Source organism: Astatotilapia calliptera, chromosome 18 (genome assembly GCF_900246225.1).
Source record: "Astatotilapia calliptera chromosome 18, fAstCal1.2, whole genome shotgun sequence".
NCBI classification, from domain to species: Eukaryota; Metazoa; Chordata; class Actinopteri; order Cichliformes; family Cichlidae; genus Astatotilapia; species Astatotilapia calliptera.
The window spans coordinates 28,242,700-28,314,788 of record NC_039319.1 but is presented as its reverse complement, the minus strand read 5'-3'; the positions used below and the strand labels follow the sequence as shown (position 1 = coordinate 28,314,788).

General features: G+C 42.0%; 1 protein-coding gene across 2 annotated transcripts; it reads right to left on the bottom strand.

Annotated features, from left to right (window-relative positions):
* Nucleotides 1-20,700: 20,700 nt before the first annotated feature.
* Nucleotides 20,701-55,895, bottom strand: rem2 (RAS (RAD and GEM)-like GTP binding 2). 2 transcript variants are annotated; one of them, XM_026149589.1, is made up of 6 exons: nucleotides 55,392-55,895; nucleotides 52,789-52,853; nucleotides 52,339-52,675; nucleotides 49,692-49,765; nucleotides 35,726-35,903; nucleotides 20,701-22,369 (listed from the first exon to the last, which is right to left on the bottom strand). In XM_026149589.1, exons 3-6 carry the CDS (start codon nucleotides 52,667-52,669, stop codon nucleotides 22,041-22,043), a joined length of 912 nt encoding a protein of 303 aa, XP_026005374.1. In that variant the 5' UTR covers nucleotides 52,670-52,675; nucleotides 52,789-52,853; nucleotides 55,392-55,895; the 3' UTR covers nucleotides 20,701-22,040. The 2 variants fall into 2 exon arrangements, with proteins under 2 accessions (XP_026005374.1, XP_026005373.1); XM_026149588.1 differs by lacking the exon at nucleotides 52,789-52,853.
* Nucleotides 55,896-72,089: the final 16,194 nt, after the last annotated feature.

The window sequence follows — 72,089 nt, the reverse complement described above, 5'->3', positions numbered from 1 at the left end:
GATACTGTAGCAAAATGCTTTTTCAAAAATAAAACTATAAGAAAACTATTTTGCTTACTTAGCAAAAAAATACACAAAAATAACTAACTAAGGTAATAGAGAAAACACTAGGAACCACAAATGCTAATAGTAGTGCTGCATTCATAGAGAGTATAAAACCATAAATAGTTTAAGAAAAAAGATGCTAGTACTGAAGAAAAATTAAGCTAGCACTAGCATTAAGTATTAGCATAATTAGCATTAAGCGCCTCAAACCTGCATTTTATTTGGCCACCAGATGGCGATAGCTGTGGTTGTAAAAAGACTTCTGGTCCTATAGAAGTATATGAGAAAACTTGAGGTTACTCTATTCCGTAACCCCTGTTCTCTGATAATATGAGTGAGTTGTCTCACTATGGGGAACGCTCTCTCAGCGTTGTCCTCAGAAGCCTCCATATCATTACTCCAGCCAGTGTTGGCTGGCAGTTGTGACGCTTGCGTCAGGGAGGGGCCACCCTCCTCCTTATAAAAGGGTGTGACGCAGCGTCACCCGTCATTGACCCGTGCTGGAATAAGCCAATTGGATCGCCTCAACAATCCAGTGGGAAATGCGTTGTTTGCTAACGGGCTTGCCAAGATGTGGTTTAGCCCACACGATTCCTCAAATACCCTCCACTTGTTCTCATACAATGATCTTGTGGAGGGGGCTCTAGCACTCTGAATAGTGGCTATAACCCCCTGGGGGAGTCCTGCCGTACTCAGATTCAACCTCTCATGGGCCAAGCCCACAGGGCGAGGCGCTCGGGGTGAGGGTGAAAAATCTCCCCCCTGGCTTGGGAGACTAGGTCTCGTCGGAGAGGGAGAGGCCAAGGTTCGCTCCACAAGAGGGGCATAATCTCCGCTAACCAATGGGACCTCATCCACCTTGGGGCAATCAGTATCATTGTTAGCCCTCTCTCTCTCACTCTGGATAGAGTGGGAGAAATTAAGGCCAATGGAGGGAACGCGCATAAGCAGAGCATGTGGCCAGTTGTGAGCTAATGCGTCTACCCCTAGCGGAGCCTCCTGGTCCCTCAGGGAGAAATACAGTGGACACTGAGCGTTCTCCCTCGAGGCAAACAGATTAACCTGTGGCTGGCCAAAGCGGGTCCAGATTTGGGTCACCACATGTGGGTGCAGGGTCCAGTCCCCCTACTGTGGGTTTCCCCTGGACATTAAGTCTGCTCCCAAGTTCAGAGCTCCTGGAATGTGAGTAGCTCTCAGTGACAACAGATTGATGCTGCTCCACATTATCAGTCTGCGAGCCAGCATGTGCAAAGGACGGGAACGTAACCCGCCCTGTCTGTTCATTTACGCCACAACAGTGGTGTTGTCTGTTCTGATCAGAACATGGTGGTTTCTCAACAGGGGAAGGAAGTGTCTCAGTGCTGGAAATGCTGCTAGCAATTCTAGCCAATTTATGTGAGCATCCCTCTGTTGTGAGTCCCAGCTGCCGCTCACTGCTCTGCCCTCGTGAGTGGCACCCCAGCCCGTGAGACTCGCGTCCACGGTCACCACCTTTCTGGCTGTGACAGCCCCCAGTGACACCCCCTGAGTGAGAAATGTGGGATTTCTCCAACAGTGGAGTGCTGCAGCGCAGTCTGCTGTCACTCTGATATGGCGGTGGGTATGGCGCTTTCGATTCAGTCTCAGTGATGCAACCCATCGCTGAAATTCCCTCATATGCAGTCTGCCTAGTGGAATGACCGCCAGTGAAGACGCCATTAATCCCAGCATCTGCCGACATTTTCTGAATGGGAGATATCTTCCCAACTGAAAAATGCCGGCATGTGATAGCATTTTTTTTACTTTGTCCACAGAGAGACACGCTCTGTACGAGGCGGAGTTTAGAGCTATTCCTATGAAAGAGATGGCCTGAGCTGGCTGCAGGACACTCTTTTGGTAGTTTATGGTGAAACCCAGAGCCATCAGATGATCCACTGTCAACCTGGTGTGCTCTCTTCCCATTATTTCTGACTCTGATAGCAGCAGCCAATCATCTATGTATGTTGCTATGCGATGCCCCGCCTCTTCAGTGGGGCTATGGCTGCCTCTGTGCATTTCACAAATACCCGAGGGCTCAGTGAGAGACCAAACGGCAGGACCTGGTACTCATACATTCTGCCCTGAAACGCAAAGCGCAGGAATTTTCTGTGAGGCGGGTAAATAGGGATGTGAAAATATATGTCCTTCAGGTCTATTGATGTAAACCAATCGCCTGGGCGCACTGCATGCAGCAGGGTGGTGGTCGTCAACATCCTGAATTTGTATGACCTCAGATGCTGATTCAGAGCCCGTAGGTCCAATATCGGACACAGTCCCCTGCCCTTCTTGGGCACGAGAAAATACTTTGAGTAAAAGCCGCATTGGCTCTGCTCCTGGGGTATTTCTCGTACTCCTCCCTTTGATAGCAAGGTAGTTATTTCTTCTTGCAGGATCCTGGCTGATTCGCCTTTTGCAAGAGAGAAAATCACTCTGTGAAATCTGGGAGGGGTGGTTGCGAATTGCAAACGATAACCTCGCTCTAATGTCCTCACAACCCATTCTGGCGCAGCGAGAGCTCACCATTTCTCTATTCTTGCTGACAGCGGCCCCAAAGACAGGCGCTCCACAGTAGACGGAGCTCTGGCTCCCTCTTGTGGCGGAAACTGGTCCTTTGGGCCAGACCCGACTGCACATGCACGGGCTTGCTTGACTAGCGCTTATGGGGCCGGACACCACTGAGGGAATCAACCCCGGTGGTGTCTGGGTGCATGGGGGCATTATGTTTTTCAACATACTTTCTGTGTTTTTCACACATTTTTCCCGTGACCTTGGCAACATGCCTGGATGCAACGGGTGAGTTTTTAATAAACAGTGTGTTTTGTGAGACTGACATGCTTGATTCAGCTGAACAATGTTTCGTCGTCTCTTTGTTGAAATGCGCTCTGTGGGATCCAACTCGAGTCCCAGGAGTTGAAAGGTGGAGGCAGAACACACTTCTCCGAACGGGCTCCGGAACTGAGCCCTGGAGTGAACTTGGAGCCCGGGCTGGTCCGGCTCCAGTCTCCCCGTGGGGGATGTCCACTTCTTCTTGCGGTCTGACTGCTTGGCTGGTGATGGGGCACCCTGAGCGGCAGCAGGCGGGACATGTTTCCTGGGCCAGTGGGTCTTAGGGTTCTGCAATCCTAGGGGACCCTGGACCGCGAACTGCGGGGCTGGGCGGCCAGGGATTTTAAACGTCGGCATGCCGGCTGGAGACCTGAGCGAATGTGCGGCGACCTGGTGGAGGCGGGGGCGCAGCCTGGGTCTTCCTAGGGAGACACAGCTGCAGGGCCTCTCCCTCTTTCTTTTCTCTCGCAACATCTTTGCATGGTGGCAACGGCGGTCCCGAAAAGGCCAGCGGGGTCGATGCTTTCGTCCAGAATGTCACGTTTTTCTCTGTCCGAAAGCCCCGACAAGTTCAGCCATCTTGCCCTCTCCTGTAGGACGATGATGCTGAGGGCTCTGCCCGCCGCTTGTACTGCTGCTCTAGTGAGGTGGAGACACTGGTCCGTAAGTTCGCCCAGCTCTTCCCACAGCTCGCTAGCATCCGGGTTTGCAGCAGCCTGGTCCTGGAGCTTCGCCGAGTAGGCTAGCAGGAGCGATGAGGCGTTCAATGCCCTCGCGGTGGTGGCAACCGATTTATACGCCTTGTCAGCGTTCGGCCTTGGAGGGCAGGGACAGACCAGATGACATGGAAAGTTTCTGGTTTGGGTGGAGATGAGAAGCCACCAGATTCTCCACTGTGGGAATTTGGTAGATGCCCTTCTCCTTCATTCCAGCGCAGTCAAACACCGCCGCTCCCTGCACGGGGTTGGGTGATAAAAATGGCTTTGCCCAGCAGCGTGTGACCTCGTCCACGCATTCGGGGAAAAGCGGCAGTACCTGCTTAGTAGTGCACTTTGCTTTGGGGAGCATTTTACCCCTCGTACCGTGAGGTCGAGGTCTCCATTGTCACCGCGGGCCATGGGATTGTCAGCTTTTCAGCTGCCCGTTTTGCAACGTCAAATAGCTCCATGCCGCGGGACTGTGTGCCGGGGTTATCACAATCGGCTCCTTGTGTCACAGAATGCCGACCAGAGGGGGCAAAGAAAACGTCGTCATCCTCGTCCGAGACAAGATGTTCCGACGCTCCCTCAGAGGATTCGCTGAGTAGCTCGTCATTAGCCTCGAGGGAATCAGACAACATAGCTTCGCAGCTGACCTCGGCATCATCCACCAGCGGGAGGACGATATCCATCTCGTCGACCCAGCTGGTGCCTGGTATGGCGGACTCAGTGTGCTCCATTGGTGGGCCGATTGGAGAAGACATTGGGTCCTTCTTCGACAGGCTAGCCTGGCGGGCTAGCCTTCGGCGAATGCTTTTAGGGTGAAGCGAGCGCAGTGTTCGCATATACCCGGTGTCGAAATAGCCGGGCGTGTTGCAGCCCAAGGCACATCACACACGCGTCATGTGTATCTGAACCTGAGATTTTGCAACCGCAGGGGCAAATTCTGGGCAGCGGTTTGCAGTCTGCCATATTAAGGAAGCTTGGTGTAGCTAGCTTGGAATGGCTGGACGGCTAACGCTGATTTTTTTTTTTCTTCTCTCGGTCGGGTAGCTATGGTGAGTTAGTATGACCTAGCTAGTGTGGTGGCTAGCGCTTGTGCTACTTGGCTTGGTGACCGTGTGTAGCAAAGACAGTTAGCTTGGTCAGCTAACTGTTGTGCTAGGTGCGTGGTGGCAGCTGACACACTCTCCGACCTGCTCTGTGGTGAAGAGTAGGTGACTCAAAACGCAAGCCGTGCTAGCGCCCAGTGACCAAGGCGTTAGCTTGCTCATGTGGACAGTTAAGCTAGCACTCGCGTTCACAGTCAGGAGAGATGAGGTTTCTAAGAAGCGAGAAGAGGAAATTGAATGATGGGTGACGCTGCGTCACACCCTTTTATAGGGATGAGGGTGGCCCCTCCCTGATGCAAGCATCACGACTGCCAGCCAATACTGGCTGGAGTAATGATATAGAGGCTTCTGAGGACAACGCTGAGAGAGCTTTCCCCATAGTGAGACACCGAAACGAATGTTTGAAAGAGAACAGGTTTCTGTAAACAGTTTCCTTTTGATTTTACCCTGTCACTCATTTTGGGTCATATGAAATAAAAAGTTGATTTTATTTAATCAACGATGGCCATACTGTGGTATGAAACCGCATGCTCATTGGCTAATGACCTGTCAATCCCAAGCCGTTAGCCAATGAACACGTGGTTTCACAGTCAGAGCAGCCCTTTTCATCACATCCATTTGTTTTGCAACCAAAATGGAGATGGTGGAAACCCTCACGTTCACATCGGGACTCCAGAAATCAAAATCAAATCAAATCAAATCAAATCACTTTTATTGTCACATCACATGTGCAGGTACATTGGTACAGTACATGTGAGTGAAATTCTTGTGTGCGAGCTTCACAAGCAACAGAGTTGTGCAAAATACAATAATGTAAACAAGCAAAATACAAGAATGGCTACATCTGAAACTAATAAATATATGTACAATATATAATAGTATATGCATTTCTGGATGTGTATACTAAATATTTTCCTACGTGTGTGTGTGTGTGTGTACCCATATTTTACAAATTAAATAGAGTAAACAATAAATAAAATATATAAAAATATACAGAGTTGAGACATGTGCAAAACAGTGGCATTACTGTACAGCATAGGTGTCAAACTCTGGCCCGCGGGCCAAATTTGGCCCGCAGCCTAATTACATTTGGCCCGCGAAGCCATACCAAATTACTATTAGAGCTGGCCTACTGGTATTATACAGCTAATATATATATTGTTTAGTATTAAGCTTTGCTTGTTCCATATTCAGTTTTCCAGCAAAACTTATTTGAGTCCATAAGAAAAGATTCATTCTTATATCTGGAGGAAGATTTTTTTTTCAATAAATATTAATGTTAGCCCGGGACTTTGTTCCAGTTTTGAATTTTGGCCCACTGTGCATTTGAGTTTGACACCCCTGCTGTACAGTATGGAGTGCATAATGTTGAAGTTCCAGTAGTGAAGGTGAGGTGTCTATGACGTGTTCAGCAGTCTGATGGCCTGGTGGAAGAAGCTGTCTCTCAGTCTGCTGGTACGGGACCGGATGCTGCAGAACCTCCTTCCTGATGGAAGCAGTCTGAACAGTTTATGGCTGGGGTGACTGGAGTCCTTGATGATCCTCCCCGCTTTCCTCAGGCACCGCTTCCTGTAGATGTCTTGGAGGGAGGGAAGCTCACCTCCAATTATCCGTTCAGAGCACCGCACTACTCGCTGGAGAGCTTTGCAGTTGTAGGCGGTGCTGTTGCCATACCAGGTGGTGATGCATCCAGTGAGGATGCTCTCAATGGCACAGTGATAGAAGGTCCTGAGGATGCGGGGGCTCATGCCGAATCTTTTCAGTCTCCTGAGAAAGAAGAGGCGCTGCTGCGCCTTCTTCACTGTTTTGTTTGTGTGTACTGACCACGTAAGATCCTCAGCCAGATGTACACCAAGGAACCGGAAGCTGCTCACTCTCTCCAGAGCAGCGCCGTTGATGGTGATGGGGGTGTGTACTTCTCTGCACCTCCGGAAGTCCACTATCAACTCCTTTGTTTTTGCGACGTTGAGGGTGAGATGGTTGTCTTGACACCAGTGGGTCAGGGCGCTGACCTCCTCCCTGTAAGCCGTCTCATCACCATTGGTGATAAGACCCATCACTGTAGTGCCGTCCGCAAACTTCACAATGATGTTGGAGTTGTTAGTGGCTGTGCAGTCGTAGGTGTAGAGTGAGTATAGGAGAGGGCTCAGTACACACCCCTGTGGAGCACCAGTGTTCAATGTGATGGGGGATGAGGTGATGCTGCCCAGTCTGACCACTTGGCGTCTGTCAGACAGGAAGCTAAGGATCCAGCTACAGAGGGAGCTGCTCAGTCCTAGATCCTGCAGTTTCCTGTCCAGCTTCGAGGGAACGATGGTATTGAATGCTGAGCTGTAATCTACAAACAGCATTCTCACATACGTGTCTCTCTTCTCCAGGTGTGACAGGGCAGTATGTAGTGTCAGGGCTATGGCATCATCAGTGGACCTGTTGTGGCGGTATGCGAACTGTAGAGGGTCCAGTGAGTCGGGTAGTGCAGAGCGGATGAAGTCCCTGACCAGCTTCTCGAAGCATTTGCTCACGATGGGGGTCAGGGCTACAGGTCGCCAGTCGTTCAATGAGGAGATGGTGGAGGATTTGGGTACAGGGACGATGGTGGCCATTTTGAAGCAGGCTGGGACTACAGACAGAGAGAGGGAAAGGTTGAAGATGTGTGTGAACACTCCAGCCAGCTGAGCCGCGCATGACTTGAGGACGCGGCCGGGAATCCCGTCCGGACCAGTAGCTTTGCGTGCGTTCACCTTCCTGAAGCACTTCCGCACATCCTCCTCAGACACAGTGTGCGCACTGACGTCATCCGCGGTGCGCACACTGTCCGGTCTCATGGTGTTCGCTGTGTCGAATCTAGCGTAGAATACGTTTAGATCCTCACACAGAGAGGCCGTGGTCTGCGGTGTGCTGGGTTTCCCTCTAAAGTCTGCGATCGTGTTTAGTCCCTGCCACATACTCCGAGGGTTGTCAAACTGTTGCTCCACCCTGTCCCTGTACTCACGTGAGAGGAGATCACAGTAGCTATATCAGTCTTTTATGTCCACATGAATCCAAGTTCTATAGAGTTTGCTGTTATTTGTAGAGAAATAGTCCTGTGGATTTCAGTTAGCTAAAATGAAACCTAATCTTAGCACAATAATGCTAAGCTAAGCTAAGTTCCAAATAGTGATGGGTCGGTCGCGAACGAAATGGCTCTTAGAGCCGGATCTTTGACGTGAACGACGCGAGCCGGCTCCTTATCGCAAGCCATGGGGTTTTTTTTCTTTCTCTCACCCTCTCTCGCACTTTTTTCCGCTTTACTCAGCATGCGAGGAAGAGGGGGGAGGGGCAGTAGTTGCACTCAGTAGCACAGGAACAGAGCAGGAGGGAGAGACAGAGAAAGAGCCAGGGACAACAACCTCACATTAGAAAGGTATAGTAATCATCCACAACTATTTTCAGTTGCAGATGATAAAGGATTCAGAAAGTTTATTCATGCAGGTCCATATGACAGAGAATATGCATGTTCTTTTTGTTTTCATATTATAATTTATATTTAACTGTGTTTTGGTTTGCAGTGTTTTGTGTTGTTTCACTTTAAATTTGTAAAAGGAAAAAGCTGAAAATTTAAATAGTTAAAAGTTGAAATGTGAATAGTTGATTTTTGTATTATATGATTTATTTATTACATTTTATGTGGAGTGAATAAATAAAAGTATATTTACGGTGGCCCCTACAGACAAAGCACATACAAAATTCAAATCACGTACAAACTCTGAAACGCGTACAAACTCCAAAACACGTTAAAACATGTAAAAACTCCAAAACACATACAAACTCCAAAACACGTACAAACTCCAAACCGCGTAAAAACTCAGAAGCACATAAAAGCTCAAAACACGTACAAAAGACAACAGAAGTGCTCCAGGATGCTAGGGGCAGTGTTGAGCTTTTGTTACCTAGTGGCTACACAAGCCAGCAAGTACCAACGACCGGATTTGGTGTGTGGTAATAACAGGTAAATGAACTTTTTTTTTTTTTTTTTAATATTTGACTATATATGAATGCTTGTGTATAAATACATAAACAATACACATATACTTTCATGCTTTCAATTGTGTAATTTAAGTGATCTAGGTAGCTCTGTTTTGGAAGTTCAGTTCATGCTAGAAATGTGTTTTGGAGTTTGTACGTTTTTTGTCTCTAGGGGCCACCGCATATATTTATATATAAACATATATAAATAAAACCACTTTTTTTGTACATTAGTAATTCCTTTTGTGCATAATTTTATATTATTGTTAATAATAAGTTAATTAAAGCAACAAAACAACCTGAAGAGCCGGTTCGGAGCCGAAAGAGCCGGAAATCCCATCAAAGTTCCAAATGCCCATGAAAGTAAAGACAACATTGAGAACAGATCTACTCAGCTCCTTTAACCTCCTAAGACCCGAACTCTTCCACTGCATGCATTTTTATTTCTCTTTGATATTTGGGCATATTGGGACCCGATAAATATAAAAACAAAGGATTACCAGATTTTTTGAGAGCCACATATGAGGATATTCATTTAAAATTTCGATAGAACAGTAGCAGTATAATGTCCTCAAAAGTGGATATCAGGCCCTTGTAGAGCAAAATTGAGTATTCTGGTCTAAACAACCCAAAATGTGATGTCCACATATGTGGACGCCAGGTCCTAGCAGGTTAAAGTGATTGATTTATAGCAGTGATTAATAAATAAATAAACTTTCTCTAGTTCTACAGAGTGAATCTTTTTTAGGGTTGCCATATTTTGCAACACACAGCTTTGCTTACACGTTTTGACCTGCTATTAATCCACATTACTGAAAATGTGGGGAGCACTGTGTGGGGAATTCAGCGCATAATGAGTTTGTTATTACAATCCCCTGGCCTTATTGTTCACCGCAGCTTTGACCAAAACAATTTTTATTACATCAGCGGGAGATAGTCAGGCTATCGTCTGGCTCATCCTCACTCCTTTTGTTGCGTTTTGGTTATCATAGCTCTGCGAATGTATAATCGGCTCTATGCACTCATGAGACAAAGCAGAAAAACAATGACCTTTGAGCTACAATGAGCCGTTGCTCCTTGAAAATAAATCACATGAATTCCCCAGAGCTTCCCTCCAATGCCACTTAGTGCCCTGCCATACCAGTGTTGCGGGCATCTCTGCAGCCTCCACATGTCCCGGTCCCAGTTACCATCATTACCCCCTTGCTTACATGCCCATACCAACATATCCTTGGGCAAGACACTTCACCCGTTGCCTACTGGTGGTGGTCAGAGGGCCCGGTGGCGCCAGTGTCCGGCAGCCTCGCCTCTGTCAGTGCGCCCCAGGGTGGCTGTGGCTACAATGTAGCTTGCCATCACCAGTGTGTGAATGTGTGTGTGAATGGGTGGATGACTGGATATGTAAAGCGCTTTGGGGTCCTTAGGGACTAGTAAAGCGCTATATAAATACAGGCCATTTACCATATCAGGGAAATATGCTCCTTATTAGTTATGCACAGCACTTACTGAAAATAGTCTATCTATGGTGCAAAATGAGGAGTAAGTTTGACAGCCTTTCTCTGGCACACAGTAGGTGGTGTTTCGTCTTTTAAGCTCCCTGTCTTCCCTGCTCCCGAGAAGTATTCTTTTTCCCGAAAATCACAGTAAATGCCCACAGAATGAGTCAGCGACAGAAATACAGAGAGAGGGAGGATATCTGTCACGATTTAAGAGACTGATATACTGTCAGTGAAACAAATTCTATCATATTTTCCTTTTCTTTTTCGTTGAGAGATTCTGTATGGCTGTCAAATATCTGACAGCTATCTGACCTGTTTAAAATGCCATAAAATCCGTTCTGCGTCTTCTCTTCTGAGAGACACGTTGCACAGTTATTTTGAAGGGCCATCCAGCGTGTGCGCGTGCTTATCACCATCTATTTGCTTATTCAAAAAAAAAAAAAGAAACAGAAAAGTAAAAGCGAACATGCACAAAAAAATCTCCCCTGTTTCTGAAAATCAACATAAATATAGGACATTTGAGATGCCAAAGGACTCTAGGACTCATCGTCTCCCTGACAACGGTCTCCAAGCAACCATTACTCCTCAAAGCCTTTCTCCAATCCCGTCTCTGCCTCTGAGTCTCTCTCTCCTCAACCCCTCTCTGTGTCTTTGCCAGTTTGCCTTCCTCTCAAGTGTCCTCCCATGTATCCACTCCAGATAGTTAATGTACCAGTGTAAGAAAACACATCAGCCGTCCGATGTGATCGTGCGTGATTGGGTGTAGGCTGTGGCGCTCTTGCATTTTGGCATGAGGCTTTTCTCTACACCTGCTAAATCTAGGGTGGAGCAGAAAACGGGTAATGTTCAGATTCTTCATGGCATCTTTTTTTTTTTTTTTGGTTGTTCTGTCAAAAAAGCTTCTAGTACTGGTGAAGCAACTTAGTCCTAAAGGGGCACTATATGATCTGTAGTGATATCCATGCTGATTTTATTTTTGGAACTACATTACTTCAGTAAAACAGGCAGGGCATAGTTATTTTTAGCTGTGTTTTTGTTTTGAGGGAGAAACTAATACCCCGAAGATCACAACACTGTTTTTGTTTTCATCCCAGACTGTATGAAAAATTTGTGCATGACGTAAAAGGCTCTGAAACTTTTCCTGACACAAAACTGGTTAAACCAGTAATAAAATAAGACTTATGCTGTTTTTTATTTTGTTGTTTTTTTCCGCCTTTCTTCATACTTTATGTGGCATATTGCTCGCTAAATAAATCTTCCTCAGGGCACTCGTGGTTCTTTTATTGTTGTACAAGAAAAAGTCCCAGGCAGAACTGGAAACATTAACAATGCTTCAGTTCCAGCAATCATTTCATTGCAATGCGGCAATTACCAGCCATTTTTTATAAACTGGCGTTAGAGAAGATGAAATGTCTGCTGTGAAAACGGTCTATTTAACTTCATTTTCCCATCGTCATACGCTGCCCTCTGGAATTACGCTCTGTGAAATTAAATGTTCTTAGCAGTGCGAGTGGTACAGATGAAATTCCATTTACTTCCGTTTTACTGGGCTTAAAGCAGACATCTGAAAATCTGGCCAAATAAATCCAAACTTTCTGCATGGTGAGATACTATTAGGTGTTCAGTCAGTGAGGAGAAAAATCATGCAAGTTGGATGAACCACAGAGCTGCAGTTCCCAACCAAGAACTAAAATTACAAAGTCAAAAAAATAAATATAACTGAATAGGTTGGAGCTGAGTGTGAGATTGAGTTAGCAAGTGAGCAAAGTTGAAGTTAAAAAGTCCAAAAGGTATGGAGCTACTGAAGCCTATAAGGTTCAAATAGTATTTACAAGTTCTTTGCAGAACATCTTCATACGCTCCTCGGCCGCTTTGCTCTGGACACCTGTTCAGCTGCTTATTAACACACATATGTAAACAGCCATTCTTAAAGCAGCAACTCAGTGCATTCAGGCATGTAGACATTGTTAAGATGACCTGATGGAGCATGAGAATGTGAAAGAAATGTGTTTTACGTTACTTTGAACAGGCTGGTCTCAGTATTTCAGAAACTGCTGAACTGAACACACAACCATCTTCTAGGTTTACAGAGAACGGTTTGGAAAAGGGAAAATATCCAATAAGCGTCAGTTCTGTTTGTGAAAATGTCTTGTTGATGTTAAAGCAGAAGGTATTGCTGCTTCAAGTTGATAGGAACGCAACAGTTAATCAAATAACCTCTCGTTATAGCCAAGGTATACAGATCTCTGAGTACACAACATACCCAACCTTGAAACACCTGGGCAACAGCAGCAGCAGAAGACCACACAGGGTGCCATTCTTGTTAGCTACAAAGGCAACAATTCACACATTCTTAACACGACTAGATATAGAACACTGGGAAATGAGGATTCTGAATTTATGTTGCGATGATTTGGGAGGGTAAGATATTGGTAAATAACATGAAGTCATGGATCCATCTTGCATTGTATTAACAGTTCAAGCTAATAATGCAATGCAACATTACACCAAAACGGTTCAGGCTGATGGTGATGTAACATTGTGTGAATATTTTCTTGGCACACTTGGGTCTCTTAATAGCAATGGATCAATGTTTCTGCTTCCAGCAGTCTAAAGGAGCACCTTTGGAATATTGTGGAATGGGAGATTCACTCCGTGATTCAATATGAATATATATTGAAAAAAACAAAAAAAACACCCAGCACGCCCCTGCGGGCGGTTTATCCTTCAAGCTCGGGTCCTCTACCAGAGGCCTGGGAGCTTGGGGTCCTGCGCAGTATCTTATGCTGGGCTTACACTGTGCGATTTTTGGCCCATTTTGAGCCAATTTTTGAGTCGTGCGACCGTTTTGGCAATCGGCCCGATTTTGGCCTTCATCGTGCGTTGTGCATCGTGTAGTATACGTGGGGTAACGAGAAGCGATTAACACCTCACGACCAGCTCCCGATCATCAATCGCTTGGTCGTGAGGATTTCAAACCTGTTTGAAATCCTCGCGACCGTCGTGAGGGTGTCACCGTAGTTTCTCACACTGCGCACGCGCAAACACAAATGTCAGCGAAAAAGACGGCGCAGCACAGCAGTGTAGCGTGTGATGTGGACACAAGCGATGGAGGCACAATTTGTAGAACTTTGGAAAGCTCATCCGAGCCTTTTCGATGTGGCATCACAAAATTATCACGACCACAACAACCGTGAAAATAGTTGGATCTACATTACTGCTCAATCACAGCTGCCTGATCAATGTTTTTCATTAGCAATTTAGCAAAGTTGATGGTGGTGGTGTGTCTGTGTGAGTGAAAGACAGAGAGGGAGAGCGAGCGACAGAATTTCTGTTATAACCTTTATTTTATGGACGCACAGTGTGAGCACTCGGGTCGCATCAGAGCATCGGGTCGTATAGTGTGAGACCCTGCATCGTGACCTATGAACTTCTAACCCCTGCGAGTCAATCGTACAGTTTGAGCAGGAGCTGAATCGCGCGACTGAAAAAATCGCACAGTGTAAGCCCAGCATTAGCTGTTCCCAGGACTGCACTCTTCTGGACAGAGATCTCCGATGTTGTTCCCGGGACCTGCTGGAGCCACTCGCCTAGCTTGGAAGTCACCGCACCTAGTGCTCCGATTACCACAGGGACCAGCTCGAGAGTGGAGGGTGACTCCACATCCTCTCGAGCTCTTCTCTGAGCCCTTGATATTTCTCCAGCTTCTCGTGTTCCTTCTTTCTGATGTTGCTGTCATTCGGGACTGCTACATCGATCACTACGGCCGTCTTCTTCTGTTTGTCTACCACCACTATGTCCGGTTGGTTAGCCACCACCATTTTGTCCGTCTGTATCTGGAAATCCCGCAGGATCTTAGCTCGGTCATTCTCCACCACCCTTGGGGGCATCTCCCATTTTGACCTCGGAACTTCCAGGCCATATTCGGCACAGATGTTTCTGTATACTATGCCGGCCACTTGGTTATGGCGTTCCATGTATGCCCTGCCTGCTAGCATCTTGCACCCTGCTGGTATGTGCTGGATTGTCTCAGGGGCATCTTTACACAACCTGCACCTGTGTTCTTGCCTGGTGTGATAGACCCCAGCCTCTATGGATCTTGTACTCAGAGCTTGTTCTTGTGCTGCCATGATTAGTGCCTCTGTGCTGTCTTTCAGTCCAGCTTTGTCCAGCCACTGGTAGGATTTCTGGATATCAGCCACCTCCTCTATCTGCTGGTGGTACATACCATGATGGTTCCTCGTCTCCCTCCTCTTTCTTGGGTTTCTGCTGCCTGAGGTATTCACTGAGCACTCGGTCAGTTGGGGCCATCTTCCGATACCCAACATCCACAATGACGGCGAAACAACTAGTAGCTCAGTGTTCCAACATTCAAAAGAAGGGACTGCTCTCACAGCTAGAGATTGACGAGGTACAACATAAATGCTACGGCAAGGGGGAGCCAGGACGCCAGGTCAGGGGGGAGATATCATCACCCCCACCCAAGATTGGGTACCAAGCCCCAAGTGCGATAGGAGAAGGATCGTTGAGTGCGAGAGGAACTGACCTGAAAGATAGGACCATGGCCAAGATTGAAACCTGGACCCCCCATAGCCGGTTACCAAAGGTGGAAAGTAACGAATTACATTTACTTGCGTTACTGTAATTGAGTAGTTTTTTTTGTGTATTTGTACTTTTTAAAGTCATTTTCCAAGTCGGTAATTTTTCTTTTACTTAAGTATATTTTTTAAAAAGTATTGTACTTCGCTACATTTTCAATCACACCCGTTACTGAGTAAATTAAAAGAACAAACAAAGAAAACAACAACATTGCGCTTCGGAAATACTGCAGGGAATGATGGGTAGTAGAACAAATTAGCGTTGGGTCACGATAAAAATGGAGTCTGACATCGGTGGTACGGATCCAGCAAAAAAAGAAACCCCATCGAATTCTGCTGATCCTGAACTCGAAGAAACCGATGTGAACCCCTGGCCGTATTTAAGGGACCATTTCGGCTTCAAGTGCAAGAAAGGCAACAGCTTTATTATGCAGTGTAAGCTGTGTTTGCACAGAGAGACCGAGTTAGCAGCTTTTAAAAATTCCACATCAAACCTGCGCAAGCATGTAGAGGTAAGTTAAATGAAACTTGTACATTTATTTTAGCAAAAAAGGCTGTGCTCAAGTTAATCACATTAAGTTAAGACATAAGCTGTTATTGGGCACGTTGTTGTCCATGCAACTTAAAATATTTTTACTTGATTGGTAAATTGCCAAAAGAAAATGTGTTCACTTTTCCTGTTTGTTAATAATAATAATTAAAAAAAAAAGAAAAAAAAAAAAGACAGAAGACAGAAGCGGCTACTTTCTTACTTAACCCACATATGTTCACACTGCAGGCAAAAGAATAACATGTGCTATGTGCAGAGGTGTTTTTTTCTGTTCTCAAACTGATCTCCCTGTTGGAGCTCAGTCTAGGGCATAGGTGTCAAACTCTGGCCCGCGGGCCAAATTTGGCCCGCAGCCTAATTACATTTGGCCCGCGAAGCCATACCAAATTACTATTAGAGCTGGCCTACTGGTATTATACAGCTAATGTATATATTGTTTAGTATTAAGCTTTGCTGTTCCATATTCAGTTTTTCAGCAAAACCTGTTTGAGTCCATAAGAAAAGATTCATTCTTATATCTGAAGTTTTTTTTTCATATAAATGTTAGCCCGCGACTTTGTTCCAGTTTTGAATTTTGGCCCACTGTGTATTTGAGTTTGACACCCCTGGTCTAGGGGGACTTATTTTTTTCTTCTTATCTTTCCTCACGTGGTGCATTTTCCATCGTTATACCTCTCTGACCTGTCTTCCCCATGTGATGTTTGTGTAATGTATGTATGGTAGGAGGGTAAGATGACGCTGGCAAAGGTCGGCAACCTTAACCCAATTTCCTTCGGGGTCAACCTTCAGGATCAATAAAGTTTTATTGAATTGAATTGAATTGCTCCTCAAAATTAACAGAGCAGGGCCAAGTTTAAAAAATTAAAACACATTTTTATAGCAGCTGCCGTACAGCTCAATTCAGTACTTGTTCTCTTATTTGACAGTTTAAAACACATTCACATGTAAAAGAATTATATGGTTTTGACAGTTTGGTTGGTTGGTTTGGTGACCATTATCCATTTTGATGTATAGACTTGCAGTTTAACTGCCACTGAGCTTTAATTTGTAAAGTTTTTCTTTTAATTAAAAAACAACTACTTTGAGATTTATCCCATTGTCTTTTTTGCACTACTCAGAAGAGGTTGTCCTCCTGCTGACAAAAAAGTAACTATGTAACTTTTACTCTGAGTAAATTTTAAATGAGCTACTTTTTACTTTTACTTGAGTAAATTTTTAGACAGGTAATTTTACTTGTACTTGAGTAAAATTTCAGCAAAGTAATAGTACTTTTACTTGAGTAAAATATTTTAGTACTCTTTCCACCTCTGCCGGTTACCAAGATTACGTGAAGTACCCTCAGAAGGTCTGCTAGATGATGTTAATGCAGCACTACGGACGATACCTACAGCCACGATTACCGACACTAACAAGCTGATGTACAATACAGCAGCAGTGATCAGTGAGATGCTTGGCTACAAGTTGAACAGCCACAAGGGGCAGTACCCTCCATGGAGAAGGAGGCTAGAGGCTAAGATCAAGGTAGCACGGAGGGAGGTTAGCCAACTATCGGAGTTGCAGAAAGGTGCGATGAGGTAGGTACCTAAGAAGTACAGGAAGCTGTCTACACCTGAGGCCTTGGAAACTGCCATATATATATATATATATATATATTAGGGGTGCAACGATATTCGTATCGATATTGAACCGTTCGATACAGTGCTTTCGGTTCGGTACGCATATGTATCGAACAATACAAAATTTGTCATTTATTTTATCAACTTTCCTTCTAACGATGCTGTCTGTGTTGAGCGCTCAGTGAATCTGCGTTCGACTACTCCGCCTAGGCTGCACTGTCGAGCGCAGATCCACTGAGCGTTCAACACAGACAGGATCATCAGAAGGAAGAGCGCAGGGCAAGCTAGCGAGACAGAAGTTAAGCTCTCCTTGCAACATGGCAAATTGAACCTCCCCCACCCTCATTCAGATCTGGCGTTTGGAATTATTTTGGTTTTCATGTGACGTATGACCCTGAAGGTAAGCGCGTCATGGACTAAAGTAAAACAGTATGTTGGATGTGCCACGCAATGCTCAATTACATGGGTGGGAACTAGTGTGTTAGCACAGTTAGCTCGTTAACGTGTTAGCCGTCTAGCCCCACGCAGGGGTAGCTCGTTAACGGAGATTTGCCGTGTTGTGGCGTTAACATCATTTCAACGAGATTAACGCTGACAGCACTAGTGGGAACACAACGAATATGACTGCACATTTACGCCGACATCATCCTAGTACAAAGACAAGTGGAAGCAGACATGCATGCTACAAACTTTATCCGAGTCATTTAGACAGCCGTTAGCACATGATTCTCCTTATGGGGACCTGCTATGTTTAATATTGTGGCGAGCTCAGACAAGGAGGAGACGGAGGTATCGTTTGGTCTTGCTTCCCGTGAGCTAGCCAGGAAGCACAGCCGTTTATTGACATCTGCAGAAGAACACTGCCGCTAGCTAACTGCTCAGCGCGGAAACCGCACAGCAACAACAACAACAACAACACACAGGGCGCCCTCTGACCCCGGAAGGACACACCGTCGCAGCGAGAAGGCGTCACCCGTCACTATGGCAACATAAACAAAACATAACTGTACAAACAGAACCCCGAACAGCCCTGACCCGCTACAATATGCTGCTGAGAATATAGCCCAGAAGAAGCGGATAGTATAGCTTTTATTTTGGAAAGAGCCATTTCTCTGTAATAAACTCTTTTCCAAAGATGAGTGATTCCTCAATCAGATACAGGGCTCACGAAATCGCTAGCCCGACGTCCCGGGGCTAGCGATTTTTCCAGTCGGGCTACCAAAATCTATCTCTGCCCTGCCCGTCGGGCTATTGTAGGAAGGAAAAATATATGTCAATGCTTTTGCATTCTTTCAGAAATGTAGCTGGGTAATTATGTCATTGGCATCGGTGAGCCACTGTCAATATGTGACATATTGAAATCGCGTTTGAATTTGCGCTTGTTTTTTGCTTTCACTTTGCAATCGCGCGAACTGTGTATAGAGAGCGACAGCACTGATCTGTGAGTGATGATAATTTGCGCACCAATTCCTCTGACATCGTCTTATCAATCGTTAGCTTACTATGCAAACATGACAAGTGAAATCTCCCGCAGCAAGCTTAAACATATGAGAGGTTGATCGCGCAGAGAATCGCTGACCGTGTGTGTGTAAAAGTAGCAGGATATATATTTCAGTTCTGCTGAGCCAAATAAGACAGGTCAGGGTGAAGAAGTGACAGCCAAAGAAAAGCTTACCACAAAACGGAAAAGTTATGACAAATGAGACTATAAGGCAAAAAGAAAGTGCAGCTTTATATTTCTCTGTAATAAACTCTCTTTTCCAAAGATGCATGATTCCTCAATCAGATACAGGGCTTGCAATATCGCTAGCCTGACGTCCTGGGGCTAGCGATTTTTTCAGTCGGGCTACCAAAATCTATCTCTTCCCTGCCCGTCGGGCTATTGTAGGAAGGAAAAATATATGTCAATGCTTTTGCATTCTTTCAGAAATGTAGCTGGGTAATTATGTCATTGGCATCGGTGAGCCACTGTCAATATGTGACATATTGAAATCGCGTTTGAATTTGCGCTTGTTTTTTTGCTTTCACTTTGCAATCGTGCGAACTGTGTATAGAGAGCGACAGCACTGATCTGTGAGTGATGATAATTTACGCACCAATTCCTCTGACATCGTCTTATCAATCGTTAGCTTACTATGCAAACATGACAAGTGAAATCTCCCGCAGCAAGCTTAAACATGTGAGAGGTTGATCGCGCAGAGAATCGCTGAGCTTATGTGAGTGCGTGTGTAAAAGCAGCAGGATTTATATTTGACTACGATGACCTGGATGACTGAGAACCTTCACAGACAAATATATATTTTAGTTCTGCTGAGCCAAATAAGACAGGTCAGGGTGAAGAAGTGACAGCCAAAGAAAAGCTTACCACAAAACGGAGAAGTTATGACAAATGAGACTATAAGGCAAAAAGAAAGTGCAGCTTTATGGTTTCATGGACAAAATAATTTCTGTGGCTGCAATATGACGAGCTAAATAACCAGGGCTGCACATAAGTGGTCCGCAGGTGCGCATTCGCTGTCAAAATAAAAAACACGCACAAGGGTTAGGGTTAAATTTAAAAACTGTATTTTTGAGTTAAAATATATATTTATAATTTTAATAAATGACAAATTAAAAAGGCATGAACATTTTTTTTGTATCGAAAAAATATCGAACCGTGACACCAAAGTATCGAACCGAACCGAACCGTAAATTTTGTGTATTGTTGCACCCCTAATATATATATATATATATATATATATATATATATATATATATATATATATATATATATATATATATATATATATATATGGCAGTTTGGACATAGCTGTATTAGCCAAACCTGTTTAAAATCCTTAGTTACAGAGACACAGTTAAAAATAAGGAATAGATATGTAGCTTGGAATAATGGTTAAAATGTCCAAATATCTGCACACTTGAAGAAAAGTTCCACAAAACAACAAAACGTAACTCCTTTGTATTAGCAGTAAGCTAATGTATTTATTGAGTCACACATCTGGCTTCAGCTGACTTGATTGAGGTCTTTGACCTTAAGCGCTGATGTTTTATCCACAGTTAGCGACACAGTTTGCACGAGTTACATTTAGCAAGACTTAAAGTAATTAGCTCAAAGCTACAGATAGCCTATATAGTGCTAAAAACAATGGTTAAACTAAAGGCAAATGGTGTGCTTTTGTTTATCTACTAACTCAACTACAAAACTACAAAAATTGTAACGATATTCACTTTCATATTAATAAAATCAATATAACATCACTTTAAATGAGCATATTCAGAGCAGAGGGCTGTGGGAACAAAGGGGTACTTCAGTTGATCTGCAAGATACTGCACAGGTTTGTAAGACTGAAAAGGCTAGGAGTGAGTGCTATAGAAGGATTTGTTTTTTGCACTCTCATCATTAAGCAGGTAATTTATCACTTCACACAAATTACAAGTGTTCTGTATATATGGTGGAGTTCAGGCAGTTCATATTGCTAAGCCATGGTTCATATTCCTTCCTCCGATCTATTTTTAACCTAAGATTTTGTTACAGGCGCACAATGATGAGGCAGCATCTTTTTTGCTGCTAGCCCTAAATGGAGCCAGTGTCCTGAGAATCCATCTCCCAGTCTGTCCAGAATACCTGCGAGTCATCTGATGGTTTATTACACCATCCCTCAGTGTGACTGACAGCTGTAATGAGGCGCTCGTTTTCTAGTGGCGTCTTAAAAAACTGACGAGACACTCGGACTGGATGTCAAAGAAATCTTTATTTATTCTCAGTGGTAAAGACGAGAGTGCTCAGTTGACGATGACAAACAAGTGAGGAAGTGTCAGTGACGCCCCCACGCTTGATGAGATATCAGAACAACGTTTCCAGAACGTTCTTTTCTGGGTCACCTGTGTGGCCAGCCCCCACAGAATTCAGTCGAAACACACATAATAATAATAATAACAACATTAATAATAATGATTATAAGAATCATCATCATTCATCATAATAATGATGCCGGTGGGTAAAAAAGGGAAGAGAAGGAATACATCAAACAGCCACAGGTAGATTAGGTTTTCTTGTTTTGTCCCCCTGCGCTTCGAGAGTATCTCAGTGTTCTGTGACTCAGCTTCGATTGAAGAAGAGTTCAGTCTGGTTATCCCTGCCAACGGCTTAGTCCTTACAGCCGTCTTGACCTTTTCTCCTTTGCTTCACATCCTCCAGTAAAGGGTTCTTTGTGCTGATCACTCGTGGTGCGTTCAGCAAAGTTATGGCTTGGGTGCTGACGTTTTAAACCGTGTATAAAAGTCTCAAATGAACATGTGCCACAGGCAGTATCATCAAACACTACTTTAAATCAATATGGGGACAGAACAGTGGATGCAGTGTGGAAAGTGGCCAAAGATGCGTGGAGATGGAGCACTTTTATAAATAGTCTTGCCTTTGAGATGGTGTTGCTAGAGACACTAGCTAGATTGTGCATTAGCTATTGGCCACTGAGGTACAGAATCGTGTAACTGTAAAACCTACAGGATCATGTCTTAAATCGTCTACTCTGCATGCTATAAAACAGGGTCTATAACAGGTATACGTTAGATTGCTATCAGTCTCTACATTATCAGTGCGTGCTACTTGGGTGTGTGTTTATTTGTGACCCCAGTCTGTTTCTCATTTCGTGACATTAAGCGTCAAATCGCCAGTTTGATCCAACTCTCATGCTAATCTTCCCTCGCCGGCTCTCATCAGGTAGCGAGTGCTCACTGACTCACCCAAGCCAGAGCAACAAATGGAGCTCACCTCCTTATCGTTGATTTTTTGTTCTCCCGAAATGAGTTTCGGGCTATCTGTTCATTGTTTTCTCCCACTTTCTCCTCCCCTGACCTTCCTCTTCGGCGGCTAAATTTCTCTCCTTACACCTCTCTAATTTTCCCATTCCCGTGAGCCTGCTCCAGTCCTTTTCATGTTGTCCCTCCAACTCGATCTCCTTTTACTCCTCAGTCTTTTAGCCCCCCACCCACCTCCATGTCTTTCAATTTGGTGTATGTCTGTGTTCATGTTGAGTGTGTCTATTTGCCTGCATTTATGTGTGTGGGTGTGTGTCACAGTGCACTGAGGTCATGACAGGAGCGGGACTTCTGCCGAAGGATTTTGCTGCCCCTGTGGCGGCTCATCTCCCTGTAGCGGCCTCGATCCCGGTCCCTGTCTCGGCCGTACGATCGGGGCACGAGACCAGCCAGGAAGCGCTTGGCCCGGCTCGTCAGGCTCTCCCTGCGGCCAGCACCGGGGTCACCGTCCGTCCATCCGGGGCCCACGCAGTCTCCCCTCGCGGTCCGCACTGCCGCCTCCAGCAGCTCACTGGTGCCGTGTTCTAAGGAGGCAGAGAGCTCCAAGTAGAGGCAGTCAAACATCATGGCGCTGGACTGGGCCTCTGGTTGGAAACAGAGACATTTGGGAAGCATTTTATAACTAAGGATCTACATAATGTCAGCTGTAGATGGCATTTAGAGGCAGCAGTTTGAAATTTACGGACACTGGATTGTGAAAACAGCCCAGCTGCCGTGTGATGTGTATCACCACGAGGTAGTACTTGAGAGCTCACTCACTGCAGTTTTGAAATCTCTATTAGCTTTCTAAGTGTTTGGAAGTCCTTTCACAGAAAATCGTGACCGGCTGTGTGAGATGGGAGGATTGGACTCTCCCCCGTGTAATGTGCTTCTGAAACTGTGCCTGAAAGCTACGGCAGTAACAGAGAAATAAAAGAGGAAGGGGAATTGTGGTGGGTTTTAGACTGCGCTATTTTATGCGTTTAAAAACAACATTATATTTCTCATTCATGAACATTGAGACTAGAAATCAAATTATTTCCTGTCACGTGTCCTGATGTGGCTTACCAGGGTGGCCCACAGAGTTCAAAAGCACTGCAACTTAAGAAAACACAAAGAAGAAATGTTTCAAAAGCATAGAAAACACTATGGAAATAGAAAAAAACAAAGTTGAAGCTTCTTTGAGGCAACAATAATGTGACAAAATGGCTACTAGAAAGCATGGCTCTGCAGTGTTATAAGAATAATGCATTTAAAACACACATTACCTGCATATTTTCCCCCCTCACACAGACACATCGTTGGCTTCTTTTAAACGTGTCTCAGTGATATCATTCGCATGTTTCCCTTTCTGTCACTTCCAAAAGCTGTTCTGTTGTTACTCACTCCCCAAAAACACTTCCACTGTATTTTGTGAGTTTTTGCCATTCTACTACTTGCTGATTTTTCTAAAGTTGCAGTGCGTTTGAACTCTCAGGGCCACCATAGTTTACTTCTGCGTGAGCAGCCTCCAACCACCTATGGAGGTTGTGTGTTACTGTTAAAAGACTCGGAAGAAAAGTAAGCCAACCTGGGGTTAGGGTTATGTTGCTTTTCCCAAATTCTACAAAAATACTATGAAGTATGAAGTCATCATATACGAACAGATGCAACTTCATGACAATGGATGAAACACTGTGATGCAGCTGAAATAAATTAGTACAATAAGAAACTTGCAGTACAAACACCTCTCTATCATTTACAAATGTTGTTTTTTATCAAGAAATGCGCATTTCTTATTTGTAATTTTATCTGCCTCTTACAGCACCACAAAACTAAGGAATCTTAATTCTACCACAAGGCCCTGATTATTGTGCATTTGTAAAATCAGCATTCACAGGTGAGTCCACAAGGACACAGTGAGACAGTTGAGCCAAGATGGGGTTAAATGTGGCCTGGGCTGTATAAGCTCAAATCTCTTGGCAGCAGGGAAATGCTTTCTATCTCAGTGTGACTCTCGTGAATAAGGACAGGTGACTAAGCATGTTGTTGACAAGGCTCAGGATATCAGCTAAAAGCGCCCGTCTGTCCCTGGCCAAACAAGCCACAGTGATAAGGAAAGCTGACAGATACAGATCATTCTACAACAAATGGCTTTCTTTGTTAACTCAAATGGCACAACCACTGCTCTCCCTCAACTGTGCTTTAGCTTTTACTCCTGCTCTGCACAGAGCTAAAATCTGAGAGCTCACAAGCAGCCACGTGCTGGAAAGGTCTTTTAAGTGTATTATTGGCACTCACAATAACTGTTTTTAGAAATACACCGCAGGAACTTAAAATGACGGCAGCGGGAAGAGGTCACAGCTGTAGAACAATTATGTTTGGGTTTTGTGAGGACATTTTAGAGTATTAGTTTAGAAAAAATGATGTCAAGAGCACAATAATACTCAGATGAAGTGCTGATAAAAACTCAATTGTCTACTCACAATGGATGGAAAACAGCACAAAAAGTAAAGCAAATTCAGATAAGCTGAACCTTTCAATTATGTAATTTTATATTAAATGTGCCAGAGTGACTGAGGCTCTCCTGAGTAGTTCTGATTCTTCTATTAAATGCACGTTACAATGAACTCTAATTGGAATATTTCTGAACAATAAAAGATTTATAGCTTTTTTTTTAGACCAATAATTGCATAATTACATAAATGTGCATTCCATTTTTTTCACTTATCCTTAGCTTATGTTTAATGCACGATGTGTGTTCCATCTTTAGGTAATATCCCCAGGTATTTCTTAAATCTCAGACTCTATTACAATGGCTCTGTTTGGTTCACAGTTCAAAATAGTTCTCTTTTGTTTTATTGTAAACTGCTTCTCTCCTCTTCGCCTGTAACGTGCTGGTTTAACGAGGTGCAGACAAAGACAGGCCATATCTAAAGGTCACCTCTTTACGTTCTGACTGGGTTCCACTCACAAACTGATGCTCTGAGTAGTACACTGTATTGCCAAAAGTATTCACTCAGCCATCCAAATAATTGAATTCAGGTGTTTCGATCACTTCTATGGCCACAGGTATATAAAATCAGAAACATTTGGGAAAGAATGGGTTGTTCTCAGGAGTTCTGTGAATTCCAGCATAGTACCATGACAGGATGTGACCTGTGTAACAAGTCCAGTCATGAAATTTCCTCACTATTCCATAGCCAGCTGTTAGTGGTGTAACGCAGTGAAAGAGATTGGGAACAACAGCAGCTCAGCCACAAAGTCATAGGCCACGTAAAATTGCAGAGCAGATGCTACAGACCTGCAAACTTCATGCTGCTTTCACATTAGCTCAACAACAGTGCATAGAGAGCTTGATAGAATGGGTTTCAGTGGCCACATCCAAGCCTTACATCACCAAGCACCACTGCGTGTAAAGCATGCGGCCACTGGACCAGTGGAGGCGTGTTCTCTCGAGTGACGAATTACGCTTCTCTGTCTGCATGGCCCATGAATGAGTCTGGGTTTGGCGGTTGCCAGAAGAACAGTACTTGTCTGACTGATTGTGCCGAGTGTAAAGCTTGAAGCACAGGGAGATTATGGCAAGGGGTTGTTTTTCTGGAGTTGTGCTCAGCCTCTTAGTTTCAGTGAAAGGAACTCTTAGTGTGACATTTCATGCTCCCAACTTTGTAAGTGGCTCCTTTCTGTTCCAACATGAGTGCAAATCAGTTCATAAATAAAGCAAGGGTCATAAAAACATGAGCAGGTTTGGTATGAAGAACTTGACTGGCCTGCAGGTTGAGTCTTGACCTCAACCTCATAGAACACCTTTAGGATGAATTAGAGCGGAGTCTGCAAACCAGGCCTTCTCGTCTGACTTTAGAAATGTGCTTCTGGAAGAATGGTCAAAAATGTCCATAAACATGACATCATACATCATAGGGTGACATCATATTAAACCCTATGCATTAAGCATAGCATCTCCCTCAAGCTGATATGCATATGAAAGCAGACAAGCAAATATGTTTGGCATTATAGTGTAGGTTTATGGGACCTTTTCCTAAAATAGCTGTGTACTTGAGATGACTAGATATGCTCTCTTTTTTACTTAAAAATATGCTAATGTCATTATTTGAAACTTTGGCAATGATTAAAATGAGCCACCATTCTAGCAGTACAGTGGGGGAGCTAATTATTTTATCCCCTGCTGAATTTTTACATTTGCTCTCATACAAAGAAATGAGCAGTGTCTAATTTTTATGGTAATTTTATTTTAAAGGGGGAGGGAGACAGAATATCAACCAAAAATCCAGAAAAAAACTTACATAAAAGGTATAAACTGAGTTTCATATCATTTAGTAAAATAAATATTTGGGTCTTCATCATACTAGAAGATCGATCCACGACCCGTCATCAGTGTTCCAGCTGAGGGAACATTTTATGGACACTGCCCTGTCCCTTGGCCCCTCAATGCGGTGAAGTCATCCTGTACCGTTAGCAGGAAAAACACACCCAAAGCATAATGTTTCCACCTCCATGCTTGACTGTGGGGGTACTTGTGCTGTAGGGCAGGGGGTGGTGTTCTTTAAGTCCTCCTCAGCATTTCTCTTCCTCCAAACATAGCAGGCTGCATCAGTGCCAAAGGGCTTGATTTTACTTTCATCTGCAACGTAGCACTTTATCTGAATCACTTACATGTTCACTAGAAAACTTAAGACAGTCCTGTACATGTGCTTTCTTGAACAGGAGGACCTTGCAGGCGCTGCAAAATTACAATCCAATAATGGTGTAGTGTGTTGCCAGTGGTGTTTTTTGTGACTGTGGTCCCATCTGCCTTCAGATCATCAACAAGTTCCTCCTGTGTATTTTCTGGCTGATCAACTACCTTTCTTATGACCATCCTGACCCCACGTCAGGGGCGGAGCGTGGAGGTGGCTTACTGGGCTTAAGCCCGGGTTGTTTTGTCAGAAGTCCAGGGTCTTTTGGAGTGTAATTTTTTCATAGTTAGATGCCTGGCTGACAACTGTATAAAACAAAAAGTACACACAATATTCGAAGCACATAGTGCACACTGTGGGAATTTACGACTGTGCGTGAATTCCCCCGATATTGGTATGATCCAAGCTCAGGCACTAAGCGACTGAGCGAGGGGGCGGGGCAGCTGCTGCCTGTGAGTGCGCTGTTGGAGAAACGGAGCCAGCCATACTAAGGAGAGCTTAAGTTTGAGCAGGTACCAAAGCAAATCATTCGTACCGTACAAATAATGTAAATATGACGGTGAATCACGAAAGATTGATATCAAACTGATCACTTGACCAATATTACGTTACTCGCTCTTCAAGTGAATCAACAAATGGCGAAATGAAAAGCCGAACAAATGCTATTTTTTTTTATAGAGTCTTATCTTACGTGTGTTTATTTCATATTTTCAGTTCTTACCCTCCCCGACTAAATCGGTTTCAGTTATGTACTGAAATATAAGAATGGACATTAGAGGCTTCTTTCAAAGAAAAAACTCAGGTAAATGTTATTTTATATATTATGCTTTGTATGTTGTTCAGTATATTTCTATGCAAAACAAGAGGGATTTCAGTACACAGCAGGATATTCACATTTGTAACCAGATATTTATATACACTTTAGGGAGAAAACAGAAAACATTTTTACTGTACAACATCAATTTAGAGTAAACTTTTGTTTTAGATAAATATTGAAATATCTTTTGAATTAGTTAAATGTCAGAATAAAGAGAGACAGAGCTTCTATTTTTATCACTTTGATCAAATTTAGGAGTACATGTACACTAAGTTTGTTAATTAATAAGAAACTCCAGACGATTCCATTCTGAGCTGAAGAAGCTTCTGATAGGTTCGTAGAGTCCATGTGAGTAAACTGGTGGCACAGCTGTGGATGCATATAAAGGCAAAACACAGAGCCTGTTTCTGTGACATGGGAAAATCAAGAGATGTCAACCAAAACACCAGGAAAAGAACTGTGGAGCTCCATAAGTGTGGCTCAGTTTGAATACAATTTGGTGCCATTTGCAATTAAGAAATACAGACAGTTTCTCTCTTTACTCTTAAAGTTAACAAATATGTTTTTTATATTTATCAATCTAAAAAAATAAACATTTAGTCTGATTTGATGTTACAATTAAAAAAGTGTTTGTGTTTTGAGCTGAAGAGTACATAAATATGTGGTTTCAACTGTATATTTGATGATTGTCAGCACAAAGAGGGAGAGAGAGGAACAGAGAGGGAGATGGAGAACGAGGACAGAACAGAGATGAACAAGAGCAGGTGAGACACACATGTTAGTCAAATGGTTGTTTACCAAAAGTATCACCGTATCATAGGTACTCATGTATCTCGTACCTAGTGTTTCTTTTTAGGTTTGCTATTTTTCAAATTCTATATTTAGCCTTGTTATGCAGGCTTGTTTGCACAACAAGGCTAAATAATTATATAAACTTTTCTCAATCTAAATAGTGTACTTTGATAGAATTAAAAAAACAAGTGTAGTGCAGGTCTATGATGATTTTTAGTGCTACTATCATCTAGTTCTGATTGTGGTTCTGTCTTGGTTAAGTCCTCAGTAGTCCTGATTTTGAACTGTTGTAGTCCTGTTTTAATTCTGGATCAGTTTTGGGTCTGGTTGAATCGGGGTTTAGTCCTCATGTTGTGATATAGCCCCGATTTTGTTCTGCCTTGGTGCTTAATTAAAAAACTAGTTTAAGGTGTCCTGCACATGTGATATATATTTTTCCCTATATGAAGTCATTCTTTTTTGAACAAAACTCAAAACAGAGCCTATTAATCTTTCAGTCATTTCTAACCCCTCCTCCCCCCCCAAAAAAAAGCAAAGAAGGTGAAGCAAAGAAGTAGGTGACAAAAGATTTAATAAAGTTTCCAAGACGAAGAACAAAAACCAGACTGTAAAATAACAGAATTCTTCTATGTGGTCACATATGATCATCTCATGGTGACTTAAAGTTTTCTTCCAAAAGTTTCAGGGCTTTCAGTTGGATGATGAGTTTGGTCTGATTTCTTTGATATGGACTTGTACCTGAAAATGAGTTCAAAACACTGATCCTATAATGCTTACATTATATTATGATATTATATTTTAAATTAAGGCCATTCCAATGCAACTTGTCAGTCTGGTTTTGGTGTGGCTGCCTTTGCAGAGCATGAACATATGCACACCAGTGTTACACGGGTATTGCACTAGGGAAAAACAGCTCCAGATTTGATCTGGGTCTAATAATCCAAGCACACAGCAGCTGTTGAACGTCTGCAGTGTCACCTAATAGTGGGTGAGGTAAGAGAGAGAGGAAATACAGCAAATCCCAGACCAGATTACCAGGACTTTTACTAATACCTACAACAGCTGATTGAATAACCTGTTAAAAGGGAGCTTGCAAAATTGAATTGAAGGGGGAGAGGGCTGAGAGGGGTACAACATGAGAGGATGAAGCAAAAGGAGAAGAGAGAATTGAAAGATGAGGTAAGAGCATTAAACGAGATAACAGAAGCAAAGGAGCAGATCGAAAGCAGGAGGAGATCAGACAAAAGTAAAAGTGAAGAGGTGACAGGAAAATAAGCAACAAAACAAAGGAAACGAGTGGAGGAGAAAAGCAGAAGAAGAGAAAAGGAAAGGAAATGAGGGAATTAAGAGGAGATGAGTAGAAAAGCAAGAAAGATGATGAGAATAAATGAAGACAGAAGGTAAGAAGGAGAGAGGTGGGAGGAAGAATATGGAGAGGAGCTGAGACAACGAGATGAGACAAGGACAAGAAAGATATCAAGAGCAGAGGAGGTAGGAGGGAACAAATAGGAAATAAAATGATGAAAGGAGAACAGAAAGGAGATGAAAGAGGGGAAAAAAGAAGGGAGAGCAAAGAGGAAAGCAACCAAGATGAGAAAACATGGTGAGGAGATGAGACAAGGGATGGGGCTCTCTACCTATATCCTGACCATTAGAAAAGACTGATGAAGAAAGACAACAGTGATGAAAAGGAGGAAATGTGACTTATAAAGCAAGAAGGCGATCCCGACAGGGAACGACATGCGAGACGGCAGATGATGTGAACATGCAGGAGAAGGGGAAGGAGACAGACTGAGACAGGAGGGGAAAGACAGAAAGAACGCCGACTAAGCAAACGGAGCCAGAGTGCATATTAATCAAAGGCCTGAGGAGCAAGGCCACACCAACACCATATTGAGCAAATGATAAATATGTTCCCAGAGTGACAGTGTGTGTATCACTGGGTGGTGAGGATAGAGAGGCAGGGAGAGATGTAGCAAGAGGGGGTAGGTGAGACATAGCAGCATAAAAGTGTCACTGTACATGCCATAAATAGACTTTATGACTTTAGCTCTCTCAGAAAGGCCTCAGGTACTTTTAGAAGGATGTTGGCTAGGCAAGCAGGTCGGAGAGCTGCCTCTGTCAAGTTCACATGTCAGAAAAAAAACAAAAAAATGTACACGTGGCCTGTCCAGAGACAACATGAGAACATTGTTGTCATGCGCCCCGGGAACATGGATGCAGCATTTGCATATCGCTGACCACAATCCCCCCTTTTTTTTGTTGTTGTTGTTTTTCTATGACAAAAGAATCTGCTGAGTATAGGCATCTCTCATTATTCATTCCTACCCTCTCTACCGCCTCTTTCTACTCACATCATCAAGTGTACGCTGAAGCCGAGAGCCAACACGAGTTGACAGCAACGAGCATGCGCCAGCGTGCACATTTTGCACTTGCTGCCTTGATTTAAGTTGCACAGCAAAAAAAGCAAAACCCCCCCAAAACAAACAAGAATTTCCCCTAAACCGTGTTTCCACTAATTTTGATTGACTATACAAAGCTTGAGGAAAACAAGAAATGCACAGCCTACTGTGTCTTGAAACTTAAACCATGCCAAAAACAATATCCTTTATAGAAATTTATGATAATCCTAAATCCATAAATTAATCTAATGTATAACTATGTACAGTACTGTGCAAACGTTTTAGGCAGGTGAGAAAAATGCTTTAAACAAAGAATGCTTTCAGAAAAATTAATGATTGTTTATTGACCCCAAATGTTTTCTGCAGCAGGACAACGACCCCAAACATACAGCCACTAGGTCATTAAGAAATATCTTCAGCGTAAAGAAGTACTGGAAGTACTGGAAGTGATGGTATGGCCCCGAACATCATCGAGTGTGTCTGGGATTATATGAAGAGACAGAAGGATGTGAGGAAGCCTACATCTACAGAAGATCTGTGGTTAGTTCTCCCAGATGTTTGGAAGAACCTGCAAGCTAAGTTCCTTCAAACACTGTGTGCAAGTGTACCTAGAAGAAGGCAAAGTGTGGTCACACCAAATATTGATTTGATTTAGATTCCTCTTTTGTTCATTCACTGCATTTTATTGATGTATACAGAGACATCTATAACCAAGGATAAGTGTAGTTATTTCAAATATATCACAATGCAAATACACCAAATGCATGTTTCTGACCAAATTTCATTAAAAGCACACAGTAGTTGACATATTATTGTCTGACATTACTGCAGATAAAAATCTAACATTGATTTATCAAATTCAGTTTTCCAACTAACAATCCTCAAAGCTTTGTTATTATTGCCTGCCCAAACCCTTTCTTTATGGTTTTTTTAATATTAAAGCAGCAAATATCATATTTTGGCCACTAGGGGTCAGAAATGCTCCAAAACAAACCCATCAATAAAACCTTATAGCAACAGGTAGGTACATTCTTGTTGCTTCTCACACCAAAGCACAAACACAACACAGTGCTGATATAGTGCCGATCGTTAGGTTCTTTATGTGAGCAAGTACAGTCCAATATGTGTACACAATACTCAGTCTATTAATCTTGATTAATAATACTTATATCATTGTGCAATATGGCACATATATATGCTCTGGACTAGTAACTCAACAGCTTTGTCTTTACTTTTATCTGACCCTGACACATAAACAAACTCCAAGATCATCACTTTTTGCAGCAACTACTTCTCAACATAAAATGGGCACTCTGTCTTTTTCCAGCTGTAAACCATGACCATGACATGACCATGTATTTTGCTCAACTCTGTGATGTTGACTGTTAACCTTTTGGCTATAATAGATAGGTTAGTGTATGAATTCTTGAGTTTTAGGCATCGAAGAAATAAGTAACCATACATTTAGTGTGGATACTACAACAAACTGTAATCTCAAGAGAATTTGTGCCGAACTTGAAGATTCCCTCATGAAGATGAGAGAGTTGGATTGCTCTAAGTCTTTAATTGTACATTGCCATATTTAATCAAAAATATTCCTTTCATCTTATTTTACCAGTGTCAACATCCCTTAAACAAACCTAGTAAACATGCCTGTGTGCAGATGTTGGTGAACTGTGAGCCTGCATAAGCACAAGCAGACCCACACTCATCATGCTTGGGCCCCAAGTGGATGTGGCCATAGTGCTTCTGTTTGCTGGGTATTTGTTAAACTTCCGAACTCAGGAAAAAAAGCATGAAACTTTTCTGACAAAAACATATTCAAGTTTTGAAAGAGTCTGTCCATCTATAGATCATGAAGTTATTTATCTAGCACATCAGCATATCATTTGCATCTCATTTAAAACATGTTCATGGCCCTACTTTACTTTTTCTTTTGTCCCCAACAGGTCCTTAAAATAATATCAGGGTCCACATATTTACTTTGACTCTGTTGTTATGTGATATGAGTACACGTTATCTAGCCTAGCTTTATTATAAGTGGTTTGAAAAGGTTTTATTTATTCACTGGGTTCCACTTAAATGATCTATGTACATTTACAGTAATAAAACCAATCCAAAGAGTTAAAAGTAAATGCATGGTAGAGCTGCAGAGATGAGTTGGCTTTTTTAGGACAGTTTGGTAGGACGAGCAATCATTCCACATTACAGTAAGTCACTGGATGTTCACATCAAAATTGCTTTAGCATTAAAAGCTGAGTCGAGTAAGGGCTAACATGCACTCTGTCCAGACTTTGATTCAGACTCACAATTTAAGCTTTCATTTTATCTGCTAGTGAAGCTGATCTCCGATCAATGACAGTTCGTCCAGATTACAAATGAGACAATTTAGCTTTTACGCCTGTCACAGCCAGCAGCAGCGGCTTGTGGGGGTCTTTTAAAAACTTTTGTGACTGAATAGTCAAAAAAGTGCAGAATTCAATAACACTGGCAGGCCGTTAGTAATTTTTAAATGAATGCTACCTAATAACAAAAATTTTAGAGATGCACACTCACAATATTGATGTGTGGCAAAACTGGCACATGGATGTAGCACAAACAGTATAACCTCTGCTGAAATATGCCCAATCTGATTGTGTAAGAACTCAGAGTGGTTCTTTTGAAGGGCAAAATAAGCCGCACTCTTCCCCAGCGCACGCGCCGCTCCACTATGCATTTCACACATCACCCCAAATTGAGGCTCTCTTTCATACGCACAGCATTCTCGTACATTTGCCCTTCCCTGCGTCACTCCTCTCCTTCCCGTTCCTCTTATCAAAGCCCTCTCTTTGAAACCGCCTCGCTGACATCAAGCAGCGAGAAGATAGAGCGAGATGAGGGAGTCTGCTTGTTAGCACGTTTAATATGTGGATGTAAATGCAGCCAGTTGTGAATATATGATGAGGACAAACATACGTAAAGATTGTAAGAGCAGCTGTGCACTGTAAAAGGGAGATTATCCAATCAGAGATATGCCTTCTGGAAAACAAACAAAAAACAAAACATCAAGCAGCGCCGAGGGACACGGAGTTAAATATATAAATGAATATAAATTGAAACTGCAGAGATGACAGTGAAGGCTTAAGATCACAGCCATATATGACACAATTACAAATTTAGATCAAGGTCAAACTGGGCTGTCACTCTTTCTCTCTCTTTTTTTTCAGCTACCACCACTCTTCACCCAGCTCCTGTTTGAAACATTAATGAAATCCGGGTAATGGGTTTGCCTGGCAGAGCTTCATAAAAATTCACCCATAAAAGTCCAGCCAAATTATAACCTGCCCGTGGTCTGATCTGTGTTCAGTGGATTGTCACCAAATGAATTCAGTGTAGAATTGCTTGTTTCTCCCTCACTGAATTTATTTAACTTCAGTGCCGAACGCCAAAAATATGCAAAAGCGTGCGAAGCTCGCTGCCCAGCAGGGTTGTTTAGCAAAGAAAAGTTAACTCTAAGATCTGTGGGATTTATGCTGCTTTTTTAACTCAATAAATAACATGAAATTATGGTTTCTTGACTTGATTTGGCTACCTGTGTATATAGAGGTGAGTAATCAACCACCAAGGAAATCTTGTGTTTGGTCAACTTTTCTTATTTGATTTTTATACTATACAGTCATTCTGTTCATCACTCTCAAAAAGCCTAATCACGCCCACTTTGATTGAGTTCGGTAGAATAATACAACATTTTTGTTTTTTAAAAAGTCAACTGGGGTAAACAGCTTTCATAGTTACTCCATATTAACATCTCATCAGTTTGTAGCAACAGATCTCCTCATGGGAACTTTGTCTACCACAGAGCATTAATCCCTGGATATTGTAAACAGTGAAGAAATTGATTTTGCTGATCAAAGATAGATCCCCAAAGACGGCTTCTAATTGAGATGATGTCAGCCTTGAGGAAGATTTATGGTAAAACAGCGTGCAGAGAGAGACAGATGAGCCAAGGCAGAGAAGAGGGTAAACAGAAGGGACTGATGAGTAATTGTACAAAGCACACACTATTCTCTGGGGAAAATGTGTGCCTATTAACTAAACATTTTCATTTTGGGCTTTTAGGCATTCTTATCTATTATAACCAGCACCGAAAGCATCGGTACTGACCAGATCCTATTGTGTGTTTAGGATGTTACATTTGGGGAGGAATAAAGGAAAGTGGACAAAGAGAGTGCATTACAATTTTTCATTTGTTTCTTTTCTTGCGTCATTCACCCAGAAACATCATTTCCAATAAGCCCGTACATGATAAACATTACAAATGAGGCAGAGTCCATGGGAAAGTTAGGCAGCTGCGTCACGCTCAGATATGTCAACTGCAGAGATTAAAGGTTTAAAAACTGGAAAACAGCAATGACAAAGAAGGCTTCTGTGATTTTTGCAGCGCTGATGTTAGGACTTTGTACATTTTCAAAGGAATTGCATATTTGTCTGCGCTCACCACTGACGCTTTAAACTTTAATCAGATTTAGTCTCGCAATAAAAACAGTAAACCTCTGGAACACACTTCTTTTGTGAGAGAAGCTACTGCAGGAAAATGTCTGATTAATTTGTTTGTCGTGCATTTTTAAATCATCATTCCCCTGCGAATGCAATGTTAGGTTCTCCGTTTGTATCCAAGATGGGATTTAGTTAGATTAATCACTAAATACAAAATGAATAAAAAGTGCAGCACAAAAATACGGAGGTCCACAGATGCCAAAATGAATAAAATAAATTATTAAATAATTAATTGAATGTGTCATTAATGATTAAAAATGGGAATTAATTAATTAATTAGATATATAAATAATTAATTACATGGGCTTTCAAATAATTTAAAACATTTAATAAATTATTTAATTGTGTATTCATTTAATTCATGTTGGCACTTGTGGCCCTCCATACTCCTGGATTTTGCTAATATAATAAATGAGTCATCATGAATGCACTGGTGTAAATGCATTTTTTTTACATTTCCCTTGATGATTACAGCTAAAATTCTAGTTATGTGTTGAAAGTGTCTTCTTTTAAAATCCAGAAAAGGCACTAATGTTATTGCAGTAATGTGTATTCATATTACCACAACCCCATGCTAACAGTTTCAGCACTGAGGCAGTCTAAAAATCTGCTCCCTGTTACAGTTGGTACAGGGGTGACTGGGAGGTTACTGGGAAGAATGTGAGAATTCATCATGGGTCTTTCTTTTTTTACATACAGGTTATACTACACACCAGCATCCATCCTTCTACCTACCCTCAGAGCTGATTTCACGGGACCGCACTAGGTCACTCTTGTTGCCCACAAGGATGATTGGGGTTTGTGGCTGGGACTCCCTGAGAAGGAGGCGGAGCTGGGCGGTGCGGTGAAAACTTCGCCTGTCTGTCACTGAGAAGACCAGGATACACACATCGCACTGCAGTGTGGAGAGGTCCTGTGAATTGCAAACACACACATGTATTATACAAACACCTTGGTGGAACAGACCGGTGTGCACACGTAAAAAGAGAGATCAGGTGACAGCAGAGCAGGTGTGGAATGTCAGGTGTCTACTAACCATTACAGAAGATCGTGTTGCATTCCGCCAACAAATTGATCATTTGTTATTCAACTGCTTTTTAAAATTGCCTCTCCAGTGCCTGCTGGTGTGTTTGTTCAAAGCCATGGGAATGGCATCAATGCTATTTCCAAGTACTCAAATTTTTATCACTGTCCCACGAGAGGACTCAGAGGGGTTCTTTGCTCAACTTGACTATGTGCCTGTCACGCTTCACTTTGAATTGCCTGACCCTCTTAAAAGTGAGCACCAACATCCCGTCGGGGCTTCCTGTCACAGAGGCTCAATTAGCCCGAGTGGCTCTTGCAGAAACAGCAGCTTGTAACTGCCTGGGACCATGTTCGCCCTCTATTGCGTTTCCTCTCGATTCAGCTGGCTGCGTTTACATTGGACTGAAGGTGGTCCGTGGGTGCAAAATCGGTCATGGCAAGCTAACTGAAAAAAATCATGTCCAGCAAGCAATCGAGGCTCAGTCCCTCCCAGCTGATCACTTGCTGAGCCAGTCTAGCATGCTTTCAAAATAATGTCTTCTCTGCTGTTGCAGCAGTCACACAGCTATTGTTGGGTGAGTGATATTAGACAGTCAAGATTAAGGAAACTGAACTGTCTGTGGCTAAAACGTGCTTTTACATTTAAGTTTGACCTTGTGGTCAGGGAGATTAGACTTTCATTAAAGCCATGATAAATGGACTGGTTCTTATATAGCGCTTTTTTACTTTACTTAAGCAATCAAAGCCCTTTATAAAACATGCCTTATGTAGACCAACACTTTTTTCTATGCTTTCTGTCTAACACTCCAGTGAACGCATCGGAGAAACTTGGACTTAGTATCTTTCCCGATGGCATTTGGCATGCAGACTGCAGCAGCCAAGAATCAAACCACCAACCTTCCTTGATAAACCGCTGTACACTAACAGCACCCACGGCAAACATTAAAGCTAGAACCTAGTTAGTTTTTCTGCTGTTTGTTGTTAAAGAGAAAGTATTCACTGCAGGAGACCAACTATAAAACTAAAAAGATCTGCCAAGTGACAAGATGTACAAGCTGAAACTTTTCCTGGTTTGGAAAAATAAAGCTAAACTGAAAAAGCTGCAGTTACTTGAAGAACCACTTGAGACTGGCTTCAATATAAAGTCAGTCCCAGAGACAGTATAACCTCCATGACTGCTAAAAAATGCATATGATGTGGAGGGGTGGGTCTGACTGTGATACTACACAGTCTTTGGCAAACAACTTGTGATTGACAAGTCATGCAGTTGCGTGTTTCATACCCAGGATAATGCTCAATTTTGAAACATGGTGTAACCGAGACTTGGCTTTTTTTATTCAGTATGACCCAAATCAAATGACTGACCTCAAGAACTCAGCAGTTAAATGTTTACAAAAGTTAAGAGATAAAGCGGTTTCCCCATAGACTTTGATAGGACCAAAGGTCTTTTTGCACTAATAGCTATTGCCATCGGGCAAATGCTATTAGTGCATAGGAACATATTTGCATCCATAGCTAACTGCTCCCTTCATGACAATGACAACATGACACTGAGGTTTTGTGGGTTCAGCAAAGTTTCTCCACAATAGCGTGCACATGGAAATATAGATTTGTGAATGGGTCAGTGGGGTCAAAACGGTTAAAACGAAAGACATTTCATCTTATGTTGAACAAACTGAATCAATACAAACCATTTTTCTCCCAAAGACAGAAACCTGAAACCAAACCACACAGTGTAATGTCAGGCCTCGTTCTCGAGGCTACATGTCGATAATACAGGAACCATTATGAAAATAGAACCATAAAGTGGAAAGTACAAAGTTTTATATCCAGTCTTTGGGAAACACAGACTATGCATGCAGTCTTTAGCTATAAAGGAATACAAGTGCAGTGCATTTCTGTTCCCATTTTGTGGCGCAATAGCAGAGAATTAAGTTTATATAACATTCTTTAGCTTGGAGCTTTTCTCTTGACTTTACTGTAAAATAAAGGAATTATATTTGATGGTTGGTTTAATCCAAAACCTTAAATCTATAGCATTCCATCAGCAGACATAATCTATTCATAGTTCAGCTGAAAATAGGACACAACCACAAAAGACTGGATCAATAAAAAATAACTTATTTCGACCAGATGATCCAATTTGCCTGCTGAATTGGGACCGCATACAGTCTGCTTGTGTGAGCGTGCCCATGCCTGTGCCCTACATCTACAGCTCCCAAGGTAAACATCCCAGCCCTCCAGAGAGTTTCAGACGGCTGAAAAATTCAAACAATCTGAAGCGGCCAAGAACTGCCCGATCAGACCCCGGAGCAGGAAATTCATGGGGAGCACCTTGGCAGGCTATCTGTTTGACAGCACACAGCAAAAGACAAGCAGAGGAAAAGGAAGGAGGGGGACGGGAGCCACCGGCCACCTGTCACTGATGAATTGGGGGGGGGGGGGGGGGGGGGGGATCAGGAGGAAGAATGAAAACAAGACAGAGAAAGAATCAGGGACAAATCTTTGCGAGAAAAGCCGTACAAAAATAGAGTAGACATCGATTAGATGGGCAATGAACCGATCCAGGAAGAAGGCTGTGACCAAGTAAATACACCTCTCTATCAAACGGAGGCAGAGCAACTCGGGACAGCGCCAACTCTCTCCCTCTCTTGATTAAGCAGCTTCTCTCTGTTCACGGAGAGCAGGCCATCTGTCAATACCAACTCCTCCCATGCACACACAAATACAAAAGCCAGGCACGCGTGCACATACAATCATCCACAACATTCACACAGTACTAATAGAGCATTCAGGGGAATTTAATGGAATTATCAAGATTAAAAACAGGGACTCGTCTGGCTGAATTGAACAACATTTTGCCAAAATGTGAAAATCCAACAAACCAATGCAACTGAAGAAGAGGAAAACAAATGCAGAGAGCCAGCAGGATGAATGCAAACTGTGTAAACACCAGGGTGAAGTCAAACAAAAAAATAACAAGGGTAGGGAAGGGAATAAAAGAAGGAATTAAAAACCCAAATATCCACAAAAAGAACTAACCTTTAAAATAAACCAGGAATTGAAATGAAAGCAAGACAGACAAAAGGCAGCGATATTCAGACAAGCGCAACACAGGAGGCACAGCTAAATGCTCAGAAACACAAAAGAAGTGTTCATCAGTCCTGGGACCACTTCGTTTTTTTTGAGGGAAACCTTTTAGTGCTAAGTTTCAAAGTCTGGAGGACTTCTCAGTAGAGTTGAAAGAAGTCAGAGTAGTAGATTTGTTTTGGAATAACACATTCAATATTCACATATCCCTGGATCTGATCCATAAGTTTGACTATCTACCCATATGGAAAAGATATAGTAAAAACTAGGGCTGGGCCATATTATACCGTTCACGGTAATACCGGTATAATGTTAGGCAACGATAGGAAAATGAAATATCGCGATAGAATATGAGTAAAACGCGCATGCGCAGTGCCTTTGTTTTCATACGCACATGGCCGATTGTTGAGTGAAACAGATGAACCAGAATTGGTTTGTAAAAATGGTGCAACTTCAGTGATGTGGAACTGGTTTGGTGTTTGTCCGTCAGATACACAACAAAGCACATTTTTTTGCAGAACATACAAGCGGCCGTCGTTATTGTCGTATTTGTCGGACTAAGATGCTCTTAAATCTGGGAGTAATCTGGGTCCTAAACTCCGTACACTTCAGGTCAAACGAACACTGCAGCATCACTGAGAGTTAAAAACTGTCTAAATTCTTTCATCTTTAATAAAACGATCAGCGTTGCTGCTTTACCAGGTGTAACTATGAAGTTTAACTTCCAGGCATCCATGAAAACAAAATGTATTACATTTAACGGAGTTAGAAGTTAGCAGGAAGCTAGCGGAAGTTAGCTCGCTAGTTTCGCTAGTTACCTAAACATGATATAGCATGTTCTGACTGAGAGATTTCTGAAAAAATTCAAACGTACAGCTCTGCTATCACTTCCAACATAAATGAAGACAGGAAACTAAACAGCAGTGACGTTTGTAGGGTTACTGAAGTTGGGCTAGCTGGTATATAATGATGGGCTACGTAATCGCTAGCGACACAGCTATGTTAGCATAACATAAACAGTGAAGCTGGAGGACGAACACTAACACTTTTCCACTTATAAAAGTTAACGTGAAGGTTCCTCATGGTTAGAGACAAATGCAATCGCATGGCAGGATGCTGTAAACGGACGAAACTTCAGTCAGGAGAACAACTGAGATAATCCATCCACAATACGAGGTTAGTCATTAATATACTGCAACAACATGGGAATAGAGCAGCTGCCAGAGAATTCAACATTAATGAATCAATGGTACAGAAGTGGAGGAAGCAAGAAGAATGAGTTTAATAAAGTTTGATTTATCTGACTGCTTTGTTTCGCTTAATGTTGGGAGTTCGCCTTGTAATCGGAAGGTTGCCGGTTCGAGCCCCGGCTTGGACAGTCTCAGTCGTTGTGTCCTTGGGCAAGACACTTCACCCGTTGCCTACTGGTGGTGGTCAGAGGGCCCGGTGGCGCCAGTGTCCGGCAGCCTCGCCTCTGTCAGTGCGCCCCAGGGTGGCTGTGGCTACAATGTAGCTTGCCATCACCAGTGTTTGAATGTGTGCGTGAATGGGTGGATGACTGGATATGTAAAGCGCTTTGGGGTCCTTAGGGACTAGTAAAGCGCTATATAAAATACAGGCCATTTAATGTGCCTTACAATCCCGTGCACCTTATGGTCCGAAACATACGTACTGCACACTGCAGTTTAATGTTGCAAAGCACCTCTTTTTAACTTCAGTGGATATTATACATGGTTATGCTCAGGATATGTCAGCCCATTTCTACTGGAAATGCCTTTTGGTTAAACTTTCAGATAGAAATTTGCATTTGCACTGTTACATTTTTACAAAGCTTTAATGTACATAAAAACCAGCTTCTTGTTTTAGTGAAATAAATGGAAGGTTGTCTTTTTGCGCTAGTAATGTTGTGGAGTTGTATTTTGTCTCGCATCAATTATATCGTCAGTTATATCGTTATCGCAAATTTTCAAATATATATCGTGATCAATATTTTGGGCCATATCACCCTGCTCTAGTAAAAACTTATATGTGACTACTCATGAAAGTGGCCACTTTCATGAGTAAATCATATAAGGCTTACATGATTTACTCATGAAAGTAGCCACTTTCTCATTACTTTCATATATTGTTTTAGTAAGTATCCAAAACATACAAGTTTCATTATATAATTTTTCAAGGGATCTTATATCTGTTTTCACTCTTGTATGCTTTTCATACAAGTTTCACACAAGACAGATACAAACTTTATAAGATTTATATATATCTTTTCCATATGGGTAGGAATAATTATGTATAAATAGATATGTCTGAATTTTCCCTGCACTGGGGCTGAGCTTCTCAGACTCAGATGATTACACAGTCATCAGAATCAGAATCAGAATACTTTATTGATCCCTGGGGGAAATTATTTTTTGTTACAGTGCTCCATTTTAAACCAACATTAAGACAAGACAGACAATACACTAACTAAGAATAGTACAATATATACATATATATACATACATACATACATAAGTCACTCATAAATAAATATTTGGAAAAGAAACATGTGTAGTTGTAGCAGCAAACAGTGTGTTAAGTGGATGCGTTGTACAGGGAGATGGCCACAGGCAGGAATGATTTCCTGTGTCGTTCAGTGGTGCTTTTCGGTAATCTCAGTCTCTCACTGAACGAGCTCCTGTGACTGACCAGCATGTCATGGAGTGGGTGGGAGGTGTTATCCAACATTGTCTTTGTCTTGGACAGCATCCGCCTCTCCGACACCACCTTGAGGGAGTCCAGCTCCATCCCCACAACATTGCTGGCCTTACGGATTAGTTTATTAAGTCTGTTGGCATCTGCGACCCCGATTAAAATAAAGGAACAATATTTGTTTCCAAAGCTACAGTTGTGATACTGGCTCTATATTGAAATTATCAATAAAGAATGGCCTTTTTTTCTGTGGGTGAATGTAGCTTTGGGCTAAATCCTCAAACGACTCCTCCTTATGCCTCATGCTGTTACCCATCATTTATGACTGTGCATTACTTTCTCTGTTATTGATAGCCTCAGTTTCATGATGCTTAGTTTTAGTGCTGACTTTTAGGGGCCATAAAAACAGCATAAACATAAAGCTTTAGTTAGAATCTGTTCTAAATGACAAAGAAAAGGCTTTCTAAGACTTAACGTCTCCACATTTCCTGTTCCTGGCAAAGATAATATTGATGGAGCTGCGCTGGAGTACATCTCATTGAAACTTCAAACACTTGATTTTGAACTGGTGGAAACTATTTGAGAAGCTTAAAGTGTGTAACAAAGTTTCTGCACTATTCTCTGAATCAAAATCAGCACTTTTTAAAGACTCATATAGGTGGTGAACAAGGAGGATGATGAAAACTGCAACATTAAGAACAGTAACTTAAAACAAATTTCATGTGATAGATCATGTTCTCGTTATTTCATGAAAATAAGTGAAGATTGAAAATGTGGGAACACTGAGTTGTTGAAGACTGTGTCATTTCTGCAACAATCACCTGGGTGATGTTTATCTTATGTTAAAAAGAAATAAAATAAACCTCCAAATCTCCTCCAAGAGTAAATATTTAAAATGTGTCTGCTTTTGTCTTATAAGATGTCTTGTTAGTGCAATGATTAATTCAACAGTATGAGTCAGGTGAACCTCGTGAAAGTAGACCAAAGCATTTCTTTTCCACTTTGGACCAGCGACCCTCTCCTCCAACGCAGCAGCATTGAAATGAAGCAAGTTTGCAGACGAAGGATCAAAGATCGGATCAAAGCCTGTCCTCGGGCCTGACCCAGCACCGAGACGTGACTCTGAAGCTGAACAAATCATTCGTCGGCTTCAACTTAGCAGGTAATTCAAAGTACACTGTAATGCATTCACTGTATTATAAAGAAGAAAAGCTAGTTTTCCCCAGGAACCACATGTCCTGAACACTGTGGGTTGGGGTTTTTTTTGTGTGTGTCAGGTTGTGTATATGGATTAGTTCTGAGAACAGATAAAATGATGGAGAGTGATTTTACCAAAAGAGTCCGAAAAATTGTAATGAAGGGAATATAATCGAGTAAATCAGTTAGAAACAGTCAAATAGAAGGGTTCAATGGCGTTTCATATACAAATTCCTTGGGGGGGGGGGGGGGGGGGGGGGGGGGGCAGAGCCTAGAGTGTTTTGCTCATCATAGCAAAGATCTTCTGCAAATCAGAATCAGAATCAGAAAGGGTTTTATTGCCAAATGTTGAGCAGGTTTACAACATTAGGAAATTGCTGCGGTGCTTCAGTGCAAACATACTGTCATAAATTGCGCTTAAATAGACATGAAAAAATAAAAGTAAGAATAAGAATTAAAAATGCTGCTGATGTCAGACAGACAGCCTGCCCGGGACTTACCACCTCAGTAAATTCTGCCCCAGAGCAGAATGTCTGATTTACAGATGTGTTTTTCTAAGAAATTGTTTGTACAGAGGAACAGCAGATATAATTTGTGCAGACCAAGAATAGCTTTTAAGGAGATACAGCCTGAGAGACAGGGCAGCTTGTAATCCTTGATTCAATTATGAACTCTGCATCATATCAAAAAGTGCCTGAAGATAATCGTGACCATTGGTCCAAAAGTAGAAGTTTAATCACAAGCTGACTTTGTGACAGGACAAAAGTAGTAAATCCAAATATTAAATAGAGGGCTACTGAAAGGACTAGTTAAAGTTCAGATCTGAATCCTCATTGTGATGTTGTGGGGGATTTAAAATGAGTTGACTTTGCAGCTGAAATAATTTGGGGTGGACGAGTGGTCATAAATTTGCTTTTCAGCACAGAAGGCTTTTACTGTTCAAGCACAACACTTTTATCTGTATGTTTCAAAGACGATCAAATGTGCGTTTTAAAGGACTATTTTCTTTACACGACTCTGTCATTAAACTGGAAAGATTACCAATTTTCATGCATTGTTGTGTTTTTTTTTAGCTTTTTTATAAAAACAACTTTTTCCACACATGCACACACACATAGATTAGCATGCACTCTAAAAACCACTCACATGCTGGCTAGTGCCACGCACTACATCAGTATCCATTAACAGTGAGGACAATGAATCACTTATCAGGCATGATTTGCATAACATGTTGTGGCTCTGTGAGCACTCAGACTATTATCCCCTCCAGTTGTGGTTTTAAAAAAATAGGCTGAATCAGAGCATTTGGCCCTTTTTTGAGAGGACGTGTGAGCATCCTCTCACTGCTTCAAACACACATCCTGAATGACTGCAAGCTGTTTGCTTTGCAGCACAAAATACATAAGCAAAGCTACTTTAGGGCCTTTACATGGAAACAAAAGGGTCAAGCACATCCCCACACAATTTTCACAAACATACACAGACATATATATATATAGGCGTATATAGCCTTCATTCATCTTTCTGAAAAGTAATCACATGCACTTTCCACACGCCTGCCTCCTTGGCCTGTGCTGTATTTGTCTGACTGACTGGCTGTCAGAGCAAAATGAAAGAGCAGGAAGATCAATAAAGATGCGAAGGTGATGAATGGAGGAACAGAAAATGACAAGGAAAAGGACAAAGGAGGAAGGCGGAGCAAATGCAAGAAGAGAGGACAGAGGAGCACCTTGCTCTGTGGTAGTCAAAATCTGATAATAGGATGATGAAGCTTAGTGCAGATGGAATGCCGAGTTAGTGGGTTCGCTCTTTCTCTTTTACTTACTTACTGCTGCACAAAGACAACCCTAAGGAAACATATATCTGAGTCCATCTGGCCTGCACTGAGTAAGTCAGTCACGCCTGCACACACATACCCATTCCATAATCCAACCATGAATGACCACAGCTTGCTGAATAAAGCTGGCATCACAGCATAGACTTAGTACACCATAAAGACCGTTAGTGCACCATGGAGACTATTGCACGCCACCTCAGACACACACAAGTGCACAAGCAGAACATACACAAAAGGATAAAGTAGTAATGGGTGTCCCTGCATGACCTAGTTTCAAGCTGAAATATGTCAGTGTGTGGAACCAGCTCCCTGCAGAACTGTCTATTAGTAAATCCCTGAATCCCTGCCCAGATGCTGCTCTGTTCTTGACCCATGACCTCTATGTACATTGAGGATAAAAGAGGATTTCTTTCCAAAACACAATAAAGTATTAATAATATTAGAATTGTTCCATGACCATAGAATTATAAGGTTTGATCTGACTTTTGGGCTTGGAAAAACCTTGCTAACATTAGATTGTTCTTTGCCATTATTACTCTTATTTTATCATTTTAAAAAAGAACGTTGCCCGACGTATGTACAAGCTATGCAGTGTTAACACTCATAACATGGTTGAAGGCTATTTCTCTCATCTTTTTTTATTCTTTTCTTTATTCTTTGCCAATACTGATAGACACTGACATAACAAAGAAGCTGAGGGTAATAAGTCAATCCATCTGAAACAAGCCAGGTCAGCAAATTTTTACCATTAGCTTAGGGTGACCAACCGTCCTCTTTTCCCCGGACATGTGCACTTTTCACGTTCTGTCGGGGGGGATTTTCGAGGACCCATGTGTGTGACGTCATCCCCGAACTGCTGCTTTGTGAGCGCTTGTTCTGCACTCAAGGACAGGACTGACAGCGCGCAGCAACGCGCCTAATGATGTTCAAACGATCCCAAAACGCAAGTGCATCTTTTCAGACGAACTGCAAAAGAAATTTCCCTCGTACTGACCATAGCTGGACTAGCCATCGGGCATACATTTGCCTGGTGGGCCGATGGTGATTTTTCGTTTTTACGGCCGATGGTTTTGTTGTTGTTGTTTTGTAACGGTATAAACAATCAAAGGTGGTGGATTGGCCAGATGCTGGCCGGTGTGTAAAAATAACTCAGTTATTTGGTGGTGTCTATGGCGGAGCTTCCACAGAGGCTAGCAGGTGGATGAGGGAAACGGGAGGCAGGAGGAGGAGAGACCCGAGGCGGCCGCCGGTCCGAGTGTCAGGTGAACTGAACTTCAGGTGAAGTTATGACCTGCAGTCTATCTGGGTCAGATATAAACCAAATTTAGGTGTAGTTTATTTTCATTGTGCTAACTTTTTACAGTCAGTTACAATAACTCATACTGCGTACTAGCTAGCATGACGGAGTTTCTATACAGGTGGGCGGGTGCTATGATGTTACTGATAGTGATATGATATCGGTTTGGATATGTGGTGAGAGGGAAACATGAAGATGAAACCAGGAAATGTCCTTACTGAATCATCAGAGCTAAACAGGTGATGGAGAAACAGGGTTACCTTTAAGGTGGACATATATGAGTTGAAGGGAAGTTATGAACTGTTTCTGAGAGACAAATAACACCAGGATCCTTTTCTATGTAGCTGACAGCTGGTAACTGTGCAGGGGCGGGTCTAGCAAAGTTTTGCCAGGGGGCCAGGTTGGGCATTAACAGGGAAAAGGGGGCACAAAGAAATACCTTTCTTTCTTATTCTCATTTAAAATGTCTGGATTTTAAAAAATAATTATCTGAATCTTACAACCAAAGTTTTTTTGGCTTTATGGTTTTTCCTATAATACCTGGTGGGCCGGTCTCCAGTCAAAATACCCTGGTCAATTTTTTCTCCCAGTCTAGCCCTCATACTGGTAATTTTTTTTATGCAGATTAAGCATTATTTCTGTACCATTATTTAATTCCAGAGGTTTTTAAGTTCTTTTTTTGCACTTGTTGACTTGTAAAAGCCTATATGACATATTTTTTTCACAATTAATTAACCGCACAGTGAAGGCATCATTTAAATATGTTAAATATGTTTAAGCAAGTTCTTCATGATTGAGCTAAGTGTCCTCTTTTTTGGAAATCAAAATGTGGTCACCCTACATTAGCTACCATGCTAGATAGCTACTGATGTCAAATTATGCTGGTGTTTACTAGGTACAGTGACTAGAAACAACAAACGGGCTAATGGATAGCTGAAGCAGCTAGCAGAGTTAGCAGCAGGGTTAGCGGAGCGCTAATGCTAAACAACATGCTTTTTGTTAATGTCGTGTTCATCTACTTGTGACCAACAGTATAAATCTTATATACAGTAAATCAATTTCTCTAGTTGACATTGATCTCTTAAATATAGTACACAAAACTGTGACTTCAACCTTTATTTTTGTTTACACACTTATCTGCACAAGATGAGTGTCCCACCGGAGACTAAAACAAACAGAACTGCTTAGGTATAATAGCTTATATGGATTTGGGCAAGAAATGGGGAACCGTAAATAGTGCAGAATGACTCTCTTAAGACTAAACAACAGCAAAACAGGAAAGGGAAAAATGTCCAGGGAGTTGCTTCTCTGGACAGAATTCAATACTCCAAGAATTGGCTGGTTGAACTGTGTTTTTCTTCCTTCCTAATTGAGATAAGAAATGTGGTCAAGCAGCAATTATCTTCTTCCAAATTGCATCCTGACTTGCTTTAACATAATAAACGATCCTACCCTTAGGTGCAGCAGCAAATTCTCCTCACTCCATGCTGATAAACACGCATACTGTGCATCATTGCCCTACATTCTTCCAGGCCTGAGGCTGCACGTTTTGGTTGCTTACAATAAATATAAAGATTTTAAGCTATCAAATAACAATGGAAACTTCAGGACTCACTTAGGGAAAAGGTGTCCACTTGGTCTTTGACACAGAGACCCTACTGGCTGTTTAAAGCTTAAATCAATGACCAATCTCAGGCTTAGAGTGGAGGACAACATAGGCTGGCTAGGTCAACGCCAAGTGTGCCAGTGTTTCTATTTCTGGCACATCGTGACTTATTTAAACCATCCTATCCCTATAACGTCATCAACACTCACAACGTCCCAGTGTCTGGCCAAGCAGACTCTCAGCCTTCTGTGGCTGTGTTTGCTGGTGTTGTTTTACACATTTGACCAGGCCGATGCAGAGTGTGCATTCACGCACGCGGGTACAGTCTGTACATATTTACAGGTTCTTTTGCCCTTACGGTGCGCTCTACCTGTGATTTGTTGTGCAACGCTCCCTGCAGTTCGGGGAAAATTGTAGCTCCGACTTGACGTCCATGTACCAATCAGTTGTGAGTCGAACCGAGAAGTACTTGAAGGAGCAATCTATGGGTGTAAATGCCACCTTTTCACATTTTTTTGGCAGTTTGCATTGCTGGGAAAGGAAGAGGATGGGGCCAGGCCAGAGAACGGATGAAGCCCCAAAGCCAGCAGGGTTGGATGCTGACTATTCCAGCATCATTTCATGCGTGAGCGAGTGAGTGATTAATTCAGCCACATTTGAGTGCGTATGTGTGTGTGTGTCTGTGCATGTTGCTATGGTAACTTGGGTATAGGATGGGTTGCCCCATGGAGAACACTTGCGGCTCACTACAAGACCAGAAGCCTGGCCTCTTGGGATGGAGAGTGCCCGGCGGTTAATGTTGTGCTAGTTCAATGCCCGGCCACGCGTTAGACATCTGGATGACATCTGTTTCTGCACCTGATTGTTTGTATGTGGGACACTCTGCCTTTAGACACTGTGTGCATATATATTGTATCTAGTGGCATTACTGCAAAACAAAACAAAACAAAATACTAGCATAAACGCGATGCTGAACAGGGTTGCTGCCCCTCGCCCCACCAAGTGCAGACGGCCCTGGAGTCTTTCCAAGCTCCCCGCTGTACTGCTTCTGTTGCTTCAGCCTTAATGCCCTGCCTTGTATAAACACGCACATAATAACAAATATAATTAACTCTCAGCAAGATTTAACCAGCAGAATGAGGCGAGCAAGCACGAAAAAAAGCCACCGAAAGAACAGACGAGGGTATTCAAACACAACGACTGCAAGGCAACAACACTGGAGGTGAGAAAGGGGCACCAGGAAAAGTGAAGAAGTGAGCACCCCTGCTGTGGATGCTCCTGAGTTAAATGTGACTAATTCAACCTTAAGAAAAGAGAAAGCCCAGTGGACATCTGGAATAGGATGATCTACCCTACATACTAATTAGAGGGCTCTACTGTTCCATCACATTATTAACAGCCATTAATAACTGCACGCCTTTTGGTTTTGCATAATACGCTCTGTGTCAAAAGGATCTTTTTTTTTGACAAGCTGGCTGCTGGTGCTCAAGTTTCTCCTGCTACGACAATCACCACCACCAGGTCACATTAACTTGCACGCACTGTTCAACTGTAAAGACCGATGATGCGTAGCAGGAGCAATTTTAGCCTGCGAAGAAGTCGTCTTTTTTCAGCAGATTTGAATCGAAACATATGTTGTTAACTACTGAGTGATTCCCACTTTTGAGAGAGAGAACTTCAAAGAGATCAAGTACAGCGAACGCTTCTCCAGGATTCCCTCTACAGTGGAGGACACACACGCAAACGCACAAGTAGGTGTAAAAGCAAAAGTAGGAATGCACTCTCTTTACACCTCTTTACACGTGAAATCAGACAAATGGCTTTCCCTGTTCTTCAGTACAGGCAAAGATTATAAAGAGTGGGAAGAGAAAGAGGGCATTGAGTGAGAAGGGACACAGAACTGGTTTAAATGTGTAAAAAAGAAGACAGAGAGAGGACGAAGCTATCAGTCACTCACCTGTTTCCAGTTGTCAAAAATGATGACTTTGCTGTCCTCGTCGTCCACTGTCACCGTATACTCGTAGCCCTCACCTGCAAACAAAACGCCCTCGTCACACATAAGAAAGGACAATGCAGCTCATGTTAAGAATAAATAGGGGGGGTCTGACAGGTTGTAAAAGAAAATCATAACAGTGGCGATAAAAAGAATGAATCACAATATTCACCACTTAAGTAGATTGTCTGCATATTCTGCCTCAAGACACTGATGAACCAGTTTAAGTCTTAAAAACTGTCCTTGACCTACTCGAGAGTTCTTACATCATTATCTGTGAAGATTACAGCAAAGCATTTAAAGACCGGGCTTTGGAGCTAAATGATGTGTTTATGTCATATGGCGGTATAATGCAGATGTTTTAATGCTATTTTGCTCCAGTTTAAATGATGATGGTGATATTCCGCATTTTCTTAACTGTCAAGGAATCCCATGAAACAAATGTTTTAAGCCTATATGTTAAAGCCCAGTCTAACTGCTCTGCCTTATCGGCGACTCTCGGTCCAAGCCTCTTTACTCTTACCGAAGAAGGAAATCTTTTCAAACAGCTCGTCAAAAAGGTAGATTTTCCCCATTTCCTATAAGTCAAGGTCAATTTTTACCAAATGCTTCTTGAAACGAGATTTATTATTTTGGGAATGAAATGTTTTCAGTTGCAGATTAATAGACATTTTTGAATATTCACAGCAGCAGCGTATATGAGACAGTGAAGATTGAGTCCATATAGAGCACAAGTGTCGAACTCCAGGCCTTGAGGGCCGGTGTCCTGCAGGTTTTAGATGTGTCCTTGATCCAAAACAGCTGATTTAAAGGCTAAATTACCTCCTCAACATGTCTTGAAGTTCTCCAGATGCCTGGTAATGAACTAATCATTTGATTCAGGTGTGTTGACCCAGGGTGATATCTAAAACTAGCAGGACACCGGCCCTTGAGGCCTGGAGTTCGACACCCCTGATATAGAGAAATAACACATCATGTGTCACTATTTTGAATCGCATGCTTAATTTTCCATCATCTGATCTCAAAAGGCAATTTTTTTGAGTAATGGACATTGAATCTTATGATACATTTAAAATACAGGCACGTCTGGAATCACTGCGGCGACTGCCGTTGGTACGCTACCTTCCAGCAACCACATGAAACTCACGGATCCCCTCTTTCTAATTGTACGTGTTTTAATTGTTACCGGCAACAGCTGCAAAATCAAAGCACTTTGAAAATCCGATGATTCTTTTTGATACACAAAAGCAGCCAGATGGAGCTACTGTACGTGCCCATTAAATATCGTAAATTCATTTAGGCGTAACAAACTGAAGCTTCCTATCATTACACCATTAGCACAAACACTTCTTCATTAAAATACACAATAACTGTGGAAAACTCACCGGGATCAATGAGATTTCTGCTCTTAGGGACAACAAATCTCCCAGTGTAAATCAATGCTGTCTTTGGAAAGTAATTACTTTGCGTATTGGCTGGTAAGGTGTTACTCCACTCACAGATGCTATGGTTCTGAGCATCTGTTCAAAACTACTAAAAAAGTGCTAATTAAATAGGTGTTGTGTCTTTTTTTTTTCTTTCCACACTTTGCAATTTTAATGTGTGAATAATTGAACGGTTTAGTGCACCACTTAAATTCCCGGGCATGATAAGAGTGGCATTGGGGAAACATGTAAAGGCTCCTTGTCTGAGAGGGGTTTTTGTTTCTCTCCCTGTATGATGCATAAATCCAAATGTACAATGTTGGCAGCAATGAATACCACATGATGATGTCAAGGATACGTCAGCTTTATGCATGATGGAGAGCGTTCGTCTCTTAATGACAGTGACTTATCGATTGGCCGAGACAAGAGCTGATTATCCCCGGTGTTAAACTGATCTTTGCCACAGACAGACCTGCTGACTGATAGAGGGGGAAAGAGGGTCGGGACAGTTTTAATGAGCTTTAATGGTAGACGTGTATACCTTAAGTAGAAATATACCCAATGACACGAAGACCAATAAACCAGAATATCCCATTTGCCTGGCTGAGGTCACTGAGACCTTTTACATGTCTCTTTATTATATTTAAAGCTACAGCTAGTAGCTGGTTATCCTAGCTTAGACTGAAAAACAAAATAGGTGGAAACAGCTGGTACGGATTAGTGCAGAATCCCTTGGTCCCACCTACCAATCTGCACAATGTCTGCATGCTAAATATAAAAGCATTTGCTGAGCTGAGCAAAAAGAACAGGAAAAAAGGGAAACCTGTAAACCTCTCTTGGAGGTGAGAAATTCAGGATCAGAATTGTAAACCTAAACATAGTTTTACTCTTTGGTTTTATACTTAATGTAAACTAAAAAGGTATAGCCTTCATGCATAAGCGCTACTGATGTACACCAGTCTTTTTTAGACATTTGGACACTACATGATTTAGGTAGTCATGATATGGCAAAACAAAAGTGCTCAAAGAGTGGTTGGGTGAATTTTGTGGTTGGATGAGCGTGCTTTACTGTTTTCTAAAGTTAAACCTTGGTTAAACCTAGTTAAAAACTAAGTGGAAACAAACTATGAATATAGGTGAACATGCATGTATGAAGACATTCCATCAATCTCTGTCCAGGTCATTACCACATGCTTGTGTCTCAGAGTCTATAGAGAGGGATCTGTCTGACTGCCCGGCCAGAGATAAGGCCAGCGACGACTTGCCCACGCCATTCTGTCCCAGTAGCACTATCCTCAGTGCCCCGCCATGGCTGTGGTAAGATGACTGGGCAGCAGCCGATTGGCTGAAGGACTCATCCCGAGGCACCGCTGTGTCACTGATAGGCAACGTGGTAGGCTCCTCCAAGCCTGGGATCCAATCACAGTCCTCGGATACGGCCTCTTCCCTTCGCAGCTGGTGCTTGACAGGCAGGGGTGTGCTCCCTCGTCGAAGCGGGGGTGCCGTCGTTAGAAACATACTGTACTAGAGTGAAATAGAGACAAAATAAGAAAGACTGTCACTGGGCATTGCGGGAGGTGTTGCTGGCACGAGTGCATTCCCAGATTTTTAAAGTTCAAAGCAGACAGCTGATCTACCTGTAACGCTGCCTATTCTTGTCCATGTTATCGCAGGAGAATGTGGGAGGGGGAGGGTACTTCCACTGTGTGCGTATGTGTGTAAAAAATAAAAGGAGAAGGAGGTGATAACAGCAGAGGTGAGACAGATGAATGGCAGTGTGAGAGAAAGATGCTGATGAAGACACAGAGCATGTCAAAGGGAAAATTAAGAGAGGGGGAGGGTGATGTTGAGGTGGGGAGTGGTGATATGAGGGCAGTAGGAGCTGCTGACAGAAAAGTGACAGCAGGTTGATAAGGATGCAGAGAATGAGGTGGAGACCAGAGAACAACAAGAAGCGTGCATGTAACACGGAAACATTTGGCAAGGATAGACAAAAAGAGACTGCAGCTGTGCGTAATAAGTGCACTCAGGTGGCTATATGCTGCACGGTGAGTGTGTGCACAGCGGGAATTCACATGCAAACAGGTCAAAAACATAAAGTCTGCATCTTTATTCTTAGTCTTTTAAAAATGGAAATCTATAATTGGAGGCTTCCAGTGGTTTTGTATAGAACAATGGCTTTGCTGAGAAAGCTGTGAGTGTTTCTGCACGAGCACAATAGTGCATGTGTGTGTGGGAGTGTGTGTTTTGCAGCCACAGCAGGTCAACCACAGAAGACCTGCATTAATATTAATACAGCAATTAATCTAGCTCCACAGCAGCACCAAGCATTGGTGGCTCTGTGTCTGTCTGTGGCACAGCCAAGTACAGTACTGGCACTTAATTAAAGGGGACTGACACAATAATAGGAGCACACTCAAATACATTACAATGCAGTTTACAGCTACTGTTGTGTTACTGAGCTGAGCACGTCACAGGACACGAGCTACAAGACATAAACTTGCGTGTTGAATTAGATTTGGGTAGGTTGCTATAATGTAGCAAACTAAAAAGGTATAGCAGAAAGGTTAGGTATATTGTAGCATATAGTATAGAATAGTATAGTAAGTATACTATAGTTTATTTTAATATAGTATAGTATAATGTAGCACATAGTATAGCATAGAATACTATAGTAAGAGAAGTAATAGTAATACTCTATACTGTAGTGTAGTTTAGTATACAATAGTACACTATAGCATACAGCACACACACCAAACTTAATATTTAATGGTTTTTTAAATGAATAATGAAAGTTAATGGAAGAAACCCAGTTTCTATTTGGTTCCACAGATATCACGATGTATCAGAGAACTGTTGTCCTGTGAATGTGATACCATCACTATTGTGACATTCACAGGACTATTGTGACAGTACTGCATTGTTAGTTACTCTGTACATACCATTTGTAGTGTTTTTGTATAGTGTTGCATGGAGATGTCTTTTTTTAAGAAGTCCACCTACTACTGATGAAACTGAGATATTTTAAGAAAGAAAGTGTAATTTCAAAAATGTGTATTCAGTCTGTCTGCTGTTGTCACAAAGCAATGCTGACAAGAAAATGAAAGAAAGCTGTTGCACAGCTCGTTGACTTAACCACTGTGTGGTATGACTGGTATAATGTAAAATTATGTTTTTGCTAGTAAGGAGGCTGTAGACCTGACACTGATTCAGACCTCTGTCTTGGATGAAATGTAACAGTTTGGACAGCCAGCCTCAAGATAGGATCCTCTGACTGCTAACATGACGCTTTTCCTGGTGTAAAATAGAGCACAGAGTGTAACAGTGCAGTCCTTTGAAGTGCACTATAGCGTAATTGCAGTGTTGTTAATATTGTATAGTGTTTTTACAACAAAATGCAGTTAAGGTGTGGCTGATTGTGACACTTGAGTATGTAGCTCTCTCATGCACACGCAGACACATCAAGCCTGTCGCTCAGGTAGCAGCCAAAGGATCTAATCAATTAAGCACGCCTTTATTGTCTGCAGCGCTCAGAGGAGCTTTCCTACGCAGAGACCGTGACCACGGATCGCGCCAGCGTGTCAGGGGTTAATCTCTCTCTCGCCAGGCTGTCTAGAAACTGGGGCAAACAGCAGTGCATAATACAAAATTAATACTACAGGCTATGTTTTTATTCTCTCTTCCTCGCAGCCCAATCACACAGACACTGCTGTTTCTTTCCAGCCCAGTTAGTCTTTTTTACTTTCGAGTCTTACGAGCCGTGTTTACTGTACAGCTGATCCATAATTGTGCTCAGCATCTATGGAGTAACCTGTGGGATTAAGTGCTCCACTATATGAACGGATCGAAGGCGTTTAAGAAGTGTAACACTTGCCGACGGTTTACAGAACACACAGATATCCTGTCACAGCAAACGCCGAAACGCCTAACAGCAAGTGGGGTTTAGACCGGGTGAGAAAATCTGGTTCATTAATATTCAGTCTTTAAGTCACCAATGAGCAGTCAAAGTTCGCGTGATAGTGAAAGAAATTAAGAGCCTAAATAATAATAATAATAAAACAATTATCTAATAAAAGTGGAAAAAAAAAGGGATTCCTGCACATAGAAAGTGTAGCTGTGAGAAACCAAAGTGTGCTGCAGAAAAAAAACGTAGGCGGTGTTGTAGCAGCGTACCTGGAGTGTGTGGCTGGCTATTGTGCAGAGCGCACGAGGCTGTAGTGGAACATCTGCGTCCCCTTACCTGGTCAGCCATGGTTATCGGTGAGTCTTCTCTTTGCAGAACGAGGCTCAAGTCATCTGTGCTGCTTGCAGACCCGGCATCACATTAACCACGGCTTTAACGCACGGCACCCAAAAGGCACGCGCGACTCATTTAACGTGATGTTATTTTCCCCTTCTCCGCCGAGTAAAACCTCCCCCCTCCACCTCCACCTCCTCCCTGCCTTCCTCCTTCCGCTCGCTAGAAATGAGAGGTGCGGCGCGTGGAGCGCCGGGATGGGAAGAAGCAGGCTGCCAGGTGGAAGAAGACTCTATACCTGCGTCTCCGCTCGGCATAGGAGGCGACTTTCTATGTGAAGGAGATGAGGACGGACAGCCACCGGCACCGAAACGCATCCCCTCATGTCCTCTGAGAAGAGTTCCAGCGGACAGCAGTTTGTACGCTCCTCTCTCCACCTCCAGTTAACACCTGCATGTATCTCTCTCTCTCTCAGTCTGTGTGTGTGTGTGTGTGTGTGTGTGTGTGTGTGTGTGTGTGTGTGTGTGTGTGTGTGTGTGTGTGGGAGTGGGAGTGGGAGTGCGCCCTTGAGTGACTGCAGAGTGATCTTGGGTTGGAGGTGAAGGGAGTGATGAGTACGGGGTGGTGTGCCCCTCTAATGCTTTCAAAAAAGCTTGTTAAGTTCTTTTCAATAACTGTGTGTGTGTCAGACACCAGGGTTTGAGCTGCTCCCGTAGAAAAAATATCATTCAGTTTTGACAACTGTTAGCAGTTTCTGTCTGTGAGGCGGAGCGGCCGCCAGGGGGAGGCAGAGAGACATCTCGTGGATGGGGAAAAAAAGGCGCTGCCGCTGAACGCTTGAACAGAGAAATGAGGGTGTTGCCAAAAAGTGATTTCCGGTGTTTCAATTTTTTTTAATGTATAATATTTTTGCTATATTTTTGCCAATATTGATAAATAGTCTGGGATCATCGAGATTTAAGGAGGAGTTATAAAAGGATATATAAAACAAGCAAATGACCTGTTTTGCAAGTATCTTTACGTACCTGCTGCTACATTATAATCAATCCAGCTCTTTTTGACCACTTAAAATATCTTTATGTAACTATTATGTTATATTTGTTGCAATTTTACTGCTGGCCCCACCTCTCTTGAAAAAAACATTTTTAATCAATCAGAGTTTTGTGTTCATAAATAATGGGTATATAAAAGTCGCTTTGCTCTCTTTTTGGCCTAAAACAGCTTGATATCATTCACGGGAGATATGTTTGATATGTGTTTCACAGATTATAGGTCAACACGTAATTTAAAACCGTTTAAATACAGACAATCTTTTTTTCTATTCTTTTTCTTTTTCACACAACAAGTGCCAAAAAATGATTTCCAGTATTTGCCGAAAACTAGTTGTGGTAATTAAGCTGTATAAATGACTTGTTGGCCTATGATCTGGCAAAAATATTCCAAACATATCTCTCATTAATGATATCAAGTAATTTTATACCCAAAGGAATATTATCACAAGGTAGAAATTCCAATCAGCTTTAAAAAAAGTAATTTTCAAGCGAAACCTGGGCATGAAAAGTTATAACAAATATAACATAAGATTTCTATAAAAAATATTTTAAGGAACTACAATGAGTATAATGTGGTTACAATAATGTAAGGTCACAAAGAGACTTCTAAAACAGGTCATTTCTTTGTTTATATATAAGCTCTTTGTAAATCCTGTTCACTGCAATCTATTTGAAAATACAAGTGAAGATACTAGACATTAAAAACACATAGGAACTTCTGAAATCACTTTTTTGGAACAACACCGGCAGCATCACAGAGAAATAAATAGCAGTAGATGACCTTCATACATAAAAAAAACAGAGCTCATTTCAGGAGGGGATTTCAATTCCAGCATAAGTAGAGTGTAACAAGCCCAATTCCACAAAAGCTGGGCTGCTGTCTGCTTTGAGGTCTGTTTTGATTTTATGGAGCTACTTGAGGTGAAAAACATGAACACTACTTTTGCATTACCTAGCAACACTTTTGCATCCTTCGACAATATGTTTTATAAACCAGTTCCTTCGGAACAGATGGTGTGCGAGGCCATTCCAGTTGTGGTGCCACTTAAGGAAAAGACTGTGGATATGGAAAGGAGAAATGGCACATTTAGTGCTCATAACTCACTTTAAATGGCTGATGTCTGACAGTATCTAACTGGTCGCTGTGACGACAGCTGTAGCTGCTCTTCCCACTTTTACTGGTGAAACACTGACTGGATGTATGAACATTGTTTGTCTTTTACTGGCTGCTGTGACCGATCTATAGTGCTGTGGTCCAGTTGTATGTCCAGTTGTATTAAGCTTAAATTTTTAGCCTTGGGTGTGTCTACTACAAAGTACCTTCAATACAAGCTCAACCAGCTCACTGGTCACAGACACACACGCACACACACATATGCACTAGCGGTTCATGTCCAGTACATTGGGTTACACTCAAAAACAAACACACGTCGGCCATAATCGTAGCCAAGAGTCTGCAGTCAAGGTCTCAGAGACAGCAGCGATCGGTGAGAGATCTCCCTACATTCTTAATACAGCAGTACAGACTTTTGTGGTCAGCCATGCAGCTTTGGTTGCATTGATTCACACTGCAAACAAGACCAGTAGAAGACTAATTCAATACATGATGTTTCTGTTACACAACTCAGTCCTCTCCCATGCCAGGTGAAGACATTATTGTGAGGTAAAACAACCATTTTTGAGACGTATGGCAAACTTATGAAAGATGACACAAAAGCAGCCCTTAAAACTATTTCCTTTCACATTATTCTGTTGCTGAAATAAACAATAAAATGAAGGTTTCTGGGAAAACTTCACCTGCTTCCAAGGCACACGGATAAGCACAAGGGTCTAAAGAGGTCGCAGCTCCTGCAACACTTTTAGCAGAAAGAACAGATATTGTCACTTGACCAACGGGCTTTGGCATGAGGCCTTCATTAACAAGAATTATATCACGGACAGCACTTTAAAGAACTTACTTGTTTGAGTAGAGAGAGAAATAAATCCCAATTGGAAAATGTTTAAATGTGTAGAGTGTACCTATCCACCAATCCAGTTATTAAATATTAAGCCAGCCCTGAAATTGAGGTAGTCTGGATGAAAACATACAGTCTCAGTCTCATGATCACAGGTGTCTAAAATCACACACTTTATAAACATTTGTGAAGGAATGAGTTGCTTTAAAGAGCTCACTGAGTTTGAGTGTGGTACTGTAACAGGATGTCTTCATTGCAAAGTTCTTCCCTCTTACATAAAGTGGAAATGTTTAGGAAGCGCAGCGACTCAGCAAAGATGTTGCAGACCACATTAAGATACACAGCAGGGTCTCCGTAAGTCTGTAACTTTTTAATACACTACGTGCTGAGGCATAAAGTGCATAAAACCAAATGCTCGGCTGCTGCTCTAAACCTCCTCTGCCTTTAACATCAGCACAAAAGCGATGTGCCAGCAGCTTCACAGCATGGGTTCCCACGGCTGAGCAGCTCCTGTGAGTGTAATGTGTAGGTGGCACAGTACTTTTGTCCATATAGTGCATATGATTCTAAAAACTACATACATACGTCAGCATTATTGATTCTTAAAGATGTGAATATTATCCATTCCACGTGAGCCCCACACTATCATGAATGCTGTATTTACACTACACCTTGATTTAAAAGAAAAAAGCAGATGGTCGCGGTCTTCCTGTGTTCTTTACCCACAGGATGTAGTGTGAATGATTTCGCCTCAGTCCATCTTAAATGAGTTTGGGCTCTGAGTGAATTGCAGGCATGCGATTTTTTTCTTTCCATGGTAGAGTTTTGAACTGTGTGTGTGAATGCAGCAATGAAGTGTGTTTCAGATTGTGCTTTTCAGAAGAAGCCAGAGTCAAAGAAACCATGTCCACTACTGAAGTGTGTCTGTTTTCAATGTGCCCAAAGGCCCTAATAATATGACCACAGCTCCTGCAGGTGTAATGTGTAGATTGCCCAGTACTGTTGTCCCTATAATGTGCATGCTTCTTAGCTCTGTCCCTTGCATACAGAAATATTATTTATCATAGATGATGAAATTACTAAATTCTTTGCAGTTTTTTTTATTAGAAAAATAACACATATCTGAGATTGTTGAACAAATGTACACTCATAATGTTGCAAACCCCTGTCTTACTGAATGACTCTCTTGGATGGTCTTTTTTTATTCCCAGTTATGTTACTGATTAATATAAACAGTTAGCTGAATACATAAATAGTAAAATAGTTGTGATACATTACACCAAGTTCTTATTTTTTTCTTCTTTTTTAGAGTAAGTTTTGTGGTCATTAAATTCAAAATCAAAGTGTATTTTTTAAAGTGTAATAAAATTCTCAGTTTCAACATTTCCTATGTTGTCTGAAGGTCTCTGTTCAATGCTTGGAGTGCTCTTTTGATTTCTGGTATAATTTCACATAAGCTGCAGGTTTGAGTGTTTGTAGAAGTACTCACAGCCAGAGGTAGAAGCATCCACAAAAATCAGTTACCGTCTACAATTTTAGACAATTATTTAAGCTATGGTGCTTTTATGTTGTAAAAGCGAAGCTCTCAATTTACTGGTTGATCTACGCCCCTACCCTCACCTATGGTCAAGAGCTGTGGGTAGTGACCGAAAGAACAAGATCGCGGATACAAGTGGCGGAAATGGGCTTCCTCCGAAGGGTGGCTGGCCTCTTTCTTAGAGATAGGGTGAGAAGTTCAACCATTCGGGAGGGGCTCAGAATAGAGCCGCTGCTCCTCCACATTGAAAGGAACCAGTTGAGGTGGTTCGGGCATCTGACAAGGATGCCCCCTGGGTGCCTCCTGGGTGAGGTTTTCCGGGCATGTCCCACCGGGGCAGAACCAGGACACGCTGGAGAGATTATATCTCTCAGCTGGCCTGGGAATGCCTTGGTGTTCCCCCGGATAAGCTGGAGGAGGTGGCTGGGGAGAGGGAGGTCTGGGCTTCTCTGCTTGGGCTGCTGCCCCCGCGACCCGGCAGAAGAAAAGGCATGGATGGATGCTGATACATGAATTATTATTTTTATTTTTTTTAGCTGAAATCCTGTAATTGCTTAAATATTTGGGAATATTTGTTAAATACTTGTTAAATTTAACTGCAATACACTGAATCATTCACCTGTAAGCTGAAAGTGCAGAACTGTTGAAAGCTGAAGTTCACACGAAAGTAGTTAAATATCTTTATAATGTACATTAGAAAAATTTTAGTATTGACCAAAGAAAATTTAGAGTCAGCAAAAATCTGAATGAATATTGAAATCTAACATTCTTTAACTTCACTTGACTTTAATTAAATTACTTTAATTCCATTTTAAGAGTGGAATTACATATTTTAAAGGTCTAAACTCAAAACTCTAAAAAGAAAATCTGAATCTTTGCAAAACATCTGCTGTGTGTGATTGTGAGCAGTCCTCCCACAATGGGAAGTGTGTTAATTATGAATATTTTTGTCGGTTCTGGTGGTAAGTTGAATTTTACAAAAATCTATTGAATCATATTTACTTTGGTGGACAGAAAAAAACTTTTCATAATGTGGAACTTTAGTATTAAATTTTCAACAGTGACTTTTCTGCTCTTATTTGTATTCAGCAACCAAAAATATTGTGGCAACACTGAGAAGACAAATTATTAACGGTGTGTTGTCAGATAGAGGTGAAGGTGTGGCTGTCTTATAGCTTTCTGTAGCAGAACTTGAAAAAGCTGACTCAATTCTTATGACCAGTTCTCGTCTGAGGTTCAGACCAGAATAACATAACTATAATACTGAACCTAAAGTATGATCCTCGACCCACCGGGGAACCGCTCCCAGCTGAAGTCACAGAGTAGCAAACAACCAGTCCAGAGACAGACTCTAATATAGCATCACTTCATCGCTCACTCCTGTGAACCACAATGAGTGTGAAGAACCTGCTGAAAATTTGTCCATGTCTAATGTTCTTCCAAGTGAAGAACCTCTTTCTGAAAGTCTGCGAATGTCAAATGTTTTTTCCAGTGAGGAATTCCTGTTTGAAAGTCTGTCAGTGCTTGATGTTCCAGCAGTTGAAGAACCTCCTTAAAATCTGTCAATCCTGGATGTTCCTAACCCCTAAATCCAAAATCTTAACTCCTATCAAAATATTTTTTAAACCATGTGGGTCTGAAAGATTGTTCTACATAACAGTGTGTTTTTAATGTTCCTGGTGTAAAAATGTGGTCACAGGAGTTAAAAAACGTTCAGTCTTTCCTGCTGTTGAGGACATCTCATCCCAACACGTAACATGCAGACGCTATGTATGCAGACGCTATGTGGGGCCAGGTTTCACAATGAACACACCCGAAACTCTGGCTGATTGGGACCCACACCCAGTTTCACACCTTGGCTCAGGCGATTAGAGGATCATCAGGGGGTCCTTTTGTCCCTCTGTGGGGGGTTACTCCCACTAGGTTTATATCTGGGACTCTCCACCATTTGACCTTAGAACTGAAGAAGCTTCTCGGATGAGAGGTGAAACGTCTTCAAGCAACTTAAAGAAGTCCAGATGCTTTTCTTTGCAAACTCCTTTGACCAGACGCTATGTAACAAATCGTTGGTATGTTACGAGATCTGAGTGATGAGAGCAGGTTGGAATGAATCTATACATGTAAGGTTATGGTTAAGGTTAGGGGTAATGTTTGTCATGGTCCCGGGACTTCTACCCGATGTTTTGTGTTTTCCTGTAATCATTAGATATTATTATGTTTTAAGTCCGCTGTTTATTTGAAGGGTCCCCAGGTTATTCTGTTTAGATGTCGTTATTAGATTTCCCCTCGTGTCTTTACCCCTGTGTCTCCCTCAGTGTATCAGTTCTTATGCCTTGTTTCCCCTCCTTGTGTTTTATGCCTTCCCAGCCCATTATGTCTGTACTCTCCCGTGTTCTCCCCGGTCTGCGTCTCGGTGTACTTCCTGTTTTACTTCGATAGTCTCCCGTCAGTGTACGTCACGTTGTGTTTGCTCCTGCCCTGTCTCGTTGTGATTATCAGTGTCAGCTGTGTTCCCCGTGTTCTCCCACGTCCCTCGTTATCCTTCTGTGTATTTATGTCCGCGTCTCCCTCAGTAACGTGTCGCGTCCTCTCTCTTGGCTGTGTTTCCTCGTGTGCCCCAATTCCTGCCTGCACACAGCACATGACAATGTTAGGGTTAAGGCTGCAATAGAAAGCCACGAAGTAAATAAAAAGTGCTTCAATTAACAATACGGAGCGTGTCATAGGGACGCAGAAAGGTACCTTTCGCTTTACTGTGACAAGGCTGGGGCTGTGGCAAATCGTCTGTATGTTACGCATTGGGAATGAGAACGCTCTGTGTTGAGACTCCTCACTGAAAATACAATGAATCTCTATGTGTCGGTTACAAGGTACTCCATTCACTTGCATCCACACAGTTCAAAAAGTTTACATCTCTTAGCTTTGAGAGACACATAGTTGGAAAGTGGACCACGGTGGCAACGTTTTGAGGGTAAAATGATGGCTGTAGAGCGAAAACTGTGGACACAGCAGCAATTGAGAGATACATTTTAAAAATGAATCTTTTGGTTTCTGCCACTGTGGCAGTTGGTCTTCTCAGTGAAACCGCCAACACTCTGTCCCATAGACACCCATTATAAACTCTGAAACACATGAAAAAAGCATTAAACCTAAACTGGAACTGAAGAAAAACTATAAAAGACAGTGGAAAGATAAATAGTTCAATGTCTTGGCTTTGTTTTAAAGTTTGAATGATGTGTGTAGGTCAACGTATGTGGAAGTAGATAGAGTTGAAAGAGGAGTAGGTTGAATCCTCTTTGCACATTCTCTCCACTGAAATACATTATAAGTTTTTTTTGAATAAAGTTGTTTATTTAAAAAAACATAAACGTTAGAAATGAAATAAAATAGAAGCACACACATCTAAAAGAAGAGGAATCTAATGGTCTAGAATGGTTTGGAGGTGTTGGAGGAGATAACCTGTGAAAGACATACAGAATAAAAATAGCATCTCAATACTGCGAGTGCTTAATCAGCATTCACACTAAAAATCAGCTTCCCATAATGCTGCGTTTCTCCTCGCCACAGTCTGTCCCTGAGTTCAGACTATTTTACAATTCAGTGCACTTTGCTGCTAACAGTGACTGGAACGAGCTGCAAGGCAAGCTTTAAGTTTGGGGAAACAGCTCTCTCACTGTGGAGTTATATAAGAATTTTATTTCACAGACTAAAACAGTTAGTCTGGTTTTTTTGGTTTGTCTGTTTTTAAATAAAGCAACAATGACTACAGCACTAACAGGGATGCTTGTTACTGTTGCTTTTTTTTGTTGGAGATCTTGTGGCAGAGGTTGGTAAATTGTATGCTGTTAGTATCCATGTCAGAATTTTCCCTCCACTACTATTAAACATGAGACATTTTAATGCCTTCTGTTGATCCATGCAAACCCAGTTTTTCCTGGTTTTTCATTTTCATTTTTATACCACTCTTTTAAACCTGTCATCAATTGGTATCTTCGTTCTTGCAGTCCGCACTGAAAATCCTTTTATGGCTCAGACTTCTACTATTGCAGGTACAGAGATTTTTATTCCATTTTGGTTCCTTCTGAAAGTGCACCTGACTCATATCTACCGTCTTTAATATAAAAGGAATCAAGCCTTGCAAATGTACTCTGCTTCTTCCTCCGTGCAGACAGAGAAAGATTAGAGATCAAACTTACAAGCCAGGTAAAGCCAGTGAAAGGCAACTTGGCGGTAATGTTAAGATGTCATTTTCTCTTGATCTTTTTCCCCCTCAAAGCTTTCAAAGAGTTACAATGTCATAACTTAATGCCATAAATCTTGTCCATGGGCAGTGCCCATGCTCATTAATTAATAAGTTGAGCAATTCAGATTTATTGAAACACGTTCAAGCAATGGAAATAAAAAAAAACAGACTTTGTTATTTCTAATGAGCTTGAAAGTCAGTATTTGGTATGACAACATTTATTCTTCAACACAACCTGAACTCTCTCAGGCCGATTTCTTGTAATTTCTATAACTAGTCTTCAGAAATAGTTCTCTGGGCTTCTTGAAGGACATTCAAAGCTCTTCTTTGGATGTTGGCTCCTTTTGTTCTCTGTCACCATGATCCAACACTGCTTCAGTAATGTTGACATGTGGGATCTGAGCAGGCCAATCCATGACTGATAGTGTTTCATTGTGTATTTTTCTATCCATGTATGTTTTTACTGCATTGGCAGTGTGTTTGGGATCATTGTCATGCAAATAAAACACTTTCCAGATGGCACTGCATGGAAAGTGCATGACTGAAATGCAGCTTTAAACCATCACAGAGCTTCCACTGTTTTACAGTGTTGTACATCTTTTGTGACCTCCTCCATCCATATTGACTTAAACCAACAATTTCACAATTAGATTCATCACTCCATGAGACCTGCTGCCACTGATTTGTAGACTAGTTTTTGTGTAATTTGGCAGCCCATGATTTTTCCTGTTTCTTTGAGACATTCAGATACTATTCACCTGCTGTAGTGTTTTAGGCCTGCCACTTCTTCTTTTGTCTTCCACCTGTCCAGTTTCCTTAACTTTTTTAAGGACACACTGCAAACGTCGGTTATCGGAGCATCCTTTTCAGTTTTGGCTTGGTACTTTTGTCATAATCCTACTGATAAAAAGAGGCAAAGGCACTGATCAATATGTCTAAACTGTGTGATCTAATTATTATCATTTAAACACCTCAAACTCAGCTCTTGCTTCAGCAAGATGCAATCTTCTAAACCTTGTAGGATTTAGAGCTATGCTAATTAATATGCAAATTAATTACTACATCACATTGACCAAAGGACAGAGCAAAACTCTGTTAAACATGTGTTAAGCTAGTTGTCAAACAAACACAAATGCAGTGGCTAGTAGACTTGTAGTCAAGATCGCCTAAACCAAGACCAACACAAGACCAAGACCAGAGGGTATCGAGACCAAGACAAGACCAAGACCACTTAAAAGTGGTCTCGAGACTGGTCTGGCTAGCTTCTGAGCCCAGCAGCATTAAACAACTAAAATGTCAAAGTTAACTGTATTTTCAAGTTCTTGCATCATATTACATCATCCATCCATTCGCTTCCGCTTATCCTTTTCAGGGTCGCGGGGGGCGCTGGAGCCTATCCCAGCTGTCATAGGGCGAGAGGCGGGGTACACCCTGGACAGGTCGCCAGTCTGTCGCAGGGCCAACACACAGGGACAGACAACCATTTGCACTCACATTCACTCGCACATTCACACCTAATGGCAATTTGGATTTTCCAATTAACCTATCCCCACAAACTGCATGTCTTTGGACGGTGGGAGGAAGCTGGAGTACCCGGAGGGAACCCACGCAAACACGGGTAGAACATGCAAACTCCACACAAGAAAGACCCCGGCCTGATGGTGGAATTGAACTCAGGACCTTCTTGCTGTGCGGCAACAGTGCTAACCACCGTGCCACCGTGACTATTACATCAGTCACGCTTAATTATTCAAGGCATTACCAAATGATTTGCTTTTATCAAGTGGTCGGACACGGCTTGGCTCAGTGAGGGTGGCCGATTATCTTGACTGGTTATGCTGTGAGGAACTAAAGCAAAACTAAAAGCAGTGAAAATTAGACTTACATTCACCAGACACACAGAATAAAAGGTTAAGTTGCTCTGTACCCTCTGGAAATGTGCATCTGTAACTTCCAACTAACATAACTTTTAAAGTGCTAATCAACAGCGTGAGGTAAATAAGACTGATCATCTTGTTCCACTGCAATGTTCTACAGGGAAACCTTGGTCCTGGGTTCATGTGGTCGTTATTCTGGCACTTTCTACCCACGTAAACATCGCAAAAAAGGCTCAGTAAGCTCAAAACACAATAAAAAACACGTAGGTGTGATGCTGAGCCAGCCTCTAAACTCCCCATGCCCCAAATCTATTTGAGCATCTGTCATGCCCAATGCCTGCTGTATGGAGGTCCCACCCCACTCCTCACATGACCTGAATGATCAGCACTTGAGAGCCACAAGCCAGACATGCATAAACAATTTTAGGCAGGTGGTTTTAATGTTTTGGCTGATTAGTTTATGAGTTTTAAAGACAAAAACTGCATGCTTATTGCACTGCTCCAAACATAAATTTGTCAAGCAAAACTGAAGCTCCATCATTCATGTCTCAGCTTTAGAGAAAGTCCTACGTGAGTCATTTCAAAAACCAAGGATTTAAAATAGACAGACTTCAAGGTAACATTATGATGCAATGCACAGGTAAGCACATACAAATCATCAAATTATCTCACTTTGAATATAATTTAAAGTGAGAATGATTTTTGTGTGTAATGAAAGATTAAACATATTCCATGTACTTACAAATATAACTCTGAAAAAACAGAAAGTAATGATTTGCAAATGTCATCAAACCATATTTTATACATAATAGAACATGGAAAACACATGAACTGTTTTTAAGTGAGAAAATATTCATTTTGAATTTGATAGCAGCAAAAGAATTGGGAAAGGCCCGTGTTTATCACTGTGTGACATCCCCTCTTCTTTAAACAGCAGTCAGTAAACATCTGGGAGCTGAGGAGAGCAGCTGCTGGACTCAAGAACATTTTTCCCATTCTTGTCTGACACGCGATTCTAGCTTGTCAATAGTTCTGGGTCATATTTGTTTTCATATTTTTGATTTTATGATGGGCCAAATGTTTTCAGTTTCTGAAAAAGTCTGGACTGCAGGCAGACCAGTTTAGCACAGAGACTCTCCTACTACAAATACCTGCAGTATGCAGTTTGGCATTGTCTTGCTGAAATGTGAAAGGTCTTCCCTGAAAATTTTTTAAAAAAAATGTCTGAATGGGAACATTTGTGGCTCTAAAATCTGTATATCATCATTCCAGATGTGCAAGCCACTGATGTACCTACATACCATCAGAGATACAGGCTTTTGAAATGAGTGCTATGGTCCTTCACCTCTTTAGCAGGGTCCATGTTTTCCCAAAATAATTTCAGGTCGTCTGACCCCAGAGCAGTTTTTAACTTGGCCTCAGTCCATTTTAAATGAGCTTTGACCGAGAGAAGGCAACAGCATTTCTGGATCACGTTCACATATGGTTTCTCTTTTGCATGACAAAGCTTTGACCTGCATTATGAATGCATGGTGAAATATGTTGACAGAGATTGGTGTCTGAAAGTGTTCCTGAGCCTGTGCAATGATTTCCTTAAGAGAATCATTCCTGTATTTAATGCAGTACCACCCGAGGGCCTAAAGAACAGGGACATCCACTATTCATTTTCAGTCTAGTGCCCAGATTCTCAAAACCTTTTGATGATATTTTGTACTGTAGATGATGAGATATTCAGTCATTAGAAGAAACACTATTCCAAAATTCTACCACAAATACATACAATACTTGCAGACTGGTGAACCTCTGCATTTTCATGATGATCTTTTTATACCCGGTCATGTTACCAGTTAATCTAGTTAGTCCCAAAATGTTGCTGCAGCTTTTTCTTTTTAGTGCGACTTACTTTTCCAGCCTTTTGTTCTCCCTGTTCCAGATTCACAATGAGCTAATATTTTTCATGAAACAGTGGAATGTCTTTTTGTGATGTTTTCTATGTTCTTTTGTGAATAAAATGTGGGTTTATTAGATTGTTTTTCTCGTGTTTTTATGAAATATTCTTATTTTACAGTGTCACAACGTTTTCGGAAAAGATCATTCAGACAGTTGTGTGTGTGTGTGTGTGTACAGGGTATCATTTTAGTCTCATTAAACACATCCTCTCTGTGGGATTTAAACAGTGCTCAGTGAGAGTGAATGACCTAACATAATTTTAAGGCTATTAAGTGGTAAGTGTCCAGTCCTGAACACAATCATACTTCGCCTAAATGTCCAAGCAGAAGTGAGATAAAAGGGCCTTCCTTTGTATCAACTGTCTCCTGAATCCCTTGGATATTAATATTTTGTCAGCTTCACTTTGCAGCCCATTCTGCTCAGTGTCTGAACTTGCAGCATTTTCAGTAATACAGCAGGTCCCTAGACATGCTGGGGCTTCAGTCAATACAGAGAATGGAAATGGGAAGGATTCTCTCAATGGGCCTGCTGAGCGTGACTTATATTTTAAGCTTTCTCTAATCTAGAGACTTAATTAAGTCTCATCAGGACATCAGAGCTTGTGAGTGCCTTGCACCGCATGAGAGGATCACAGCACAGACAGATGACAGAGATAAGTGCTCTCATTAGCCACCAAGATAGCATTGACAAAAAAACCCCGCCTGCTCCCTGCTAATGGAAACACTGCAGTCTGTCATTTGAATATCCAGCTGTGCACTCTGAGTCAGGAGGTCAAGAGGTAACTAAGGCAGGATTTGTGGCTGTCAATGAGAAGGCCCCCACAAGGTTAGGGATCACTGTATTCATTTCATTCATTTATTCGTCATGGTCCTGTGCATCTAGCCACAGATCTAGATAACAAAACGGGTGGAACTGTATTACTTTTACCCATCCAAGGAAATGAATGACTATCACTTTGGATTTTATTTAAGAATTCATTATGCTCATGTGAACATTTAGCTGCTGAGGAACCACATGTTTAACTAGTTAGCGAGAAGAGTAGAAGACCTAAAACAGAGAGAACATTTTACACAAGTCGCCAGTGGCACTGGATTTATATTTAAAAAATTAAATACATGAAAGGCTGGGACCAGGAGCTGAATTTTTTATATTGATTAATGATACAGAAACAGAACAAGTGGACAATAATGCAAAGATTTAAAACTGTCCTCTCACATACAAACAGATGGCAAACAAACCAAAAAGATTCAAGATTCATTTTAGGAGAGAAAAACAAACAAACATATTCTTCCAATAAGTTTCATGTTTGCCTGATCATTTCAGATCATTTGCTGAAGTGGTTAATAATATTTCAATGGGAATATTACACCTTTAAAAGATTGTGGGACAGGAGTGACCCTGGTTAGAAACACCACACAAGGATTGCGGCTTTGTGGTTGCTGGATGTACAAATAGGCGACTAATTCCTCGTGTCCCCAAATGCCCCAAAAGATTAACAATAACAGATTAACAATATATGCTTGCAGTAAATAAGTGCTTTCATGCTGATACTTTCAGTAAATGTATGTGTTTGCTAAATATAAAGCTTCAGTTAGCCATCTGCTAGCTTAGCATAGCATATGTAAATATATGAAACAGGGAAGCTGCTAGCTTGTCTCTATCCATCACCAGAAATACAGAACTTAAAAAACCAGACCTCAGGTTGTTATGTCCAATATAGATAATACATTTAATGCTAAATTAAAAGAGGTGTGAGTTTAAACGTGTATTAGACAGAGCAAAGTTGACCCTTTGCAGCACCTACTCTGTATGCTAACCTTCCTGGTGCTTTACATCAAGCAGACACATTTGAGAGAATCTTCTTATCTAACTCTCAGCAAGAAAGCAAGTAGGCATGTACCCAAAGTGAACCCCTGCATCAAGCAAATATTAGTGATAAAAATTTAAGCAATCTTCACTTCAGCTGAAAAACAAACCCATTATGCAATATTTCAGGGCAAGTGATTGCAACTCAGCTGCTTACTAGAAATCTTGAAATGAATAGGCTAACAACAAAAAAATCCAATTACCCGCCCTCTGCCAATTTGTCAAACAAAGCCCCCATACCCGCGCAAATACATGACATGCCCTTTACATTGTGATATTAAATCAGCGTGGATGTAGATAGGCTCCACTTGTTAAGAAGTCATTTTCCCATGCAGTCATCTTCTGATGTGAATTATTGTGTCAAATCCCGATTTAATAAGCACTTCTACGCATTACAGTTCAGAACAAAACAAGTCATCTTTTTAGTAATACTTCCCATAAGTCAAGGAGGCTTCTTTTCATAAGGTTATCAAATGACATTGAATTTAGACAATGTTGCTACTAAGCTGTACAGGGCGCTTTTCGGGGAAGCAGGCATAGCTGACTGTGTCTCCTGTGCTTTTACTCAGTCACAATGTGAAGTAAAGGGGCTGTGAGGTTACATTGCTGGATGTAATCTACTAGATGGAATGTAATGACATCCTATGGCAGGTTTCTGAAACATAGCAAACCTCTTTTCATACTATACACCTGCTATATGACATAATGATCAGATTTTTTTCCTTTAAGTTCAGAGATGTTTGTTTAAAAGTTCCACTGGTAGTTTGATTTCCATTTGCTTGGTTGGTTTAATGTCAGTCAGCAGACGTCCTTCAAAAAAAGCTGTTAAGGTCACAGGTTCAGGTCCCGTGTGGGAGCTCTAAAGAGGTTGTTTTAAGGTCAGTGACCTGGATTTGGAAACTGTGATGTGAGCTCTGGTATATGAAGAGAAATGTCTTCAAAACCTGTTTTTAAATCATTTCAGATTTCCAGCTTTGTGTTTATGGAAAATTGCCACTGTTAGGACAGGAAGTTGCCGAGTGACACTGGTATTGTGCTGAGAAATATAAACCTTGTGTTTTTATGGCACCTAATGCATTCTGTTTATGAGACACTGTCATCTATTTGAGAGCTTCACACACACTGTTGCCAAGGGCCTTTTTAGAGGTGTTACAAAAGCAAGCAGAATGAGACTGACCACAAAAGGATCTAAACAAACGCATGTTCTGTACAAAGTGCATGAATCATGAATTTTGATTTACAGCGGTTGATATAACATCTAATATGACTATTGCCCCACGAGGGTATGTGAGTGAGCACAGCTGTGTAAACTTTATTAAGTCACCCCGTGTGTCTGGGTTTGATGAGTGAGAGAGTGTGCAGAATGCTGAGCTATTGGCAAACGTGGGGGAGGAGGAGCAGGAGCGATACGCCAGCGTTGTGCAGGTGGTTTTCCTCGTTGAACATGAAGAAAAGATGGCAAAAGGGCACGGAGCTGACGTACGGCAGGACGGGACAGCAGGAAGTACAGTGGCGGGTTCCAGCAAGGCACCAGGCACACCAAAAAAATGGCCGTCAGTGACGCCACTTCCCACAGCAGGGACACGCTCTGCGCTTCCTGCGTTGGCCCAGGTGTGGCGGCTGACAGATGAACCAAAGTTGAAGATAGTTTAGCCCCAAGTCGGCTAATGGGAAAAGCAGCTAAATAACATGAGGGGACAACACATTGACAAACTCAATATGGCAACCAGCTAACTGCAAAAACCAGAGTGGAACCAATGAGCAGCGCAGTAGCTTTCTTGTTGCGTCTGTCGGCGGCCAGCGAGCCCCTGCAGCTATGGAGGTGAGAGATGATAAGGCCGCAGTTAACGGTGATGCAGAAGAGAGGGGCCACATAGTAAACCAGAAAGGCAGGAACCAGGAAGTAGAGCCACTTGTTTTGGCCAACGGACCACGTGCAACCACCACTGAAGTCAATGTAGGTGACCTTCGGTAATGCCATGGTCAACGAGACCAGCCAAATGGCTACCACAGCGCATGACCTGTGGAACAAGGAAACAAGGGATAAGTATATTTGTTTGCTACTGTATATACAGCACACCTGCCTAACTTCCAGTGGAGGACGTACACGGCTAAGTTCCCATATGTAATTAGAAGAAAAAGATGTCTTCAGAGAAAAAGTAGCATTCATTTGAAGTTATTTATCTGGTCGCTCTCCTTGAAGCTCTGTTTTGGTCTCCTC

Bases quoted from the DNA above. Each gene is read 5' to 3' on its own strand.
- rem2 (XM_026149588.1), bottom strand. The intron at 49,766-52,338 runs GTAATGACCTGG...TTTTGTTTGCAG, and splicing joins CTCTGAGACACAAGCATGTG to GTGAGGGCTACGAGTATACG. The intron at 35,904-49,691 runs GTGAGTGACTGA...TGCAATTCACAG, and splicing joins TTTTTGACAACTGGAAACAG to GACCTCTCCACACTGCAGTG.